Below are 72,089 nucleotides of genomic sequence, written 5' to 3' on the forward strand. Positions count from 1 at the left end.
CTAGGAAAAGCCAATTCTGCTGGATGAGGAAGATTTCATTAAAGAAAACACTATCTGTGGTTGTTATGGACTGAATGTTTGTGTCCCTCTCCCTGCTCCGAAAATTCATACATTGAAATCCTAATTCCCAATGCGATGATATTTTGAGGTGGCTCTTTGGGGAGGTGATTAGTGTTAGATTATGCCATGAGAGTGAGGCCCTCACGATGGGGTCAGTGGCCTTACAAGAAGAGGAAGAGAGACCTCTCTCTCCATGTGCACTTACTGAGGAAAGGCCATGAGAAGACACAGTTAGGAGGTGGCTGTCTGCAAGCCAGGCAGAGAGCCCTCACCAGAACCCGACCATGCTGGCACCCTGATCTCAGACTTCCAGCCTCTAGAGCTGAGAGAAAATAAATGTCTTTTGTCAGAAATAAAGACATAGACGCAAAGAATGGACTTGAGGACATGGGGAGGGGGAAGGTAATCTGGGATGAAGTGAGAGGGTGGCATGGACATATATACACTACCAAATGTAAAATAGATAGCTAGTGGGAAGCAGCTGCATAGCACAGAGAGATCAGCTTGGTGCTTTGCAACCACCTAGAGGGGTGGGATAGGGAGGGTGGGAGGGAGACGCAAGAGGGAGGGGATATGGGGATATATGTATACGTATAGCTGATTCACTTTGTTATACAGCAGAAACTAACACAACATTGTAAAGCAATTATACTCTAATAAAGATGTTAAAAAAAATAAATGTCTTTTGTTTAAGCCACCCAATCTCTTGTATTTTCTTATAACAGCCAGATCTAAGACAGAGTTGAACTTAAAGAATACAGAGGAGTTTTCTCATGGACTGTGTGCTGGTTTCTTCCATCTGACCCTGTGGAGCTGCTCTCCACTCTTCCCCATCTTGCTCTCTGCTCCACAAACCCTTGATGGCCTACTTCTACAGGTGTCCCTTGTTTGTGCTCTAACTTTCCATTCGTGACCCCTGGAAGGAGATGAGAGGGAGGGCAGGGAATGAGGTTGTGGTATTTATTCCAAGGGCTTCCTCCAGACAGAATTGCTGCTGGCTGCCTGTCTCTTAATTAAAGGTAGCTACTTCCCTTAGGGTGATAGATCTCCAGGATTCTCTCCTTCTGGATTCAGGATACTGCTCCCTATCTTTGTTTCTTTGGGTGTAGGGATGGTAACCTTCCCCACCCCATTGCTAGCCCCAGAGAACAGCATTACCTCTTCTGGTTTGTCTATACTCTGCCCCAATATTTTCAAATAGTCCTTTTATTAAGCCCAACTCCAAGCATCCTAATTTGAGTGCACTGTCTGTGGCCTGCTGGGACCCTAACTGATACAGACTGTAAATTGTGTGAGGATGTATCTAACTCACCCAGTAACTGTTAGCTACTTTTAATATTGCATTGCTATAATACCTTGAAATGTAAGAAATAGTTTTTTCTTCCAATATTGCCCATTATTGCTTTGCAAGTAGAGCAGTTAAGCTGGTGATTTCATTGCTTCATGGAAAGGTTTGTTACAGCCATAGGCAGAGAAAAAAAACTTTGGGGTAGAAAATGAATAGACTCCAAAGGACTCAAGGCCTAGAAAAAACTCTGATTAGTCAGAGTAGATAAAGCTGAGAAGGATTCATGGGGTCTCAACTGGTGGGTCCCTCAGAAGGGACATTGCACCTTCCCCCAGTTCCCACTACCAGAAGGGTTAAGTCTTGGTAGGAGAGGGTGGGAAGAGCCTCTGCAGAGTACCTTGTGCATCCACATGCAGACACAGTTATACTCAGGGACATGACAAGACCCCAGAGAAGAAATCACTATCTGGGGGATGTAGGCAGAAATACCAGACTGTGTCATAGTTTCAAGAGTGAGGCAGAAGTAGCAGAATAAATACTTGAGTGACCAAGAAGAGCATGGAACTAGCATGGAGTTCCCAGGGCTGACCGATTGATGACCAAGGGCTAGATGAAGACAGTATAATTATCAGGAATGCGAGGACAGCCGATGAAGATCACTGAAAAACAGCCCCTACCAGCACTTTGGTGCAATGTGAATGTTTCAGAACAGACACAGCCCCAAGAGGATGGTAAAAGGGAGATGGATTCATGCATTGATTGATAGTAAGTTTTCACTCCCCAGAAAAATGGAGGTCAAAAAAGAAAAAATAATTTTACTTATACTAAAATGTTTTATTTCTTGCTTGCCCAAGATTGTGGGCACTGAGTCATAGGTACTTTGTATTACTAATATTATTATTACTGTTATTAATGAGGTGAGCAGGGGCGGAGAATCCTCTAGGCAGAGGTAGTGTGTTCTAAGGTGAAGAGGTCTGAGAACGTGTAACCCTGTCAGGGAACTGCCGGTGTGTGGAGTTGGACGGGGGAGAAGTAGACAATGAGGGTAGACTGAAAGTAGGGCATCATGTTAAGAATAGCAATAACCACTTGCCAAGTGATTTCTATGTGGGAGGGAGGCCCTCTGCTAGTCACTGTAAATTAATTATTGCATTTAATGCTCCAGGTAATCCTCATTTTTTTAATTTTTATTTTTTTTTACATATTTATTGGAGTATAATTCTTTACAATGGTGTGTTAGTTTCTGCTTTATAACAAAGTGAATCAGTTATACATATACATATGTTCCCATATCTCTTCCCTCTTGCATCTCCCTCCCTCCCACCCTCCCTATCCCACCCCTCTAGGTGGTCACAAAGCCAGGTAATCCTCATTTTACAGAGAGAAACTAAAGCTGGAGAAGTTGGATCAGTGTAAAAGACACACAGCTAGTTAAGTGCAGAAACCGGCCTGTAAGCCCAGGAGAGGGCAACTCTAAAACCCAAGCTCTGAGCCCCTGCCCAAACCTACCTTCTTAGGAGACAACAGGCGGTCGTGCCCCAGACTTGGAATTTTCATGAAGTAGACAAAAGAAAAAAGATTTACAAAGTTGGTGCTATGGTGAGATTTGTGCTTTTAAAAGAACATTCTGTTAACAGTGGGGAGAAAAATTGCAGAGGTGCAGGCCTAGAGGCAGGAGGACCAATTTGGAGTCTTTATGATGGGTCAAGTGAGGCGTGCCAGGACATGAAAGGTCACGAATTAAGGAAGTGACAGAGGTAACAGACAGTACACGGCAGCCCAAGGTGACCTTGGGATGAGTTGCTGCTACAGATAAAGAGGATGAAAGCAATTCCCAGGTTTCTGGCGTGTGTTATTACAGAAGCAACAGCTTTGTACTTGCTTGTGAATAATAATCACAGTAAAAAATATGCCACCATATTACTGTGATAGTTATAAAGGAGACAGGAATTGCCTTTCAAGGAAGAGGTAACCTTTGCAAATGGAGAGAATTGGGACTTCCAGTGATAAGAGAGGGACAAAGAAGAAGACAGAAGAAATCATGGGAAAAGGGGAGACAGATTTATCAGAGATTTATTTCCTAGTATGTTTCAAGTAGTTTTCTTTAAACAACTTTGAACTACATGTACAATTTATTGGTGCTTCTTTAACTATAAATTATGATAAGATTTGTCAAAGGCACTCTGCGTGCAAGAAAATTTATTGGAGAAAGTGGAAAAGGGCATAAGCTGCTTTGCTGGTTCATGTGACAGTAGGTAGTTAGTTTCCAATTATTTTAGAATTGTGACTACCAAGTTCCAATTCATACCTAAACCCATAGCAAAACCGGGCTTTTTCTTAGAGGGAGAATAGAGATAGCTAACAATGACAGATCATACCTGAGATGCTCTTGGATATACACAGATTCAAGGAGGTACTGCTGAATAAATCTGAGGGCAGGCATGTGAATTCTATTTGTTCCTAGAATATCAGCAGTGTAATAGTTCTCACACTGACCATCTATTATGGGTCAAAGACTGTGTTATCGACTTATATACATTATCTCTGACCCTCCCAACATCGTTGAAAACTAGGTATTATTCCCATTTTACAGAGGAGAAAATTGAAACTCAGGGAGATCTTTACTTAGTAGGCATGGAAATTAGAATTCAACCCCAATTCTCCCAAATCAAAATTCTGGTCTTTCTCTTTTATGTTACATTGTTGCTATATCAGTAAGCTGCAGCATACATTCACCGTGCTAAAAGAAGGATGGATTTGTCATAAAAAAATGTAAATCTCAAATTATTTTATGATTCTGAATATTTTCTGGTTTCAAAAGAGAAGAACATTGTGTGAAGGAATGAAGCACACGTACTCTTTTTATATTTCCCTTTCCCAAGGCAGGAGACTCTGCATCTGGTAATACAGAAAAAAAAAAAAAAAAATCCAAAAAATGGAAAGGAATAGGATGACAGAGGCAATGCAGATGATGTGCCTAGGTCTGCTCTGTTGTTGTTCCATCTAATGGATTTAGCTCCCAACTTTCCTTTTGAACTTGATACTATGCTACAAGTTCAAAAAAGCTGTGTTTCTTATTTATTTAGGTCTCCAAAAGTAGAATATTTGGTTGTTTTAGGAATTGACAGAAATTCCATAGCATCCATGATAAACATTCTCCAAGGAGCCAAGAGACCAAAAATATATGCTTTTAGCAGATTTTGAGCCAAAATGATTTTAAGGCAAAATGATGCCTTAGCCTACAAATTTCATAAACCAGTGGAACAGTTCTGAATTCTAGGCTCTATTTTTGAGTTTTGACTCTCATCTGGAAACAATTTGTTCTAAACTATATAAAGGAACCTATTTCAAACATAATTTAGGTTCAATGTATAAGTTCAAGTCTAGCTTGCAAACGTTTTTTGAACGATAGAGTACTGAATTTTGCTCTCTCTCTAAAAAAATAGCTGTGGTCGAATACTTCCTTTTAATCATAAAAAGGCTGGTGTGAAAGCCTTTGTATGGCAGTGACACAAGGGAGGTTATTCGTTATATTTTTGATGACTTTTTTTTCATGATCCTAGTGACATTACTTGTGTGACAGAGACTGCTTGAAGCATATTATTGGGCTGCAACATTCAATTTCTTGGATCAGAGGGGACAAGGGGCAGGGGGAAGTGGGCAAGAGCTGCTATCAGGAGTCAGAGTGTGTAGGAAGGCAAGCTGAGGCCTTAACCAGGGAACTGAAGGAGTGAGAAGCTTTTCTTCTCAATTCCTTCTTCACTCACGTTTAAGTAACTCATACATATCAAATGTTGTTCTATGTACATATATATGTACACATCTATCCTATCTATCTATCCATCCTTCTCTCTATCTATCACGTGGTATTATTTCATTTGGGGTCATTTTGCCTAAAATGTTAAAGCTTTTTACAAAGATAAAATACAACACAATAATAAGCCTCCACACCACCCACCAAATTTATATCACACAATTCCCATAGCATTCTTGCTGCACATTTTAAAGTTTGATGGTCCCCACACTTTTGACTAATACTCTCCTGCACCAGTTTTCATAAATGGGATTCTTATCTTTATGTGAGCAGCAAGCATAAAAAGATGAGCAGACATGCACACACACTTGCTGTGAAATGTGCTTGATGATGAAACTCAATCTGAGCAGAGACTGTGACACAAAGAGGCATGATGCAAAATGTAAGGGACCCTCAGAATACGTGGCTTTAATGGAAGGGGCTAGCAAAGCCAGAAGAGAATTATGAATGTGTCTTCAAAACACTACTGCGATAGTTTAATTAAGTTGGCAAATTCCTGATATTCAGGGGCAAGTCCTCCTTAGAATTAAAAAATCCACATGTTAAAACACTCGAGCATGTAGTATGTTTAAGCTCGATGGAGAAAGTTTTGCAATGCTGGTAATCTGTGTTGTTTTGGAAAATAATGAAGCTGAAAAAACTTCTCTCTGTGCTACTTCAAACATCTTGTTAAATCATCTTTTCAGAATAATCATGCAAATTTATGTAATCTGCCTGATATTAAGAGTGCGTGATTTTTTCGTATGGTTCCCAAGAAATGAAGCACGTATCTCTGAGTAACCATCAATAGAAATTGTCTGTTTCATTTCTTATGCAATGATGAGAAAGGATCTTAAATTGTCTAAAATATGTCTTTCCAATACAATCTGATATGAGAGAGATCAATAGAAAGGGATTTTAAAGATCAAAGAAGAGTTTTGGTGTTAAAAAAACTGGCAATAGCAACTATTTCCTGGTAATGGACCCAATTTATCTTTCTTGAAAAATGACAACCAGACACTATTACAGGGCAAAGGGACTTCAACGAATCTTTAAAATTTGCTGTTTGTGACAGAGTAGTTTTTCCATGCAGAAAAAAAACAAGAATATTGCTCAGGTGGAATTAATGTCATGGACTGTGGGATATACATATTAATTAGGGTTACAATTAGCGTGTGGTCATAATAATGGATTGATTTGAATTAGAAGCTTTAATTTGACAAGTAAATATCTGGGGCTGATTGGCAACAAGTATGTATTTAACTTTAACCTTGAATTGAGCTTGATGGCAGATAAACAGAAAAAAAAAACAGAACAAGAGAAAGAAAAGTGGAGGCAAAAGAAGCTTGGATGAAGGTTTGGAGAATGGAGAATGACAGATAACAGCACAGAATCCACAGAGTAAACTTGTGGAATGAAAGGTGGATAGAAAAAGATGGCTAGAAGGAAAAAAGAAAAAAAAAGGCCAGAAAGAAGGGTCTATGTTTTTACTGCTATATTTTTACTCCCTTTGTCTCCCTTTCTTCTTTCTACTTTTCCATTTTTTGAATCAGTTACTCTTCTTTTCATTAGCTCTGCTGCGGTGGCCTGAGAGGCTGGTAGGATTTGCCCAGCTAAAACTATTGATGCATAATACATTATATGGAATAATATTCTTACTGTCCTTTGAGCCTTGAGTTTATTATCACTGGAGTACTTCGATAGCATTAAGCTACATGATAGACACTGAGAAACTCTACAAGCATTGCATATGGTTGTATATAGGTCTGTCTGTGTTTTTACAGAGGTAGCTGAGCTCCTAATAAGGGCAAAATCCTATAAAATCAAGCTGTATTTCTTTCTGTTTAAATGCTGTGTCTAGCTACATGTACTCTCCATCTATTAGTAAAAGTAAATATATGCAATTATATAGCACAAAGGAAGATTTTGAATTATATAAGCTAAATCACAAACATCTGTCTCCCTTTATTCTATTCATATAAGTGAGGGTATGTACCATCAAAGATTAATACTAGCTGTGACTTTTTTTTCTGCCAAATGTATGTGGCATTTCCATACTAATGGTACTCCCATTAATATGGAAGTGCCACATACATTTGATGCAGCCCAAGTGATGCCCAAGCCCTGTCCTTGAGAAGCTGATTGCCTACAGTATTGTAATTGATTAGGAAATATTGAAAAGAGATTGTTGAAATGGATGAAACTGTGTAAAAATGCTAAGAGAAAAAAATCAGAGATTGTCATGAATTAAAGTGATACAAAGTTAGCAATAAGAAATCAGTAAATCAAAGTAAATTAAAAATAAAATAATTTAAATGAGCAAAAATTAGGTCATCAAAATTGTACAGTGTTTTATTATGGTGAGTCAGAAGAAGCTTTTTCATTGCATACATCAGGAATTCATTAAAGGAATGTTGAATTGTTTGATTATGCTGATGGCTTTGTGTTCATCTACCTACTCTTTTGACACTTGCTTTTAAAAAGTATGCATATATTTTCATGCTGATTGGCTTGGGTATGGGATGCAGTTACAGTTAAGGAATAAAGTGAGGGAAATAGTCCTCAAAGGACAGAAACTCTGTCCTTGATCCAGGGTAAAATAATTACTCTACTTAACACAGCAGGTGATAGGATTAAGTCACCGGAGAAACAAATCTTAGTTTCAGGATCTGGAACCTACTTTCTAAGAGCTAATCAATGACCAAGCAAAATAAATAGCTTAAACTAAAAAGACAAATTTTAAAATGTCACTTATGAATGAACCCTTTTATCCATTTCTTCTTTTTGTTCCCTCCATTTTATTGTGTGCTTTTTCACAATTTTGTTGATGTCTTTTATTGAGGATTAAAAAAGGTGGAGAGTCATGAAGGAAGGCATTAAATTTTGTTTCTGAATTTCATAACCCAAGAAATGTAGAGGGCTTTATGGATGCTCAAGGTAACAGTTTTCTCTTCTGCATTTTGATTGAAAGTGGCCAACCATAGTCTAACTAGGGTAAATAAATGGATAAGGGTGGAAAAGGCATTTATTTTACAGTATTATGTGTTATTGAACATGTATTTAAAAAATCCTAAATAGTAGGATTCTTGGTCCTACTCTCTATTGAAAGAGACTCTGCCATTATCTCTATCCATTGGTCAGTTACCAAATTGAGGACCTTAGCCTTGTTTTATAGAATCCTTCATAGGAATTAAAATGTCAACAATATAATTTTTTGATAGAAACATGCATTCACAAAAATGAATTTATTTCTGAAAATCAATTCTAAAGTCATAATCTCTGAATATTTCAGAACCAGACACAAGATAATATCACCAACACTGGAGAGTATCCACAGCATACAGGCTCTGAGTTCCCTCAGAGGTAAGTCCTGCTATGAAATAAAACAGTGCTTCTCAAATGTTGACGTGCATACAAGTCACTGGAAATCTTGTTGAAATGTAGATTTGAATTCAGTTGATCTGAGGTAAGGCCTGTAATTCTTCATTCCTAACAGGTTCCCAGGTGATGCTGCAAGTCTGAGTTCCACACTTCATATATAACAAAGGAATAAAAACATTACAGTTTGACTGTCCTAATGGAGAGAAGCAGATGAATAGTCCAAAATTCATTCATAAATGGCTTTAGAATATTCTTTTGTACTTATCTGGTTGTGAGTTTATATTACATTTTAAAAATTTAGTGCACTTTAATTGAAACATTCTAAGGAACAACTATAAAGACTTTGGAAACCCTAGAATGTGGCAATAATCCATTCATTCACTCCTAATAACTGCAATTTTTGTTTTTTGAGAGGCAATATAATCAATTTACATGCTGGTTCTTGACAAGGTAGAGTTGCTTTATTTTTCCCTTGGCATTTTTTCCGCCTGATTTCCTTTTTAGTATGCATTTAAGTTCCTACCTTTGGGAAGGGGTGTGTTGGACTGTTTGTACTTTATAAATTTTCTTATTGAAGTAATGTTAAAATTATTGACAGATTCCCAAGGCAATACAGAAAAAAATATTTTGTCTATATGATATAAGACTATGTAAAATAGATTATAGGCTGTGAGAGTAGGGAGTTTTGTAGAACTGGAGCAGAAGAAGGAAGAGGAGGAAGAAAATGGGAGGTTGCTGCTCTCCAAGGTGCAAAGCCAAACTTTAATGAAATTTTGAAATGGCACTGAGTCATTTTCAAATATTCATCTATCTTTCCATTTTAGCCCTTTCCTCATGATCCCCTATGCTTCATGCACTCAAATTACCTAAATGCTTATCAAAATGGGAGATGCACAGGGCCCCATGTAGGGTGCACAGAATGTGCTGTGCACACCTCCAGGGCATAACATTTCCTGCAACTGAGCAACATGCATCAGCATCACCAAGAGATACTTGTTTGAATGCAAATTCCTATACCTACCTCAAACCTACTGATTTAGAATCTCTGGGGTGGGACTAAAAACTTCTCATTTCTCCAACTTCTAGAATTTGATGTTACATGTTCGAAAGTATGAGGACCACTAGTCTACATTTTGCATGGTCATCCAGGCCTGTTCTACTGCATACTCTGCAGTTATTCTGCAGCTCCCACAAATTAAAAATTGAATTTCTCTAACAAAGCTTGCTGAGGTGTTGGTGAAAGGACAGACCTACAATATTCTCAAAGATATTTGGATTTTAAAAAAGAATTATTGTTAACTAAAATGCAATTCTATTTGGCGAAATTTTAGGCATCAGGATAGGTGAAATCAAGTGGACAGGATGTTTATAACAGAGATTTTCCTCTGGAGTAAAACCTTCAAAGATGTTTCTCAAAAGAGAAACAACTTCCTCTCTTTCTTATGAACCTAAAGATTCCCTAAATAGTTACAAGCCCCCTACGCCCACCCATCCACATACCATTATGTATAGTTATACAGAGATTTGGAAGCAGAAGCAGCCATTTTTGTGGATGATTTATAAATCCTGTGATGGTACATAAGGACTGAGTGGTTTCGTGATATTTTCCAGGTGACTAAACCAGAGTGGAGGAAGGAAGTAACAATATCCCTGTTCCACACATATTTACTGCTGAGTCCTTCCCATGGAACAAGTCAACAAAACATTTGATGGAATTAACAGCACAATGTGGCTAGTCTTATTAGCTTCTTTCTTTCTTTTTTCTTTCAGAAGGCTGTTTGTTGGAATGAGTTTAGGTTAACTATGTAAAATATACTCAGTTAATTGAGAGTGAATGATAGTTATAACTTTATATAGAACGAGGACAGGTCTGAGGTTGAGATGAAAAATCACAGACCTTAAAAGTCTAACTTTGATTCCAGCTAGAGCTCCACACACAGATGTTCTCCTTTTAGTCTTTATTCATTTCCTCTTCTCCCTCTTCATCTGCAAAATGGTAAAGTAATAACTACTGTGCAGCAGTGTTCTCGGGGAGTAATCAACGTTTTTCCCAAGATGAAAAATATTTTGTATGTAGAATGAACAGTATTACTTTAATTTTAACCACATGCTCTACATAAAATAGGTCATGAGGCAAAAAGTTTTTTCCTTAAAAGTAGAATATGATAGGTAGCCGTGGAAATGCAGAATTTTACAGACACAGTGATATTAGAAGTTGAATATCTGCTATAATAAATCTCCTCACACACTTAACAAACAGCATGAGGTTTAGGTGTTTATTTTTACAAGAACAGATTTTGCTAGTTTTAGGGAAGTGTGGATGAGGACTACTGAGCTCACTGATGGCTGACTCTTCCATGAATGGAAGGGACTTTGTGGGGGGAAGAAAAGACAATGTGAAGATAAAAGAGTCCAGTTCCTTCCTAAAATCCTTGTCAAACTTATAGAGCCCCCGAGTCTTCCAGCTAACTCATATTTGACCATAATTTGTATTGTAGCTGTGAGACAAGACTCAGAATTCCTGGAGGAAAGAGGTTGATACTTCCTTCCTTCAACCTTCCAGATATAACACACATGGTCCTTTAGAATCTAGAGTGATCTATCTAAAAACAAACAAACAAAAAGCTAAGAAAGTTAATAATTTGCTTCAAAATCTCCTTGAAATAAGCTGGGGATAACTGGAGGATTGGATTGTATGGGAGGGAAGTTGATTAAAGACAAGTCAAGGATCTGACCAGGAGTTTTGTTTGGTCTTCAGTGCATGTGGCTATTTAAACTAAAATTGGTCACAGTTGAATAAAATTAAAAGTACACTTTCTCAGTCATTCTGGCATATTCCAAGGGCTCAATAGCCACATGTGGCTAATGGCTACTGTATCAAATGTACAGATATAAAACATGTCCATCATTGCCAAAAGTTCTATTGGCCAGCTCTGGACTAGATTTTCACAGACCAAATAGCCCACCAGGAAAGGTCTTTCTGCCCTGAACAGACCTCACCTCTGACCTGGTGCCCATGCTTACTTCTCTTTTTAACGTCACGTTACCACTGTATCTACAGAGTCCTTATTGGTCACTTATCTTTTTATCACCTTAAAGGAGATAGAGTGAAATACAGCAGATATTCCTGATCAGATAGAATAAAGCATTGGGATTTGTACTGAGATATGATTGCCCTGTTTTTTCTTTTACTGGTGTATTGAAATATAATCACACAGGTTCCAAACTTTAGGAATCCCCCAAACCAGCAGTATGAATCTACATTTGAAATGGGGGTCCCAAACACCAGACTGCTTGTCTGGTGCACGAGCTTCTCTAATCAACCTATCAGCCATGCAGGCAAGTAAGCAAGCAAGCACTGAACAAACAATTATTTGTCTAGCAATGTTGGGGCACAATGAAGACAGAAGACAAGATTTGGTCTTTATTCAAGGTATTCATATGAGTCTGAGGAACAAGTTAACTGAGTAGAAAAAAAAACCGTGGAATTAAGTTACATACAAACTTAAATGGGTGCTCTAGAGTTTTTACTTTAGATAGGAAAAGGCACCTGCGCAAAGCTTCAGGGCTCTTCTTTGGTGAGGTTGATGGCAACCAGGTGGAATTGAGTGTAGATATGCCAGAAGGCTTGAGCTTAGGTGGAGGGTAGAGGTAGAGGGTGAGCGACAGCAGATTTTGACAGTTTTTTTTTTTCTTTTCTTTTTAAAAACACAGAAATTCTTTCTTGAGGCAGTTGGTAACAACACTCAGATGCTGGATCTGATGTGTAACATAAGATATTTTTAACTTTTCTATTTACAGAAACACTGAAAGATAGCTTTCCCACTAGACAAAATTCTTTGTATTCCTCAGGCTTTTCAATAATTGAAAGAACAACCAATCAACTAACTTTCCAACTTTAGATCAAATGCGAGGAAATCAATGGCGTTCACTTGAAGAATGAGAGGTCCCTAAATCATATAGTTCTCTGTTTTTGCAGAAAAATAGATGCCTGTATAGAATTATCACCACTCTGGCATATATGAAGGAAAAAGAAAACAAAGTAAAGCCTATGAAGAGATTTCATAACAAAAAGAAAGAATAAATAATACATACATAATAAGTAGATACATATTTCATTGTAGTTTAATCAGTATAAAATTTTGAAACCAATCAAGTTTTTTTTTTTTTTTTTTTTCGGTACGCGGGCCTCCCACTGCTGTGGCCCCTCCCACAGTGGAGCACAGGCTCCAGACGCGCAGGCCCAGCGGCCATGGCCCACGGGCCCAGCTGCTCCACGGCATGCCGGATCCTCCCGGACCCGGGCATGAACCTGCGTCCCCTGCATCGGCAGTAGGACTCCCAACCACCGCGCCACCAGGGAAGCCCCCAGTCAAGTTTTATAAAACATTATACATATGACAATACAGAAAAGAGATGACATAAGGTGATAGAGATGAAAAAAATGTGTGGGCCAAGAGATATAAAGTAATATAAAGGTTAAGTACAATAAACAAAAATGTTATAAAATTTATTAAAAAGTGGAAATAAATTTTTTACCTGTTGTAGACAAAGTAAAGAATAGGACTGACATGGCAGAAGATCAAAAATTACATAAAAGATTAACTTAAGATGTTGCCTAAAATGCATAGGACAGCAAAAAGAGGTGCAAACAATTAATGGAAAGTTGATAAACACAAAAGATAAACAACGAAATATGGAAACTTGTTGTTTTCCTAAAGAAGAATCATAACAAATGACCTAAAAGAAAATGCAAAAATATTATGAGAGAAAACACCCAGGATAAACTTACTCTGTAAACTCATATGTCCCGTGAGTTGTCAAATTTAAATGAAAAGGAACTGAATGTAAACACTTTCTGATAAAAGTCTGTACATTTAAAAATAAAAAAGAAACTACAAGCATCTAGGATGAAGGGAAAAAAATTAAATACAATGAAAGAAAAAATACGTGGGTTTCAAACTTTTCCAAAACTTATAAAGAAGAGAAAACAACAGAGCAAGATCTATCACAGAATTTTCCAACACTTTTGCAACATGGCCCCAGAGGAGTGAAATGTGGCATGTTTAGTGCTCTGGGCTGTTTGCAGTCAGGTGACTAGTGTGGTAAGCCTACTGCCAAGGCGTTTGCTCAGCCACCCTCAGGCTGAGTGGGTTCCCATCCTGCTACCATTCCTAAACCCATTGTTGACATAAGGGATTTTAAGGGAAAAGGTTGTGACGTAAGAGATCTGGACCCAGTCAAGTTTCCATATTCACTGGGAAAAGTAAAGAGAAAGCCTAAAAAGCTAGCATTCATTCTGTTCTGAAAACAAGCAACTATCAAGCAATTTAAAGTCACATTCAAGTTCAGTGAGGCACAATTAAATAAACATTTTAACAAAGAATTTGTAAACCGTGTTCAGAAAAAAAAGATGGAAAATTGCAAGATTACTATAACAAACTTGTAATGATAAAATAGTTTAAAAATGATAATCAAGGGGCTTCCCTGGTGGCGCAGTGGTTGAGAGTCCGCCTGCCGATGCAGGGGACGTGGGTTTGTGCCCAGGTCCGGGAGGATCCCATATGCCGCGGAGAGGCTGGGCCCATGAGCCATGGTGGCTGAGCCTGCGCGTCCAGAGCCTGTGCTCTGCAACGGGAGAGGTCACAACAGTGAGAGACCCGCGTACCGCAAAAAAAAAAAAAAAAAAAAAAAAAAAGATAATCAAGGTTTAAGTACTGATTCTTAAAAAAAATGAAAGCACGGAAGGGTAGAAGTGGAATAAAAAAGTTTGGTAATTTTCTCATTCTACATAGAAGAGGTCAGGATAGGCCCTTAAAATACTAATATGCATAAATAAAGATATTTGAAGTTTAATATTTTAAAAATGCAAGGTTAACAGTTATAAAACAAAAACAGGATGTTTACCTTTAAAATGAAAAGGAAAAAATTAAATAAAGTATAATGTAAAGGAAGCCCAATAAATCAAAAGCATGAAACTAGATTAAAGAAGACCAGATATATTAATCATGAAAATACATTTAAATACTTTGAAATTTTCTATTAATAGGCAAATCTCAGACTGTGTGCAAACATCAAAACACAGATGTCATTGGCAGCATAATTTTGCTATTAAAAAAGCTCAAAATCTATTCAGAAGAGAGATAAAATTTTAAACACACCATATAAATCAAATACATATGTATATTTAAAAATAAGAAAAACTGGAAAAGAAAAAGAATTAACATATGAATTCAGATGCTAGGAAAATAATAAAATAAAACTAAAGAAAATAGAATGAAAGATTTAATAAAATTAAAGACAGGAATTAACGAAGCATTGCTGAATTTTTTGTTTTATTCCGTCTTCATTGTGTATCAGGGCTTAGAGGACAAACATGGGTCAACCTTCGTGAGCCACTCATCTGCTCTCCTCCTCTGTGTGAACCACCTCTGTAGGAGATTCTAAATTTAGCTCAAGAGATCAGGATCAAAAAGGGAAAAGAAAAATGCCACGGCCTCATCGGCACTCCCGCTATCTCCCTATCTTTTGACAGCAACAAGTGACGTCACCCAGCACTCGCCTGCGCATGACAGTTTCCAGCCGGGACTACTCACCTGCGCATGACAGTTGCGAGCAGGAGCTTGAAGGCTCTGCTGTGGGAAAAAGCATGTTCTGCCAAAGGTTTTTTTCTTTCCCGCATGAAAGGCCAGCTGGCTCCTAGATACAGCACATCTGTATCGTGTCGAGGACTAAGCACAAGCCTTTCTAACAATGCTTTCTAACAATGTTACAGAGCCCTTCCTTGCTTCACTGCACTTTTTTTTTTTCTTCCGGTACGCGGGCCTCTCACCGCTGCGGCCTCTCCTGTTGCGGAGCACAGGCTCCAGACGCGCAGGCTCAGCGGCCGTGGCTCACGGGCCCAGCCGCTCTGTGGCATGTGGGATCCTCCTGGACCGGGGCACGAACCCGTGTCCCCTGCATCGGCAGGTGGATTCTCAACCACTGCGCCACCAGGGAAGCCCCACTGCACTTTTTTTTCAGACATTCAAAAGTGGTTCTATAACTCCAGAAATGTGAGTCTCTCTATCCAGTCCTGAGCGCTCACACACCACCTGGGAGCCTCCTGCCTCAGACAAGGGCCTGGACGAACCTGTCTCTCTCTCGAGACTGGGCACCTTCAGAAGGTTGCAGGTGTGTGCGGAGTTTGTCTCTGTAGTGCAGCTGGTGGGAGAAAAGCCCGGGGGTGTTGCCTCCATTAAGGTCAAGTTATCCAGCTGGGCGCGTGTCACCCGTTGTCTCACTAAGCTGTCGGCAGACGCCAGGAGCTTGGCTAGCGAGTGTCCAGATCTCATCTGCTTTCGGGATGTTGTCGGAAACCTTAGTTAGCAGGAGTTTGGTAAGTTCCCGTGGAGTAAGGGCTAGGTCTGGGGGGAACGTTTCTTCCTTTCCTTCATGATCCTTCATCTTCTCCAACTTTTCTGCGTCCGTCCACTCGGGAGGAAGCAGCCGACCCTTCTTGGGTTCGGGTTGATCGCCCGCCACAGAGGCACCTGCACTGGGGAGCCAGGGCGGAAAGGCCCCAGGTCGCCCCCAGTGAGGTAGATCTTGTCCAGGCTGAAGTTCGGGATAATGGGCACCAGCTCCTTCTTAGCCACAAACTCCAAGTCCTTGGCGGCGCCGGTGGTAGGCCTGGGACTCGCCCTCAGCTCCCAGGAAAATGCGCAGCAGTGGCTGCTTTCCTGCCACTTTCCCGCCACGGTGCAGGACCCGCCCCCTGAATTATTTTTAGAGTTATTTTATCCCTAAAGCTAGAAGCTGATGCTTTTTAAAAAATCAGTAAAATAGATTTAACCCTGGCAAGTCTGATTTAGTGAAATATGGAATACATCTATTTAAAATTAGAAATTGGAGTTGTTTTAGTTATCAATATTGAAGTGATTAAAACATTAAAAATAATGGGTAAATTGCGTGGCAACAAATGGAAAAATCCAGAAAAGTGGATATTTTTCTAGAAACGATATGCAGGAAGTTGAAAAGATCATGTGCACATGAACAATAAAAAGAATAGGAGAAGATAATTCAATTATTATTATTTTTTAAATAACAAGGGGTAAAATTTCTTCATTAAAGAATCACAAACCCCAAAGCCTTAAAAAATAACTGGCAAATTTGATCTAATAAAAAATTTAAGACTTCTACTAAAATATCTCAAAAATAAAGAACAGGAGAAAATGTTGGCCACACATCAATAGATAATGAATAAATATGCGTAAATATAAAGAGCAACTATGGATCTAAAGGAAAAAGATAAACAGTTAAATAGGAAAGTGAATAATGGATATGGACAGGGAATTCATTTTTTTAATTAATTAATTAATTTACTTATTTTTGGCTGTGTTGGGTCTTTGTTGCTGCTCGCGGGCTTTCTCTAGTTGCAGCAAGCGGGGGCTACTCTTCATTGCGGGGCGCAGGCTTCTCCTTGCAGCGGCTTCTCTTGTTGCAGAGCACAGGCTCTAGGCACGCGGGCTTCAGTAGTTGTGGCACGTGGGCTCAGTAGTTGTGGCTCACGGGCTCTAGAGTGCAGGCTCAGTAGTTGTGGTGCACGGGCTTAGTTGCCCCGTGGCATGTGGGATCTTCCTGGACTAGGGCTCGAACCTGTGTCCCCTGCATTGGCAGGTGGATTCTTAACCACTGCGCCACCAAGGAAGTCCCAATTTATTGTTGAAGATACACAAATGGTTGATAAACCTATGAAAATTATTACACTTCTAAATGCAAATTAAAATAATAGAGACACTTTTCTTCCGTAAGGTTGACAAATTTGAAGTAATTGATAAGAACTATTTTTGGCCGGAATGTGAGCAAACACTGTTGATGGGAAATAAATTGCTGAAGTCTTTGATAATGGACAGAAATTTTACTTAAAGACATCATTGGATTGGTATTTGCCTGTGTATGTGAGTGTGTGTGTGTGTGTGTATACACATATACATATGTATATATAATTATATACATGTATATACATAGGTCTCATATATAACATTCTCATATATAACATATGAAAACATATACCTATGTATATGTATTTTGCATTTATATGAATTTGTGGAAAGTAGAATAGAAGGATTCACCCTGTGATTTCCTCTGAGAAAAGGAACAGGGGCTGGTGTAGTGGTAAATGAGGCTTTCACGTTATGCTTCATATACTAGTGTTTGCCTCATTTATTTTGTTGTGTTTTTTAACAAAGAGAAATATAATTTATTACTTATTTAAGTAAAAATATAACTTCTTGCAAAAGAAGGAGTGGAGGTGACTTGTATTCTAAGGGCACAGAGAAATCATTTCAAGGATACCCCAGTGGATATTTTGGTTATGAAGCAGATAGCTGTGGAATATTCTATTGATTAAATTGGTTAGCAGAATAAAAATTTTAGGACTGTCTCACGATGATTTGAAAGAGCCTAAAGCTGTGGTGCATTTTCCCAAGTCATTAAAACTCTTTGTACATTTAATTTAAAATTACTACCTAACATTTGGTAATACTTCTCTGTCATTCAATTTTAAGTTTCCTACAATTTGCCTTTTAAAAACCTCCAGCCGTGAAGGGTCATTTTTGTGTGTACGTTTGTTGCCATGTCTATTTATTTTTCGGATTGAAACGCTATAGCCTGTAAACTCCCGCACCCCACGTTTCAAAGCTGTGTATTTTCTTAGACTATTAGGAAGATGTTCTTGTGGAGAGCTCCTTGGACTGAGAATTTCCTTTCTGTTTTCATGTGAAATACTCAAGAAAAGGCCTTTCTGTAGTTGCTTTTCTGTCTTTTATAGATATGTGTAGATCAGAAATATTTTCTGTCTTCAACTGCATTCTTCAACCCTGAGTCATGTAGGCCTGTCAGATTCAGCCTTGTAATTTTGCCTTTATACTACTTTTCACGACTAGCATTCTTTGGGCGCCTCTACGCTCTCTCTGAAGCTTCGCTGTCTTTTTTACACTCAGTGTTCCTGATCCACTCACCTTAGCATGTATTTCCAATAGTGTTCCTTGAGAGTAAAGTTTTTCACTTCTGAAAATGAGTATTTGCTCTGAATGTCTCTGGAGCCTACACTGACAAAGCTGTGTTTGATCTTCTCACATTCAGAAGCTCTGTTTGCTCTCTGTGAAACTTGTATCCTGTAAGGACATTTAGGTTGTTCCCAGATCCTTTAGTCCCTGCTTCCGTAGGGTTATCTCATTTTGGTTGTGATTATTTTGGGATAAGATTTGGTTCCCATGGCTTGTGGTATAAGTGGGTATCACTCTTTCACTCCTCAGTGCTCCAACCACATAGTTGTTGTACTATTCAGGGCGCACAGCTCTTGGTGTTTGGGCCACACTCATGCCTGTCCTGAAGTTCATGGGGATTCCTTGTTCCTAGTTTTGTAGAGGATATTGTCCATAGTTTTGTTGGTTTTGTCTTCTTTAACACTCCTGATTTATTATTTAGGAGGGTTTTGGGGAATATTTAAAAAAACTATACTGCTGGCATCATCACACTGCACAGTTGCTGGTTTATTTGATATCAGGAGGCTTCAACTTTTGTTTATGTAGTGAAATCTGTCAGTATTTTCATCACCAGCTTATTTAGAAATGTGAAAATAAGGGTATTTTGATATTTTAATTTTAGCTCATGTCTTAGCTTTTTTGGAATGTAGCATTGATTGTTGATTTTCTTTCTCCCACTACTTAAAAGGCCATGTGAGGGCGGTGATACTGTCTTTTCATCTCTGTGTTCACATCACCTGGCACCGACAAACAAATGCTTGCTGAAAAAAAATGAATAAAATTTTTTTTTTTTTTTTTTTTTATTTTGCTGTACGCGGGCCTCTCACTGTTGTGGCCTCTCCCGTTGCGGAGCACAGGCTCCGGACACACAGGCTCAGCGGCCATGGCTCACGGGCCCAGCCGCTCCACGGCATATGGGATCCTCCCAGACCGGGGCACGAACCCGTATCCCCTGCATCGGCAGGCGGACTCTCAACCACTGCGCCACCAGGGAGGCCCTAAAATTTTTATAATTCATTATTATTACTGTAATTCAATAAAGTTTTCATTCTTGGTCCACTTATGTAAACTTCTAGTACTTACCTCTTCATACCTCTAAATTTCTACCCTCCCCTTTTCTGCTTTCTTTTTTCTCCTTAGCAGGTGTATTACTATCATGTTATATCTTTTTTTTTTCTTTTTTTTTCATTTGCGTCCTTAAACTCTTTTATTGTTTTCCTGCTGCTTATAGGATAAGGTCAAATCCCCCTTGCATGGCAGTTCAGTCCTCCCTGATCTGGCCTGGCCTGTGCCTGCGCCTGCCTCTGGCCCATCCCACCTTCCCTGGCCCTCCATCAGGTCATGGTGCTTGCATCATCTGGAAAGCAACGCATTCTTTCTGTATGTTCCTGCTTTAAATTTTTACTTGTTTATCTCCTGTTTACCTCCATTGTCTTCCTGGAGAAATAGCATAAATACCCCTCCCCTTCATACTCCTAAGTGAGTATTGCCCTTTCAGGTCAGAAAAGATTGTCATATTTTCTTTTCTTGAGATTAAGTTTTTATTTTATTTTATTTTTAATTAAAAAAATTTTTAAGCATCTTTATTAGAGTATAATTGCTTTATAATGGTGTGTTAGTTTCTGCTTTATAACAAAGTGAATTAGTTATACATATACATATACATATATCCCCATATCTCTTCCCTCTTGCATCTCCCTCCCTCCCACCCTCCCTATCCCACCCCTCTAGGTGGTCACAAAGCACAGAGCTGATCTTCCTGTGCTATGTGGCTGCTTCCCACTAGCTATCTATTTTATGTTTGGTAGCATATATATGTCCATATCATGTTGTATCTTACTTATCTTGTTTATTTTGTCTCTCCATCCTCACCGCTGACAGGAATGTGAGCTTCCTGAAGGCAGGAATTTTACCTGTTTTCTTCACTGCTATATCCCTAACATCTAGAGAAGTATCTGGCAAAGAATAGATATTCAATAAATAATTCTTCTTCCTTAAGAATGAACTTTCATAATCCTCATTCTTACAGGTTGAAGTGTGAGGTGTTATCAGTTGAAATCATGGAATTTCTAGCTTTTCAGAAACATTTCTGAAATTAATGAAAAAAACAAAAAGTGAGATCATATATTTTTATAAGCATATCTAATTAAAAGAAAATAACTCATTAATTATAAAAAGAAATTTTGTATCATTTGCAAAATGTTAAATTATTTTAACAGAAATGCTCTAAGTTTAAAAATGAAGATGTTAATTTTTCCTTACAGTACCACTTTGTTTACTGTCTGCTTTTTGAAAATGGCTGACCATAACAGTTTTCTTTTTTTTTGTACTCAAGTGCTTTATTAAATGTTTCATTGGGTGAACATATCATAAGCATGTTAAAAGATTCCCATGTTATGATAAAATATATCTTATTTGGTTTTAGCAAGCAATGCACATCTATTGCCTGTTTTTTCTTCTGTCATGTACAACTGTACGTGCAAGTTCCTTGAGGCTGGTATTGTGTTGTAATAGCTTTTCTGTCCATGGAAGCTGGCTTAGAAACAGTTTATAGTATGTGCTTATTAAAAGTTTATGAAAGAAATTAATCTCCATTATAAGTCCTTGATATTACCCATGTTTTAAATGGATTGAAGTCAGTGATTTAGCCAATCTCTTTATTTGAGCTAAAATGAAATGTTGCAAAGTTACACTAATGATGGTGGCCATGAAAATACAACTATCAGATCTCCAGCTGGTGGAGCATAATTGACTGACAGCACCAGCAGCTGCCCCTCTGGCCCCCCATCATGTTTGCCTTGAGACCATACTTCCTGGTGGGCTGCTCCCAGCCAATGACTGACATAGTGGGGGTACTAAGGCAGCCCCTGCCTATGAGATATAGAACTTCTTTTATGGGTTGACTTGAGGAGTACCCATCAACCTTGCTGAAACTTTTGAAACTGTGTTGCGGTTGGAAACTCCTTCTACCCAATCATCTTCCCTTGTCTTCCTTTTCACAGGTGTCAGACCTGCATCTTGCTCCCCCCCCAATAAATCTTTTGCACATATAACCCCATCTTGTCAGCACATCTGAATTCATACAGAATGCTCACTAACAGTTTCTTTTCTCTTCCTAGATAGGTCACACGAATGTACAACACAATGCACATTTGATACACAAACTGATCTGGTTTACAGCTCATACCAAATAATCATAGAGGCATAACAGTGCAGAAAGATAACACCTGTGTCTAAATCATCCCTGACACCAGTATACTATCTTTGATGGAAAAATTGGTACAAAAACAGGAAATGTCAATCCACCCATCTAGTCAAATACTATTGCTGTGTTTCAATGATAAGAGATTTCTCAGGCTACTTGAAGGTGAAATTGAAAGGGCTTAAGCTTTAGAATAAGAAAGATGAATTCATAGGAAATTATGTACATGGCAGAAGTCCTGAGGCTTCATGGAGTGACCAATAAATTGATTAATTAATTAATCAAGATGTATTTTTCCAAATATCATCTTATGAAACCATCTGACCTAGTCTGAAGTATAATGACCCCATTTCATAGACCTTCTTATAAATTCTTAATTAAATTAGTTGATGGTAAAGAGAGTAATGAGATTAACAACACCTAAGACCTACAGTAGGATTTCTTTTATATAGATTGTGACTATTCTGATATGTCAAATAGGAAAAAAAATCTCTGAATTCATACTAAATATTCGTTTCTTTCACATTTATTTCACTTGGCATTATTTATATAAAAAGGAAACAAACACATAATATTTTAAAAACCCTATAAAACAAATAAGCAAAATAACTCCTTTGGATCCTTTTATTTTATAAATTCAACCTTTGAAAGTGTAAATATAAGCCACAGTGAATATGAATTTCCTTATAATTTTCTCCTTTTTTGAACCTCAGTCTCAAATGGCTTCTCATTTTGGAGTGGAGGTGAACATTGGATGTGTTGAAGGTAATTATAAACGCTAGGTGAGATTTATCGACCTATGGAGCGACCATATACTTAGGGTGCAATTGTGTGGTAGGCCTGTGTGGTTTGAAATCTATCTTCAGTGATTTGGATACGGCCCCACCTCGGCACTGGGACACATCACCTGCCCACCGTAGGGAGTGACCAGAGTTGCATTGCCAGGTAGTGTCAGGCCCAGGCTGATGGGCATCCTTCTGCTCTAGGGGTAGTGAGAGAGGCAGTTCCATTTCAGCAAATAATTGAAGCAAATGGTTAATAAAAGGAGAAAATCTAGTTTACTTTACCACTCACAGTGGACTTCTCTACACCCAGGTTTCATCTGCTTAGCTTGCAGAAATGAGACAAGTCACTCTTTGTAGCGGAAGCACCTACAGAAAGTGGGAGTGGGTGGGATATTGACATGTAAGAGAGAAAAAGGAGGTGTGACAAAGTGTTTTGTTAAGCCTGGAGCATTTGACAGGCTCAGAGGCTATGGCAATCAACAAGCTCTCCTTCCACAATCAGTAGACAGCCATCTTCTTTCTCCTCCACCAGATACTTATAACCTTCTTAATCAAATTGGAATTTATTGGTCATACATTCTCTTGTCTAGTCTCATTCAATAACAGGTCTTTATGTGCTAGTTGTTCCAAGTTCCATCCAGTTTCCCATTGCTTTCCAATATATGTTGTCCCCACTATCCACTTCTGTTTGATTACAGCCATTTCTGCTCTGGTTGTAATTTTTCTGCTGATGAAATTAACCTTTTACTCCTAACAGTGTGTCCTAGTGACAACGCATCGGCTCTCTTTATTTCTTCACCGCTTGTTTTTATATTTTTTCCTCCTACCTTGTGAAGCTGACAAGAATTTCTATTTATACATGAAACCTACTTGGTTGCATGACTTGAACTACTGTCAAGTTCTGACTCTTATTTGGACATCATGCGTGAGGGAAATGTATGTTATATTTTGTACAAATCTGAGTTGTGCTGCAATGCAATGGTAGAGAATGAGAACTAATTGGGGAGAGGTTAGGAGAGCAAAGCAAAGCTATGAAATGATACTGTTGCTGATGAAAACAGGTATTTCATTCCTTTATTAAAATGATGTTCTTCTTACTTTTAAAACAGGTAATAGAAATGGAATCGCCTCTAGCAACCTCCTTTTCCTCTCACTTCTTTAACATTTAAACATCCTGTGCTTCTGTATTGGATGACAAAGCCTGTTACTTGGCACAAAACAGGAAAGGCAGGACTTCAAATTATGTACAGGTTTATTTTCTCCTAAAAACCCGCCTCTTCAACATTTTAGAAATATGCCTACTCATTCTTCATGGTGTTCATAACTGGCATTGATCTTTAAAACACAAATCCTCTTGCTAGAGTTTTCTTAAAGGAAAGTAGAAAGAATGACACATGAGATAATGCCCTAGATTGCTTTTCTATGTAGCAGGAGCCAGCATGCTGTTTCGAGTTTTGGCTGCAGTATGGTAAAGTCTGCTTGCTTTCAATTATTCAAACCCATTTGTGTTTTTCATGCCAAGTTGGATAGGTTTGTATTTTTATTTTTCCCATTCTGAATGAGGCTCTTCGGATGAACTGTATCATCCCTAGGCTACTGCGTGGGAAGGTAGCTTCTAACACCTTTTAAAGAGTTCATCTACTTCAAAGCAAGGAGTCTCTTCTTGTTGCTTACTAGATAACCCTACCTCTTTTGCCTCTTGACTTGCAGCAACCCATGCTAGGGGCTCTCACCCAATGATGCCATCCATAGTCAGTAGATTTTCTTTTAGAAAGAAGAGTATTACCTACAGCAAGCTCCTTTTCAAAGAAGTAATTTCATGGGTCACAAAGTGACATTAGCTGACAAAGTATTAGCTGACAAAGGATAAACAAAAAAAGAAAAAGAAAAAAAAATCAAGAATTGATTAGTTGATTTAGACCCCAGCAGGCTCTACTGCTGTTCTGTGTGTATTCCCAGCGCCAAGCAGAACCTCTGCTAGCCCACATTTGTTCTTTATTTATTTTCACCCCGAAGCACTAGCACTGATTGCAACAATTGAGTGACTTGGATGGCAAGGTGAACTGTGAAATAACAGTCTCTGTCTAGCTGGTCATGTGGATAATACCGAATAGCGCCAGCCAGCTCCTGCCTGTGGCTATGTCAGCTGAGCTATCCAGAAACATTTTTTTCTCTCATTGATTTTTTAAAAACAATTTCTATAAAACCAGGATTGGGACCCAGCAGGTTTGGAATGATGCCAGCATCCTGTGGAGTCAGAAGAAAAGCCTGAGAATAGGAAGTATATTGACACAATTTATTGGACAAAGTGCAATAGAGGTGACAGAACAAGCTACTAAGGTGTTTGCCCTGTGAAGGCTTTTTAGGACAAGAGATTTGGGACAATGAACTACAAATGGAACTGTTGATCAGGGTCAAAAGAAGTCTCAGCTCCTTTTGATAGAACAACTACTTTTGATTGCTGGGTAGAATAAAATCTTTGCATTCTCTGTTAATTTTTTTATACTGTTAATTGCTAAAACCTATTCAAAATAGCAGAATTTCCAGCTGTTGTCTTTGAATGAAATGACCTTAGGAAACAGAATTTATTGTCGTATTCTTCCTTTGCATCCATGATAGTTCCACATAAAAATTAAAGACCTCAGAATATGTTCTCTTCTTTGCAAAATACCTTAAAATACGCCTTATGAATAGTATAAGCTACTCAGGCTGCCTTATAAAGGGTTTTGTAAATAAACATATCTCATGTTATATTAAATAGATGTAGCTAAAAGTCTTGCACTGTCTCCTGATCCAAGTCCATGCTGCCTACCCACACAGCAATGTGTAAATTTAAGAATTCATACTGACTTCCCTGGAAAAGCTCCCATAAGGACATTTGGCCAGATCTTTCCTGGTGAGCAAACCTTCTTCTGTGTGTACATTGGGAACTTTGAGAAAAGCACAGATATAAAACAAATATTTGGGGAGTGTTTAGTTAAGAAAACAGTGATCATGGAAACCCAGCACATGTTAACAAAGAACAAGTCACGGAAACAACATCTAGTTTACCTTTTTATTATAGATAATGGGGCAGATAAATTACATCCTAGTTGGGCAGAGTATATGATCCAAAGTATCAAGATATCTTTTGAGCAAAAAGAATGTATAAATATTAAGAAAGGTCTAGCTGGTTGAATGATCATAGCCTAATAGTAGTGATTAATGGATTAATAAACCAGAGGGGACCTATAAAGCTATTTAATTCAGAACTGTTTTGTTCTAACCCAGTTAGATATTTTTAGTGATAAGTTCAATGCTTATCAAAATTTCATGTGATTTATAGTTAAATGCTAAATAAAATTAGTATGTTTAGAAAGATTTCTATAAGGAAAAGTTTGATTGAAATTAATAAAATTAAACTAACAGAGATGGTGTAAAGTTCTACATTTAGGAAAAACAAATAATTGCATGAGGTCAGGATTCAGGAGGCCTTCCATGGCAGGTATAGTATTTGTGAAAAAGTCCTTTAGGTTTTATCTACATAGAAGATTCATATAAACTATCAGTGTGATGTGTCTGCCAGAAAGGCCAGTGCAATCACAGAAGTGGTAGAAGGGCTGAAGGGACATAGGTATCCATATAAGCTCAACTGCACACATGTAGAATCCCTTTGTCACAGTCAAAGGGACACAGATGAGTTAGAAATTATTCCAAGGCATGCAGAGTGAGTTATAAGAAATTTAAAAGTCTTTCACTATTTACTCATTTAACACTAATAATGTTTCCTAGTACCTACTATTGCCACCCTCAATGTCAAGTATCCTTTTGTAATCATTGCTTTAATTGTCATCACAACCCCTTGACATGTAGTTCTTATATTCATTATCATTTCACAGATGAGGAAACTGAGACTTAGAGTGGTTAAATGATTTTCTCAAAGTCACTGAAATACTATGTGGTAAAGCTGGAAATTTATCTGACTCTGGTGTCCCTTGCTTTAACCACTGCGTTATGTAACAAAAAGAACGCTACTCCCTTCCATGGTTACTTCAGAGTGTAATGCAGGGTTGTACATTCAAGGTGCAATATACTCTGGTCCCAACCCACCTTTCCAGATGACTCCTTGCTATATTCTTCAATCCATCCACTGCTGCAGCCCAGCTAGATGAATGTTCTGCTTTGTCTCAGCCCCTGTCCTTTGATCTTGCTGTTTGCTCAACCTGGAATAGCATCTTGCCTTGGCACTCCTGGTTAACTCCAACTTAAATGTGACTTTTTTTATGACTCCTTAAAATAAATGAAACAATCCCTCCTCTAAACCTCCACAGTTTTTAAATACATACCTTTTGCAACTAATAATACTTTTCTTCTAATACTCTTTTTTGTACATCCTTTAACTCTAATAAATAGTAAGCAGATTGACAACAATGGCTATGCCTTTGTCTTGTTTCTCAAAGGCATCAGCTTAGGCTTGTAGCTTACACCTGTTAGTGGTTCAATAAGTATTTATTGAATGAAAGAGTAACATGGATGATTGTGGTGGGTGGCCTGGGGAGAGAATACTCTCATGAATATCAAGAAGGATTCTGTTAGGTGAGATACCTATTGAAATACAGGTTGCTGTCTATTAAGTTGATCTGAAATCTAAGAAATGTTGGGGGTGGGACGTTATTTAGTGCTTGTATTCCAATGGAATTGTCTTTCAATAGAATAAAATTTCATCTCATTTTGTCTATCATAACTGGGCCTATTTGGAAGCAGTTTGAGTCAGACTGGGGAAATCTAGAATTGGGAGTTTAGGTTATCTTCAACTGGGAGTTTAGGTGTCAATTTTGGGGATCGTCCTGATCTTAGAAAGCATAAGTGGACTTCCCTGGTGGTGCAGTGGTTAAGAATCCATGCTTCCTCTGCAGGGGGCACGGGTTTGATCCCTGGTCGGGGAACTAAGATCCCGAATGCTGCTTGGTGCAGCCAAAACCAAACCAAAACAAACAAACAAAAAGTAGTGAGGAAGGTTGAGGGATTGGGTGGAGGAGTTCTGAGAGGCCTCTACCCTGGACCCTGGGTGGACAATCAGGGGTGCATGTTGGGTACCTGGGATGGGGTCCTATGCAGCCTCCTAGGAGGATAAATAGGTGGTGTGACACAGGGATGCCTACGGCCTGAACATTAACGGCTGAGACCTCGAGACTGACAGTGAAAGATTTCTGTGGCCAGGCTTAGCATGGGAACAGAAGGCTGCTCTGCAAGTACAGATGGTATCAACAGTGTCCTAAGTAGACCGGAGAGCAGGGCGTACCTAAATGTTTTGGTCTATCTAGAACCCCTGGGGAAACTCCCTGGCATTCCAGTGGTTAGAACTCCATGCTTTCACTGTGGAGGGCCCAGGTTCAATCCCTGGTCTGGGAACTAAGATCCCACAAGCTGCGCAGTGTGGCCAAAAAAGTAAAACCCCTGGGACTCTCTCATGATCTTAGAAAACTGGAGAGCTCCATTCCCCCACAACAAATTATTAATAGCTAATTTTCAGTCAATCAGATATGTTCATGTACAAGAAAGCTCAGAGTTGATCGGTCTGATTTTGAACTAAAAAGATATATTCATTTCTACCTTTTGTTGATTTTAAATCTCAGTCTAAGAGAGCAGCCTTTATTTTATTTCCCAATTCTTTGGAGAAACCTTCTTGTAGAATACGTGTACTGAAAACACAGAGGGAAAATCCCCAGTCCTGCCATCCAGGAAAGCCCTGTCTTCTGGGGATGACATACAAATAGATATGTCATTGGGTCATGAGGATACTACTGTTAAATGTCATTGCAAAAATTATGTGTAGGGTACATAGAAGTTCCTATTCCAGAGCTGGGTGGGAAGAAGGGGGCAAGTCATTGAAGGCCCCCCCAAGAAGAAGATGCCCTAACCCTTGTTTTAGGTAGAGAGCAGGTCATGAGTATGTTCCTGGAGGAGGCCACATTTGACCTTTTTCAAAGAAAGAAGTGGAAATGACTTACTCAGAGAAGGAATTTGCATGTAGAAATTCCACTGGGTTTGAGGCAGTGCAAACATTTTGGAAGCGTCTAATTTGAATGAATAAAATCTCTGCAACTATGTATGAAAATGACATTTCCTCAGTGAGTTGTTTATTATAGTGATTTTATTTTTATTTTGCGGGGTCCATCCATATTCTCTTATCCAGGCAACCAGCTGACCAAAGGTAGATAATCATGAGATGACTGGCCTGGATTATGCATGTTGTTTCTGATTAGGAAGCTGCCCATAGTCACTTGATCCCTTAGAAGTCTTGAACCTAAAATATTGTTTTCTTAGCAAAGCACTAAAGATCTGAGCCAATCAAAGCACTTTCAGGATATAATTTACTTACCTGTTAGAATGTAGTGAAATAATTCTTTGTAATCATTATTTATTGATCCACGGCTTATCTCTCTTTATTGTTCTATCTGTTGGAAGAACTTGTAAAAATATAAAACAGTGAAGTGATGCAGAACCTGAAAATTAACTTTGAATCTTCTGGGTTCTGTTTTGAAACATCTTCCCTTCTTTTATAACGTCTTTTGAGTTGATGATGATGATGATTTTATTTCTTCAGTACTACTTATTTGCTCACTTATTCAAATTTTATATTGCTGAAAAACCAAAGGTTTAAGAAAAAGTTTGATGGGTAAGCATTAAAAATTGCAGAAGTTAGTGAAGATGAAATGATCCACTTAGAAATAGTCAGGGGAGGGATGTAATTACAGAGGAGCTGATGAGATATTGAAGATGCAGTATTTGATGAGGTCTTATGGCTGTTTAGTTTGCTCTCAGATGATCAGATATTTAAAAACTTTGTATTCGAAAGCTAGTAAGAAGAGCACAGGATGAAGATAGAAGTGTGGCATATACCCGTGATATACTCAGACTATTAGAAGGTCCAGACAGAGCTAGAAAATACTTTAGAAAAATGCTAAGAAAAATATAAAAGATGCACTTAAGGTCTGTTTGGAACAAGAAAAAATGCTCAACTTATATTTTTGTCTTCTTGGTCAAGAAGACCATGGTTTTATGTCTCTGAGTGCATGAAAGCCAGTTCCTTTGCCAGGACAGCTCCTGCACTGAGCATCTTACCTAAAACACAGCCTATGTTCTCTCTGATTCCTTTTTGTTCTCCTCTTATTGGTATTAAGTTAAATTAATGAAAATGTACCTCAGAGACAGACTGAATTCAGGGCAATTAGAGATTTCAAGTCTGAGAGTTCTTTGCAATTAGCATATCAGGTATGATACACAGAAATAACTATGGTAGGGCATGCGGAACAGTGTGGACCAGAGACGTGAGGGGGAAAGTACAAGATGAGGGGGGTCACGTCCTCAGGCATCCTTGGCCAAGGGTTTCTCCAATTCTCCAGGGAGGAAGGAGTGTTTACACAACCATTTGTGAATAAATGAGTGTTTTTTTTTTTTTTTGGTACTTTTACATGCAATTCATTTCTATGAACAGTAGACTTGTCCACTTAAAGTTAAGTCAATAGAAATGGTGTCTCCCTCAAGGTAGTCTCTGGCATTTCTCTTAGAGTGGTCTATGGTAAAATAAGTTTGGGGAATCTTGGATTATATGAGGTTATATAAATTTGTGCGTGAGAGTGCATGTCTAACGGATTTCAATATATTAATAAGAGCATTTTCCTAATGTATTTTTCATAAAAACCCTGCCAATTATTTCTTGTGATTAGAATTCAGTGGAGTTCACTTTGGGAAATATAGGTAAATGTACAACATTTGAATTAAAATTTCTCATAAATTGTTAACATCTTAATGTAGTACATGTAATAAAGGAAAACTCAAAGTATACAAAATATTATTTAATTCTTTAACAAATTACATATATTTTATAGAAAAAAATGTAAAATGCTATTTCTTGGAACTATTGACTGTGAAATAACTTGGCTTCATTTTCATCCAGAAGTAGGAGAGAGCTGTTTATTGCATTAAGAAAAGTGTTTGAAGAAAATATGATTCCTTTTATTATATAGAAAGGGGTAAATTGCAGAAAGAAACAAGTTTTCTTGATTGATTTGAATATCACATTTTATTTCTGCTAAGTCATTCCAGTGGCTGGTGTCTATTACAGATGAAGTGCCACTGTGCCTTTCTGGCCTGGAGAATTCTGAGAAAAACAGTCTGTAACACTCTTCCCACTGTGATGTTTTACAGAAATAGTGAGACAGACTCAGGGAGACAAACATACATACAATACGCAAACAAACAACTATACGCACATACAAGCCTACACTTATTTTGAAACACACATATTTTAAATATAAATAGTGTATTGTATAGAATGGGGACATTAAATTTCATTTAACTCCCCCCCCAACCTTTTTTTCTGAATTTATAAAACCCCAGTTAAATAGCTCTCTCAGGCAACATTGTGCATTGTGGGAAGGACTTGAATGGGGCTGACTTCACTGATTTCTTGGTCTGTTTCAACTTCCGGAATGAATAGTCACCATATATACCCCCTTCACAGAGTTAAGCCTGAAATAGGTGTTTATCCGTGTCTGGACTTGCAATCCTTAGATAGACTCAATCTGATTTCAAATATTACTTACAATTTCATGTGTTATTAACAATAATGGAATAGTAAAGTACCTGATGTGTTATGATTTGATGTAGATTTCATCCTTTTCCCTCTTATTGGTAGTACTCTTTTAGGATCCTAAACAAACCTTTCTCTTTAACTTTTAGAAAATGCTTTGTTATTTGTTGAGCATTGATCACTGGTCCTGACTCTCACGGAAAAAACACCAACATTACCCTGGTTTGTGGAGTGTTTTCTGGAAGCACCTTTGATAATGTCCGAAATGAGGTCATACTGTTCTGGGAAGAAAGTGTTTTTCATGAACTTACGTTTCTTCTTCCATAAGGCACTGATAATGGCAGAAAACAAGTCCTTGTCCAAGGTAAGACTTTGTAAAACTAAAAATTTTATAGTAGTTGAATATGTTTTTAAAAAGCAGAAATTTTGAGAGAGTCTCATTAAGGTAGTTTCAGCTTTGTTTCAAATCAATTGCTAAAGTAATTGGTGATGCCCTTTCAAAAAGAGAAACAAAGTATGCACTGTTTAACATGATTCATCACTTTCCAGAGAAGACAAAGGCAAAGTATAGTTGTTTTTTGTTTTTTTGAGTGTCTCTTAATTGTAATTTACACATACGAATCCCACAGGCATATGTCACCAACAGATGGTATTTATTAAAAATCCACATGCATTCTTGGATGGTTTAAGTGTCCTTCTGCTTGAAGGCAAAGAAATGGATTAGATGACCTGTCAAGGTCGTTCTACTTAACTTTCAAGAGTATGATCTGGAACTGTCCCACTGCTTAAAATGGGTTTATTTTAAATATATGACCAGGTTGAGTGTGTTTGCTGCAAGTGACACTATATACAACTTGAATCAGATTAATAGAAAAAGCACAATATATTGACTCGCTTATAAAAGGGTGTGGTTGGTGTTGGCATTAGCGACAACTGAATTCAGAGACTGGAATGTGTAAAGTCGGCTTTTCCTCTTTCTTCTCTGCTTCTCTCTGTGGAGCGCCCATTCTCTCATCAGCAGATAGACTTGGCAGGGAACATGGGTTCAGTAACGGATGCCTCAGTCACTAAAGAGAAAATACGTCTTTGCAGCCAGCTCTGATTAGGAATCTTGGGCAAGATTTTATTTGGCCCGAAGCAATCCATATAGCCAGATGTTGAAGGTCATGGGTCTTTCACTGCCCATGATCTTATTCATACCAGGATTAAGAAAGACAAAAGGAGATTTCTAGGATCTTGAGACTGCCCCACCCAGCCTCCAAGCCAATGACTTCACCATTACAAATGGTCCAGAGACAGTTTTAAGAAGATTGTAACTAAAACTGAATATTCACTTTTTCCTAAGAGTTTATCAGGATCAATATCTTCATGCTGTACTTATTCTTGATCTCAGTCTTCACCAGAAATCCAGACCCCTCCAGACATATGTGGTTACCTTTATACACCTCCATTTGGCTCTAGACATCCTGTAATCTGATATAATCTACACACTTCCCTAGTTACCATTCTTCTTCCTCTCTCCTCTCTCCATACCCCCACTGCCTATACAGGCACAGTGCTTTCTGGAACTCAGGTTATTTTATCAGTAAAATTGTGTGTCATCTTTAACCTCTCTAAATACTCCTTTTCCCTTCTGGTTTTATTGAAACCTAACTTTCACTTGAGGGTGTTGGATTCCTCTACAGCCTTACAGCCTGTTTAAAAAAATTTTTTTTCTCTCTTTCTCACACCCCATATAACACAATGCCTAGAGATGGTGTAAATGTCCTTTTTTCTTTTATCACCATTCAAGTTCCTTTAGCCCTTCATTCCCCTAAAACCTGAACTGTTTGAATTGCAGTGCCCCTCCTTGTTGCAGTATTTATCAAGTGCCTGGTAACTTTGCCTTATTTATTAGCAGTTTAAACATGATTCTTACCTTTTATTCACCACCACCCTCCTACCTTTCTTCTGGTGACTTCAGCATCACTTAGATAACCCAGTCCACAGTCTGGCTTTTCACATCCATGAGCTGCTCACTTCCAATGATCATTTCCTCAAAACCAACACAGGTAACCAACCCCTTGGAGGTACTCTACAGATTTTCATTTTGATAGGTGCACCCGATTCTCTCTTATAAGCAACCCACTGTAACCTCAGCATTTCCTGTTTTTCTAGCTTACTAAGTCTAGTATCACCTGCTTCTGTAATTATTTAGCCCGTAAAGATTTTCCAATCATTTGACTCTATTATCCTATCATATTTTTTTGTCATTGGTATCCTTCACATCCTCAGTATCTCTCCTTAGTTTAAATTCTACAATTCATATGAAATTTACTTCCTTCCCTATAAGATCAATTCCAGTATTCCTCTCTCCCACCACTGTGCTCACAGGCAAAACCTCAACCGTGTTAAGCTCATCTCTCTGCCTACTCTATGCTTGTTCTTGAGAAGCTAAATGTTGCTGAAGAACAACATGCAAATATGCTAATTTGTTTCACCTAATTTATGTCAATATATCTCAAGTAAGTTTCAGGGGTTCCTGGCAACCTTATCACACTTTCCTGTCGATTTGCTGTACCACCATTAAAAAGAATGATGTCATTTTTTTTTCTTCTCAAAGTCCCTTTACTCATCCTCAACTATTTATTTCATTTTGTTTTTCGTGGAGAGAGAAAATTAAAAAGAGTTACCTTATCTTGCCTCCATCAAATCAAGTAACCAACTTGCATCTGCACTGCCATCTTCTGCATTGCAGCTGCACGTACCATCTTGTCTTCTGCTTGTAACAGATGCTATGTTGCACTGCTCAGATCTACCTCTCAGGATTAAGGTACTTCTTTCTCCAGTCTGGAGTAAAAACTCACCTCTCTCTTGCCCAAAGCAAGAGAGGTGGCACCTGGAGTGGTCTGAGGAGACAGAATCTAAAATGAAATTTTGGACCTGAATTGCCACCAGCCAGTTGCAACGAGAACCAGTGAAGACCCCATCACTGGTGGTAGGAAGAGCATGGGAAGCTCTTGGCATATTTCAGTGGCACAACTGTTAACAGTTTTCATTCATCATGAGCTGGAATGGGATGGAAGAAAATGCATCAGTGGGGCAATATCTCAGGTGCTTTAGAAGGTTGGAAGAGATAGTAATTATAAGGATTATAGAATTTGATTGTTGTTGCTGGGAGTAATTGATGCATTCAATAAAAAAAAATTAATGGCTAAGTGTGGAAGCAAGGGGACCTTCTAAGAAGCATATGAAGAAGCTCTAATCTCCTGCAGCCAGTGGGTAAAAGAGCTGAGGACCAGGCCTAGGACCTAATTATAAGAGCAACAGAACTCACAAGACAGTTGACTTCTCAGTCCCGGCAAGTCTTATGCTAAAGTCACGGCCCTTGTTGGAACAACTGGAACCCTGATTCTTTGGACAGAGACATCTGGACTGATGTACTGGAAAACATTATAACTCAAGATTTTCATGAACTATCTGTACTTGTAGTAGTGGTTCATGTCTCCTATTCCCACTTGCTTGAAGATGATGAAAACCTCTGCTTTGCAAAATGGGACATGTCCCCATCCCCACCTTTAGGATATGACCCTTCCCCTCTCCTTCAGGCCACCAGAACAGTAACAAGAGTGAAGTCACAAAATGAACTGGTCAGAGAGATGAAATGCTGAGCCTGTAAGGGGAGGAAAAGTGCTATTCCAATAAACAGCTGAAGGACCTAGCCAAAATACACTGTCAGGAATCTGAAGATATCTCTAGGACTGGATTATGAGAGTACTAGAACAAGAGGACCATTAAAGAAAGTTGGATAAAGAAGAGTTTGTTGATATGAAGGACTGTCTAACACTGGAATATTTAATTACCTGGCAAGGGCCCTGGAGCTAACATGATGCTGCTTTGGCTCTTGAAATCTTGAAGAAAGCAATGGCCCATTCTAAGTGTGATAAAAATGCCAGAACTCTTGCAGAAAATGGTAGAAGAAGGCTCAAAAAACTCAAATAAGTGAGGCTGAGAATCTCTCCAGATGGCTGTGTTTAAAGGGAGAGGACGCTGTCAGCCAGCATCTCCAGGAATGCATTAGTCCAAGGGGCACTTGCATCACTGAGAATGTAGGTAGTAGCCGTCTTCTACAAGCCAGGACTGAGAGTTGGGGATGGTCTTACAGAATTGAGCTCACTGATAGCAAAAGGAGTCATCAGATTCTCAAAATAACAGAGGCCCAGTGACAGCACGTAATCATCAGAGGCAGGGTTTCCCTGGAGATAGATTTGGGGATAGAGAATTTAGGGTAGAAGGTTTATTTCTTGCTAATTGTCTATCCACCACTGTGTTATAAGATACATGGGGGCAGGGAATTGCCTGCCTCCTTCACTTGTATATCTTCAAGTACAGAAAATATTGCTGGACTCATAAAAGGCTTCCAACAAATATTTGGAAATGAGGTTATTCTAAAAGAGTGGGAGTGTGGGGGCGGGGGGCAGATATAGGAGCCCTGATGCTGGAGTCCTTGTGAGACTTTTTTAAAAATTAATTAATTTATTTATTTTTGGCTGCGTTGGGTCTTTGTTGCTGTGTGCCGGCTTTCTCTAGTTGCGGCGAGTGGGGGCTACTTTTTGTTGCCATGTGCGGGCTTCTCCTTGCGGTGGCTTCTCTTGTTGTAGAGCACAGGCTCTGGGCGCGTGGGCTTCAGTAGTTGTGGCACACGGGCTCAGTAGTTGTGGCTCACGGGCTCTAGAGCGCAGGCTCAGTAGTTGTGGCGCACGGGCTTAGTTACTCTGAGGCATGCGGGATCTTCCCAGACCAGGGCTCGAACCCATGTCCCCTGTATTGGCAGGTGGATTCTTAACCACTGCGCCACCAGGCGCAGTCCTCCTTGTGAGATTGTTGGCAACTCAGATTTGTAATTTCCATGATATGTTTTGAACAGTTTAAAAAGTGACTGTGGACCTTTAAAAATTAAAAGTAGATTTTAAAATTATAACCCTTAATAAAGTCATCTGTTTCAATGTTGAAGTGTAAAAACATTTACCTAAGTTTTATGTAAGCTCTTTATTGAGAGGTATAGTTCCTGAACAGACAGCCAGAAGTAAATCTTTCCCTGCGCTGCAAGCACAGCCATTGTGAGAAGGGAGGAGGGTGGTCATGATCATTTTTGTTCCAGTTAAGAAAATGAAGCCTTGAAAATTAGGGAAGAAAGTGTTGAGTTAGCTGGATGCATTTCCTGGTGAGAAAGTGTAGGGAAATTTAAACCAGTAGTTTCCAAACTATGTTCCTGAGAACATGAATTTTGTGAGTGGCTAATACAATGTTCAAAAGTGTTTATAGCTCTATCTAAGATCAAGAAACACTGCCGTGGTATTTTGTGTGTTATGTATAAGATGAAAGCACACATATTAACTATTTGGCTTTCAAAAAAGATTACAACATTCAAAAAAGATTATATTTCCAATGAGTAGCATGATTTCCTGTGACTCATGATTTTATTAAAGAATTAGGGAAAAGAAAATCTAAGATTATGATAAGAAGAACTAAGACTAAATATAAAACAAAATAATTGAACCTAGACTTTTTAGATTTTTTAATATCTTGTTTTAAATAATTTTCAAGAGTTGAAATATTTAGTGTTTCTGATATTTCCCAGCTTCTGTTCTAGGCACTGTCAGAGATATAGAAATCGATTATTACGTGGTTTCCCCTTTGAAGGATATTACACTTTAATAATTTAGCAGTGATTTTATATTTCTGTGATCCAAATGATCAAAAAATCATCATTTATAATATTTACTAGAATATGTGCTAATGAAATCATAGTCATAATTATTGTGAGTCATCATACACAAAAATAGTCCTTCGGGCAACAGTGACCAGTAATTCAGACACTATTGTCACCTAGATATCAGTTTGCTGAAACTTTTGACATAGTATTTAAAACAAAAATAATCTTGTTCATAATCACCATTCATGTCTTTAAAATGTTCACAAATGTTATTTAAGCCCTTCCAGTAAGGTAAAAAATAAGGAAAAGTCATCAAGTGAAAGAATTTGCTTCTGGAAAACTCAGTCACCCGGTTTGGTACTGTTTTACCAGCCACAGGTCTGGGAAATGTACATGGTCCCACCTCCCTTCACTCCTCCACAAACGTGTTCAGATTGTTCTTTTCCGTCAAGATATGAATTATAGAAAGCAGTGTAATACACTGCCTGTTCTTGGGGATTTTCATTCATAATGGATTAACTTTTTGAGAGAATGGTCGAATTTCTATATGAATCAATGGATGAGGAAGGTATTGGAGAGGGCCCACCTAAAATCACATCATGTAAGCACTTTCTTTGATGTGTAAGTCAATCCTACCCCTCATGGCATGCATTCTAAGTTCACATTGAATTGATTTTCATTAACCTGAGTCTTGGGATTGAGTGGATTTTGCTGTGGGCCCTGACTTATAAAACACTGATTCACCTTAAACCTCTCAGAGTAGAAAATTTTATAGGGTAGCACTGCAGAGAACCAAGTAACTAGTAGCAAGGCAACCAGAAGCAACTGTAAGAAAAGAAAATTTGGAAATGGCCAAGGAGGTGTTATCTGTGTAATATTTGGTATTAAGAGATTAAAAAGTATTATCCTGTATTTATTAGTAAAACTTGCTTGTGATACTCAGTGTCTTTCACATATACCTTTACATGAAATTTATTATATCAGTTTATCTTCTATTAGGCTTATTTTTGATTGCCTGGGGGCTCTTTTCGAGAATTCACTTAGCTGCTTGGCTCAGTCTACCTTGATAAGAACTATAAATTAGTGTATTTTAAGCACTATCAACCGAAGAGTGAAGCACTGGACTTGATGGGACCATGAAGCATCCGCCTCTTGGTGGTCAGTGCAGTTAAGTTCCTGGGGATGACAGAGGCTCTAACAGCATATTCAGCACCCTGTTCACTGAAGTCAGCTGTATCTCCTGAGTCAAGGAGAAGGAAGTCCAGGTGGTTAGAATCCAATACACTAGTGGGCATCATTTTCCTGAAAGCAAGACATCCATCCTACCTCTTCAGGTCACATGAGCTATACTCTAGTGTTTTATTTCGGGCTGTTTTGTTTGCTAGCAACATTAAACAAATTCAAACTAGTGGAGATAAGAACATCTGGGTGTCTACAAACCTGGGGAGAGGAATAACACTAGATGTTTGAAACAATCAAACATTATTCTAATATCCTTGCCATACTATATGCTGTTTGACTCATTTTTCCCTTTCATCACAAATCCCTTTTCTCTACTTCTTTACTCAATGGCACCAGCCTATGACAGCTCCCCTCCTCTTCATCATATAAACCAGATTTAAGTTCTTCAGTCCCAGTTGCACAATTTCCGACCAAGGACTCATACGGGCCTATCTAGGGTCAAAGTTTCACTTCTGAATCAATGAACTATGACCAGAGCATGAGGTCACAAAAGGTATGCAAGCTTCCACAGGAATCATAGTGTATGTGCATCTGTGTGAATGGAATCTGCACAGGCAGGTGTGAAAAAGAAAAAGCAATTGGCATCTACTGTACCTTGCTACCTCACAATATTCTTTAGATAAAGATGAGTCACCTCATTTTATTCTCTCTAAGAAAAGTAATAGCTGCCCCAGCCAGGGATATGTTATGCAGAGTATAACTGCCTTGCAAGAGAATTTGTTTTCATTTCCCCCATCAAGTTTAAAGTGACTCTTTCTATGGAAAGAAATATTTCCCTTTTCATTGAAGACAGTGACTAACAATGGAAAATAATTGCAGCCAACAGAGCAACCAAAGAAACACATACAAAAGCAACAGAGAGGTGCAAGCCATACTTATCCATTCCTGCACTTACAAACAACTATCAAGCCTAAACAAAGTTTATATAAGCAAAGTTTTTATTGCAGAGAAGACTGGACCATAAGGCAGAAGACCAGTATTTATGAACACAGAAGAACATCCCAGGTGGTTTAGAACTTAGCCACATGATGGAATATTTTACTTTCTACTTTTAGCAAGGATCTGAAAGTTGTTATAAAAACCTTCAGTGTATTCCTTATAGTTCCCTTTGTATAAGTAGGCATAAAAATGTATATGGTTCTCAAAAGAGCATGAGGTAAACTCTTCCTGAAACTTTATTTTGCAATACTCAAAACATCACAATTTAAAGACCCACTCTAGGCACAATTCATTATTGATACCTAAATTAATTTAATCAGATCAACTATGAAGTCCAAAATTCTGGTGCCTGTGTAAATTTAGGAAGAATTCTTCCTCCATAGCTATGGTTTAAAGAACTTTATTTTTACTTGGGAATGCTACAATCTAGACTAAATTAGACAACTTTCCTTTTTGACTGTGGAGAGTGGCTAGAGAAAGTTTGCCCACAAATAAGTCATTTGGGATGTTTTAGATGGAATGCCTCTCCACCATGGCCATGTGATCTCAATTATATAATTACAAGTGTAATCTCGAACAAAGATAATTATACATGTTAGAAGTTTCTTTGAACCTCTCTACTTTGGTTTTGCTAAAACTAGGTAGCATGTAAAGGCCACTCAAGTATATTGAGGTTATGGACAAATAATAACTTGCTCATGTTTTAAACTATATATTCCTTTAGAGTGTGGTCACTTGGTAAAACAGACATACAACTGTAGTAATGACATAAACACAGCATTCCAACATCAAAGGTTAATCATTTGCCTAGAGTAAAGGGTAAAAGTTATGTTTGAAAAAAGCCAATTTCCCACATAAATCTGGGGTACAAATGTTCAGCTTCCATTCAAGTCACCAATATTCAAATAACGTTACTTCACCCCCCCTCTTTGGAGGGTCTGCCGAAAATACTTTCTCCGTGTTCACTTAGCTCTTCATCAAGACAAAGACATGTGTAATCCAACAACACTAAAACATATGTTAACACTTATATAACAACAACAAAAATGACATATATATGTCAAGGAGGAATAAATACATTAAAGTTTTGTTTCTTTTGTATTCAACTAGGGTAGGCATAGATTAACAAAATTAATCACATTGATTTTTAATTTTAATTTTATTTCATCCTCCAAACTTTGTGTCAATTTATCCCACAATGCCTGTCTATGCTTTTATTATCAGATCAAAAGCTATTTTGGTTAAAGATTTTGTAATGTATTTTGGCCCCTATGACTCGGGGTCAAATCTACTTTCAGAGAATGTGGCTAAAAGCATGCCAACTCTCAGTTACTTTGGTTCCTAAAAATGGAGCATCCTTTGTGTCTCAAACTATTTACTCCCTCAATGTTGGATGCAAACTTTTCCTCAAAGGCATTTGAAGTCCAATTATGGGTCTACTCTGATTTCTTATAGCCACATGTTTTCCCTTTCTTCAGCCATTCCTTAGGAGGAATGTCTTGGAGAGGTTATTCTATCTTGTCCTTTATCCATCTTCCTTGCCTCTCATGCCCTAAATATTCCAGAAATCCAGAAAGCATCCTCTGTTGCCTTCTCTCCTCTGTCTTCCCAGTAGCATTATTTGATATTCTGCATTGCCTATCAGGTCAACAAAACTCAGAACTTGTTTCTCAAATATATTTCACTGTCCTTTTAAAACAAAAGAACGTATATTTTCAATACCCAGTCTCAATCTACATTGTTATTATGATGAGTTTTCCCCACAAAAGCACAGACTTTCAATGTGAGAGCTGCCTGTTTCATTACCAAGAAGATTGTATTGAACATTTTAGATATTTAAGTGATAATGATCTTTGTGTAAAGGACTACTTAGGTTAAAATAATTTAGACCAGGGAGTATGATTGCCCTCAATATACAAAGATTCTGCTTATTGCCAAGGGAAACAATAACACTTCAAAAGCACACTCTCTAGTTACTTTATGAATCGAACTGTAAAATTCTTGGATTGTAGCTTGCCATTCTTTGAACTCTAGGCTTTTCCATTTAAAATATGTTTGGTTTGCTTTTTCTTAGGTTGGCACTCTGGCAGAATCCTGCATTAGAAACAGCCATCTCTTTGGAGATATAGATTATAGTTCATGTTAAAATATGTTTGCTGTTGACATCCTTTTGGCTTAAATTGGTGGCACATTTAGTGGAAGTTTAGTGTTTCAGAAGTTTCTTAAAATGATTTTGACAGGAGAAAAATGGTGTCATAAATATTATTAGAATGAAAAATTTTTTCAAGCATTAATGTATTTCACTTCTTGACTACAGAGGTAAAAGAATGTGGAATTTTAGAATGATGGTTGTTAAGTTTTGCACAATGGTTGGACCGCTGCAGATTTAAATCAAGATGGGACTCACACAGAGTTTGCAGAATTTTCCATCAAATCTAAGAATGGTTTCATTATGTGGAAGATCTCTGAAAGGAAAATATTAGTTTTAGAAAACTCCAGAGCATGTTGGCTCCTCTAAATAAATATTTTTTAAAATTTAAGTTTAAGGTTAGCTTCCCGAATATTCCTCTCTCTACCAGAAATGGAGGAAAATTTCCCCTCTGGGGAGAAATTTCTACAGATGTCTCATCTTAAGGATATCTGTGAACACGAGCTAGCCCATGACCAGCTAAGTATAGAGAGATCTCTTTCAAGAATGTTCTAACATTAATGAGCCCACACTAAATAAATATGATGCCTCTTTTTTATGAGTGTCCTTCAACTATCATTAGAAGCTTCAAGATTTACTGGGGTATTTGGGAAGCTATACAATGATGACATGTCATTTCTCTAAAGTTTTAAAATTTATATCTTTCACCACCATAAATTAAGTTACTCTAATCTTTGGTTTGTCTAAATGAAATGGTCATTTGTAGAAATGGTTATTTCTACAGAGCTAGTCAAGCATGATTACTTGACTGGCACTGTAGAAAGAATTCAAGTATCAGATAGAATAGTCTCTAGGTTATCATCAAAACCTGATACCCTGTTATTATATAATTAAGGCCACAAGGTTGTCAATATCAAACACATCCACTGCTTCCTTCAATCTTCAACCTGAAACTAAAGCCAGAATTTTAAGTCACAAAGACATCCCTGATAGCATGTGGGACATTTTGAAAGCTGTGCTAGGGGATTTAAGGAGCATTACTTCCATTAATCTTGCTGGAACTCTCATGACTAAATTCCTATGCTTTGCTTTTAAGATTTGCTCAAAAATGTCTCAGCATACAAAGTACGGACAAGTTATTCATTACAGCTTTTACTTTACAGCATTCTGAAACTATTTCTAAGTAATTTAGCACTGACTTTCCTCTTCTACAAAAGATCATAAAATAGTTTCTGCCTAAGTGAAAGATTTGCTTTTTGATAACATGAACTTTCACAAAGAGTGAAAACTAGTTTTTACGCTGAGCTTGACTGAAAGAAAAAAAGCAGTAGTAAAGATGAAAGAAACTACAGCAGGTCTATTCATTTTTTTTTAACCAAAAAATGATAGAAGCTTAGAATTTTTTATTGTTTAGAATAGATAGATAGATTAGGTATTGCAAATACCAAGTTTAATAAGACGGAGTAGTTCATGGTCTAGTTGAGGAAATAGGGAGATGGAAACATAAAGCATAGTAGAGACATGTAACAAGGAAGAGGAACCCTGGGAATTGTAAAGATCTGAGGCATACAGAGTCATCTAAGGTTTTGCATTATAGCGTTCGTTGGGTAGTGTAGAACATAAAGCAAAAATGTTATAAAGTCAGATTTAGAGGGCTTTGTAATCAATGATAATTTGCATTTCATTTTATAGGGAATATATGATCAAATCAAGAATTGAGAGAGAGAATTTAGGAGATCTCATAAATGAAAGGTAGACAACAAAGGCAGAGAGATCAGTAAGGAGCCTATTCCAAGAGCAAGTAGAGATGAAACAAATATGAATGAAAGAATCGCCAATGATAATGCAGAGAAACTGGTTGAAGGAACTGACTGGAGATGGGAGAAAGCAGAGTCCAGAATTACTGGGGTTTTTAGCATACTGGGTTGAGATATGGTAGAAAATAGAAGAAGCAACCTCAAATTGAGGCAGAAGATAATGATTTCTGCTTGGTTACGAGAAGCTAGAGCTCTGTGAAGTTTGTGAATAATTGTTGAGTGAGTTTTGGAGCTATAGATAAAAGATTTTGAGACATCAGTTCATAAATGATGGGGTTGATGAGCCCATCTGGAGAAATGTTAAAAAATAAAGAGAGTAAATGAAAAGGAGAATGATTGGAGAATCTTGGTGGCGGCTGATGTTAGTAAAGCAATCAGGAAAGGAGATGGAGAAAAGTGGTTAAAGAGATAAGAGAGCCAGGAAAAGCTTTTCAAGAGGAGCTTTATCATTAAAGCTATGGAGAAATGTCATCAGGGGCCCAAGGGGCAAAGTAGTTGAGGAGGATGAAGGCTGTAGTTTTGGTAACTATGAAGTCATTGATATTTTTACAGAGAGTGTTTTCAGCAGAGTGGTGGGGACAAGACCTGCAGGTCATTTAGGAACGATCTGGATATAAATGATGAGAGCTTTGGGGAGGTGGAGGGAGCTAATATAGACTTACTTTCATAGATGTTTGGAAACAGAACCAAGAAGATACATGAGGTAGTGTCTTGAAAAGGCATATGTTGAAAGATGCTGTGTGAAGGAAGAGAGACCTGAGAGTGTTTGAATGATTATACTGGGGAGTCCAGTGGAGAGAGAAAACCCTTAGGAAAGAAATTTGATATTTCAGTCTGTTCAACCTTTAAGAGATTGTTGAATTCGATTCCCCCACTCCACCTTCCTCAATATACAGTCATGCACAGGCTGATTTGGGTCATAATAACTGCTCAGAGAGTTACCTGTATCAGTCAGGATAGGTTAATTTTTGCTGCAAAAACAACCCCTCTCCCCTTAAATTAGAGTTTCAATAAAATAATGTTTAGTTCTTGTTTTGCATCATGTTTTGTTTTTTTTGTGCTGTGTGTGGGTTGACAAAGGCATTCATAACATTTATTCAGGGATCCAAAGTGACAGAGGCACAATATTGGTAAGTACTCTTATAATTACTACTGTGGGACAAAGGGGGTATTGTGAATGTCACACAGGTTCTTAAAGCTTTCACATGGAAGTGACATATGTTACTTCTGCTCATATTTCATTGGCCAAGCTAGTCACATAGCCACCTGAGTTCAAGTGGTCAGGGAAGGGCAACCCCACCAGATGTCTGTAAGGAGAACCAGCAATGCTGTGAACATTTGTAATGATTGCAACACTACATTAAAAGCTTGAAAGGGAACTGTAGCATTCAGAGAAGATGGATGAGGGAGCAAAATGTGTTGAATTAACTACATTCTCCAATGCTATTATGCTTCTTGAAATGCATATAATGTTGAAATCATCTCATAGGAACACCTGTGAAAGGGACTTTTTCATAATTGTTTCTGAATGCTTCTAATAAAATGAGACAATTAGGCTTCTCTAATGTATTAGTTATGATTAGTTTCATCTGCATGTGACAAGAAAAATATATAACAGTGGCAGATATAAGATACAATTATTTTTTTTTCTTATGTAAAAGTCTGGATAAGAGGTCCAGGGTGGGGCTTCCATGGTGGCGCAGTGGTTGAGAGTCCGCCTGCCAATGCAGGGGGCGCGGGTTCGTGCCCCGGTCCGGGAGAATCCCACATGCCGTGGAGCGGCTGGGCCCGTGCGCCATGGCCGCTGAGCCTGCGCGTCCGGAGCCTGTGCTCCGCAACGGGAGAGGCCACAACAGTGAGAGGCCTGCGTACCGCAAAAAAAAAAAAAAAAAAAAAAAAAAAAGAGGTCCAGGGCTTCCATGTTCATCAAGGGCCAGGTTTCTACTTAGTTTCTTCATCATCTTCAACTTCCATTTTGACTTCCATTTTGTGGTCCAAGATGCCTGTTTCAACTTCAGCCATCTCATCTGTATACCAGCAGCAGGGCACTTCCTAAAAGTTTCACCACCACCTCTGAATATATTGAATTGGCTGGAACTTAGATGCTCACATGGAAGCTGGTCTATGCGGTCTTTATTCTGGGGGCCCATGTGCTCAATTAACATTTGGGGGTTCGATTTCTAAGAAGAGGAGAATGATATCACATGACTGCCCATTTTACATACTTCATCATGCCTGTGTGGAGGGTCCTCCTTTTTGATTTGAGGTTTCCTCTTGTTTTTAGCAATCCTTATCATAGCCAGGAATCAAGGACTCCACGTTCCACATCAGAAAGGTAACGACTCACTAGGAATACATCTATTTTTGGAGCTAGAGTACCTTCTCTAGCCTCTTATTTAGAGTGGAGCAGCACTTTGAGAAAGAATGAGTATCAATATAGGTTTTGGTGCATTTTATGGCCACCTACTAGCTTTATGTAATTCACAGTTCATGGTGGGAAGTGATAGTGGGCTTAAAAAAATTTGGCCAATATTTTCAACTGGCTATGAGTTTAACAATGTCCTGTACAGAACTGGGCTCCATGTGGAGTCCCTGCCATAGAACTCCAAAGAGTTAGTGAGATTTGGAGAGTGATAGAGATTCTTCATTTTTGCTTCACGCCCATTATGGGAGATGTAAGATGGAACAGATTTTGTAGCCAAAAGAAAGAAGAGATAAAGTGCATGGAACTTCAAAAGCAGGAGAGGTTGGCAGCTGCATTTGACCCAGCATTAGACCTGGCACAGATTTCAGGAAACAGTAGAGATCTTTTGCTTTATACTTTTGTTTTTCATGTGTTCCTTTTTAGAGCCTTTCCACTTCATACACCAGATATTGAACTTACATTATTGTTGTGTTGGTAGTAGTAACACAAATTTGAATTATAGGAGAATGTATTGTTCAAGTTGCAGATGAGATAAACCTTGCCAAATATGCATGAATTAAACATCCAGTAGCCCAGGGCTTGATGGAGTTCTGAGTCAGGAAAAGAGGGTGGTTAGGAAACTGTGATGGCTGGGATTCCTGAGATTATCGGATACCCCTTCTGTTGTTTTATACTTTACAATAGAATAATGATGGAAAGCAGAAAAAAATATCTAAAGCTGAAGATGTACATCTAATTAGGAATTGGATCATAGTCTTATTTAAGTCATAAGATAGTAAAAGATGTATTAAATTGATGCTAAGTATAGGAAAAAAAGAAAAAATAAACAATTCTTATTTTCCAATTAATATTTCATTCACCCCTCATCATCTTTAAATCTCATATAACATTATAAATCCCTTTTACAATTAAATACAAGTTATTTTCCTCTAAAGTTTGTTCAAGTTTTCACTGTTATGGTTTATATGATAAAATTCAATATTGATTTTTTTCTTTGGATATTCCTGACCAACCCAAATCCTTTTTATAATTTCATAGCCTTTTCAGAAACTTTATCTGGATGTTAAATAGCCAGCCCTTGTTTCTGATAAATAAAAATAAATTAAGAAAATGTCTTACAACTTGAGCCTGAATCTGATACACTACCATCTATTTTTGTCACTTTAAAAAATTTATGTGGCACTGTCTATATCACCAAGAAACATCTGAAAATAAGATTTTATTATAGGGTATCAAACCATTTTTTAAAGTTCAAGGACATATAGCCTTGGCATATTGATTTATCCACAGCTTATGTTGGTTTTATTTTAAGTGGATATGCATTAATAAAACATAACTGTGGTTTATCCCAAATCTTATCTTTTTCCTTCATACAGAAGAGAAGCAAAGCAATCAATTATTTTATATAGTTGTTAGTAGAGGGAAAACAGGTCAGTTATATTACTATATCATATTTGTAAGAAGTCCCTTTACAAGAAATTTTGCACCAAAATTGATAGTGCACTGTGTATAGTAGGTTATAATCTCTAGTGAAGGAAGTATGGATAAATTCAAACAATACTCAAAGGATGCTACATTGCAGAATGATATCAAGTGCCATATTCTGCATCTACACTTTTAACACAACTGATTTAGGTATATGTACCTGTTAGCAACAGGATAGCACAGTAAATTGTCCAAGTGACTCTGAAAGGAAATATTAGCAAGTGACTAGAATGCGGATGAAAATTTATTCAGTGATGAGAATAAAATATGACATATCCCTGGTAAATTGTGCTTTCTATATGTGTTTGCATGTGTGTATACAAGTTTGAATGTTGTGGCTGGCATTTTTAATAAACCTCAAAGTAAGTTTAAAAAAATACTAAAATTTCAAAAGGGCCCTGAACTCTAAGACACAGTAACTTTGGTATCAACATTTCCACAGATTTTGTATGAGCAGGAGGAATTTCTGGCTCTTAATAAGAATGAACTGAATCTCTGCTCTCCTTTGCTCTCTCTTTTGAATTAATTGGCTTTGGCTTGCCAAAATCACAGTGCAGACCATAAAGAATGAAAGGGCTTGACATGTACTGTGTTTTCTCCACTGCATTAATTGAGCTATCAATGAGATTTTGGTCAATAAAATAAAACATGTTGCCCAGAGCACACGGAGAGAAGCACCAGAGAGAGTCAAATGCTTAGCAATACGAGGAATGTGAACACAACTTACAGCTTCTCCCATAAATCAATTCAAGTACAGTATGGTGTGTACGCCCTGTTGATCTAGTCCCTTAAGTCATTTTACAAATTCTTGGGCACACATAAAAGAATAAATTTCAAGAACTTGGTGTGTTTTTCTTCCCCTAAACATGATGCTCTCAAACACTACTCTTGACACAATTCGTTGTGATTTCAATATCCATGTAGAATGTCTCTCCAATACACTGGACTCTCAATTCTTTGATCTCCTCTCCTCCTAAGATCTTGTCCAACAACAACTTCCTTCCACCCCTCACACTCATGCTTATACCCTTGGTCTTAGCATTTCCCATAAATGTGACTCCAATTCTAATTTTAAGTATCCTACATTCAAATTACCGCCTATTTTTCCAGCTCACTTCCTCTGGTGCCCTTACTTCACCAATCTTTCTTTTCTTCTCATTGGGACTTATAACACATTGATTTTCACTAGTCTTCCCTCCCTTCACATCTTCATTCCTCTCTTCCCAGCTTCCATTGTGTGGTCAGTTGTCATCACTCCCTTGCACAGATGTTTGACGTCCTTGACCTTCTCTCATTCCCTCCTTCTCTCGTTTCTTCACACTCATCTCAATTCTGGTTAAATCCCACTCTCTGCTTACTCCATGGGTCCCCTCCATGGCTCAATGTATTTGGAGGAAAAGACACACCTTGGTGACTCATCCCACTTAAAATTCTTGATTGCTGGCACAGTTGGAATCACGGAATCAAGAATCACACTGTGCACCCCTTGCCCATTCCCTCTTCCTCTTTCCTGGGAAACTGCTGCATACTTTCCCATCTCCACAAACCCCAAACACCTCTTCCCTTTCCTCTCTCTCACCTGATAACCTTTCTCACTTCAGTGAAAGGACGGTGCTCCATCAACACTCTACCTCCTTCCCGTTGCTAAATCTGATAGCTATTTCTCAGTTGATCCATCTGATAACTCCCTTCTCCTTGAAGCACTCTCTTCACTTGGCTTCCAGGACACAACATTCTCCTTGTTTTCCTTCAGCCTTGCTGACCACTTCTCCTCAGTCACCTTAGTAAGTAACACTTCACCTCCAGTCTTTTAACATTAGAATGCTCAGGACTCAGTCCACAGACCTCTTTTCTTTTCTGCTTTAATTCATTCCTTTGTTAATGTCATCCAGTCTCATGGCTATAAACACCAACTGCTGCTGATGACTTCTATGTTTATTGTTCTAAACTGGATGTTTCCCAAAATTCCAGGCTTTGTATCTACTTGCTCACTTGGATTTTTCCCTTGAATACAGATAGGCATGCCAATCTTTTTTTTTTTTTGTCTCTTCCACTTTTATTGATACATAAATGACATATGACACTGTATAAGTTTAAGGTGTATGGCATAATGATTGGATTTACATGCACCATGAAATGATTACCACAATGTTAAGTAAACATCCATCGTCCCGTACAGATACAAAATTAAAGAGAAAAATTGTTTCCTTGGGATGAGAACTCTTAGCATTTATTCTCTTAACAACTTTCATTAATAACATAGAGCAGTTTTAATTATATTTGTCATGTTCTACATTATATCCCTAGTACTTATTTACCTTATAACTGGAAGTTTGTACCCTTTGACTACCTTCCTCCAATCCCCCACCCCCAACTACAGATGCAATCTTGTTTTCTATGAGTTTGTTTTTTAAATATAATTGACCTATAACACCATGTTAGTTCCCAGTACAAAACATAGTAATCTGGTATTTCTATATATTTCAAAATGGTCATCATGATAATTCTAATTACCATATGTCACCATGCAAAGATATTACATGATTATTAACTACATTCCTCATTTAAATATGAACTGTACGTTTCATACCCATGATTCATTTGCTTTCTAATTGGAGGATTGTACCTCTTAATCTCCCTCATCCATTTTTTCCTCCCCTCCACCAAATCCCCTTCCCTCTGGCAACCACCTGTTTGTTCTCTGTATCTGTAACTCTGTTTCTGTTGTGTTTATTCATTTGTTTTGTTTTTCAATTTCACATATAAGTGAAATCATGCACTATTTGTCTTTCTCTGTCTGACATTTCACTTAGTATAATACCTTCTAGGGTATACCCATGTTGTCACAAATGGCAAGATTTCATTTTTTATGGCTGAGCAATATTCCATCATATATATATATATATATGTATATGTATATACTATATCTTCTTTATCAATTCATCTATCGCTGGGCATTTAGGTTGCTTCCATACCTTTTTATTGTAAATAATGCTGCAATGAACATAGGGGGTACATACATCTTTTCTAATTAGTATTTTTGTTTTTCAGATAAATACCCAGGAGTAGAATTGCTGGATCATAGGATGGTTCTATTTTTAAATTTTGAGGAAACTCCATACTGTTTTCCATAGTGGTTGCATCACTTTACATTCCCACCGATAGTGCATGAGCGTTTCCTTTTATCCACGTCTTCAAGCACTTTTTATTTGCTGTCTTTTTGATAATAGCCATTCTGACAGTTGTGAGGTGATATCATTGTGGTTTTGATTTGCATTTCCCTGATAATTAGTGATGTTGAGCAGCTTTTCATGTTGTTCTTGGCCATCTGCATGTCCTCTTTCAGGTTCTCTGCCCTTTTTTTAATCAGGTTTTTATTTTTTTGATGTTGAACTGCATAAGTTCTTTGTATATTTTGGATATTAACCCCTTATTGGGTGTAGTTTTTGCAAATATCTTTTCCCATTCAGTAGGCAGCCTTTTCATTTTGTTGACAGTTTCCTTTGCTGTGCAAAGCTTTTTAGTTTAATGTAGTCCCATTTGTTTATTTCTGCTTTGGTTTCTCTTCTCTGAGGAGACAGATCCAAAAAAAATATTGCTAAAACCAATGTCAAATAGCATACTGTCTGTGTTTTCTTCTAGAAGTTTTATAGTATTCAGGCTTACATTTAGGTATTTAATCCATTTTGAGTTTATTTTTGTATATGGTGTTAGAGAATGTTCTAATTTCATTCTTTTACATGTAGCTGTCCAGTTTTCCCAGCACAGCTTATTGAAGACTGTCTTTTCTCCCTTGTCTATTCTTGCCTCCTTTGCCATAGATTGATTGACCATAAGTGTGTGGGTTTATTTCTGGGCTCTCTATTCTGTTCCATTGATCTGTGTGTCTGTCTTGGTGCCAGTACCATACCATTTTGATTCCTGTAACTTGTAGGATAGTTTGAAATCAGGGATTGTGATACCTCTGGCTTTGTTCTTCTTTCTCAAAATTGTTTTGGCTATTCAGGGTCTTTTGTGTTTCCATACAGAGTTTAGAGATATTTGTTCTGGTTCTGTGAAAATTGCCATTGGTATTTTGATAGGAATTGCATTGAATCTGTAGATTGCCTTGGGGTAGTATGGTCATTTTAACAATATTAATTTTTTCAATCCATGAACACAGTATATCTTTCCATCTGTTTGTACTGTTTTCAGTTTTTTTCATCAGTGTCTTATAGTTTTCTGAGTATAGGTCTTTTACCTCCTTAGTTAGCTTTATTCCTAGGTATTTTTTTAATGCTACTTTATATAGGGTTTTCTTAAATTCTCTTTCTGATTGTTCATTGTTAGTGTATAGAAATGCAACAAATTTCTGTATATTAATTTTGTATCCTGCACTTTACTGAATTCATTGATGAGTTCTAGTAGTTTTTTGGTGGAAACTTTAGGATTTTCTATGTATAGTGTCATGTCATCTGCAAACAGGAACAGTTTTACTTCTTCCTTTCTAATTTGGATTCCTTTTATTTCTTTTTATTGTCTGATTGCTGTCACTCGGACTTCCAATATTATATTAAATAAAAGTGGTGAGAGTGGGCATCCTTGTCTTGTTACTGATCTTAGAAGAAATGCTTTTAGCTTTTTGCTGTTGAGTATGATGTTAGCTGTGAGCTTGTCATATATGGCCATTATTATGTTGAGGTATGTTCCCTCTATACCCACTTTGTGGACAGTTTTATTATTATTTTTAAAATCATAAATGGCTGTTGAATTTTGTCAAAAGCTTTTTCTCCATCTATTGAGATCATCATATGATTTTTATTCTTCAATTTCTTAATGTGGTGGATTGCCTTGATGGATTTGCAGATATTGAACAATCCTTGTACCCATGGGATAAACCTCACTTGATTGTGGTGTGTGATACTTTTAATATATTATTGAATTTGATTTGCTAATCTTTTGTTAAGTATTTCTGCATCTATGTTCATCAGTGATATTGGCCTATAATTTTTTTGTGTGTGATATCTTTGGTTTGGGTACAAGTGATACTCGTAGAATGAGCCTTATGTAGGAGACATCCTATGGGGCCCAGCAGTGCATTGCCCCTCTGGTCACCAGAGTTATATACTCTAGGGCTGCCCTCTATGTAGTCTGCATGGGCCCTTGTGTTATGGCAGACTGTCTACAGTGGGTGTGTTGGTGGGTATGGCTGATCCCTGGTCCAGTTGGTTGCCAGGCTTGCCTAGTACAGTGGCTGCTGGCCACTGGTGGGCGGGGTTGGAACTGATATGGCTGGTTGCATGGCCCAAGGAACCCTGGTCCTAGATCCTGTTCCCTGGTGGGTGGGGCCAGGTCACGAGGCAGCTGGCTGCAGACCCCAGGGGTCCTGGTGATAGTGCTGGCCCACTGGTGGGTGGAGCTGACGGGGCTCCCACTTCTTTCCTGACATAATATCCTACCACTCTCCCCCTCATCCATTTTGCTGCAGCCACACCAGCTCCCTTGCTGTTCTTGTATACACAGGCATGTGCCTACCTCAGGGTCATTACAGCCTTTTGCTGTTCCTTTTGCCTGGGAAGTTCATTCCTTCTACCTCTTGTAGGTCTTTCTTTAAAGGTCAATGAAAGTCACCTTGAGCAATTTGGGTTCTTCCTCAAATACCTCATGACCTCTTGACCCTCTATTTTTCTCCAAAACACTTACATCTTCTAATATGTGTGTTTGTTTACTTATTTGTTTATTTATATCTGTTCAGTTTATTTACTTATTTATTTATATTTGTTCAGTTCCCCCCCTTAAAATGCAAGTGCTATGGGAATTGGGATTTTTCTTTTTTGTGTATTTGTTTGGTTTCAGTGATCTGTCCCTGACACCTAGAGAAATACATATATAGCAGGTCCTCCAAAACATTTATTGAACTAATTAATTAATTAATAAGATCAATTCTAATGTTAGTGTGTATATGATCTTTAAATATTACAGCCCTTTTGGAAAACAGTAAGTTTGACTGTGTTAACCTAGGTCTATGGCATCCAAATATGGAAATCCATGTTAAAATTTTAGACCCACCTTGTTGTTGAAGGCAAAGAAAAACTTCTGGGTTTTCTGTATTTTTGTAGAAGGAATCTCCTGTGCACTCTTGATGACAATTTCTGTGCTGCTTTTTATAATTTCTGGGCTGCTGTTTTTAAAAATGCCTTGCAGTTTTTTTTATAGAGCAATGTTTCCAGTCAGAAACCTGCTAACAAACAACATCTCTTTAATTGAGCCTCCTTGTCTTCACCATGGAGGAATTAAATGCCCAAGTTCAGGCCACTGGCAGCTCTGGGACAAGGACTCAAGACCTCTTACTGTTTCTTTTTAGCTGTTTTAATTGTAACTGATTCCTCCATCAAATTTAAGGAAAAGTTAGACCCATTCAGCTCAGAACTCTAAGGGCAGACAAAGAAAATCAGTTCTTAGGGGAGTGATTAGGTGATGATGGCTTGTCCCTATCTGGGTGTGGAGTGGGAATAACATAATTCTGATCCACCAAGTCACTGGTCAGGGTAGCAGACTAAGGCTTTTAATTGCACAAACCAAACAGACCTTATGAAAAGAGTGACTATTTTTTCTTAAATCATCTGTCTTGCTGTGACACTTTCCTTATAATTTGCTCTTCTCTTGTTTACAGACTTGTTCTCATTAGCCCTGTGTCCTCCTCCTCATCCTCACTTCTGGACCACTTGTGTTCATGCACATTAAATCAGAGGCAGCCTCTTGCTCTCTAGAGCTGTCTCTTTTCTACTTTTCATCTTGGAAGGTCTTGGTGCTTGGGGCACAGTTTGCCGGAGGGCTTTACCTAGTTCCAGCTCACTTTCAGAGGCATAAAACATGTTCTCTTGGGTATTTATTTCTCCCAAATGGCATTATTCCTCAAATTGCCACACACTAATAAAAAAAAATCCTAAAATATTGAGATTCATTATCTGCAGAATACAAAAATGGAGAAATCCTTTCTATGGGTCTTTTAGTTCTCAGTTAGACCCTGTCATTTGATTGCCAGCTGTATTTATTTTGTCTGCCTTGAGATCCTTGAGCTGTTGAAAATTGTTAACACTTCTCTGCCTTTAGGCTGAAAAGGATTCCTGTCCTATCTCTGCCTCTACTGAGCCCTGTAGACTGTTTTCATTCTTCCTTCTCTGTTACATTTGATTTGGGACACTCGTCTCTGGCACCTAAATCGCTACATCACAGACTCTAGGGGACCAAATTCTATTATTTGTAGCATCAATCCACTATCTCATGGGAGCCCTCCATATTGTACAGCTTGGTTTATTTTATGCAGGACAAAAGAAAGTCACAAAATTTCAGAAATACCGACATGAAAACTTTCATTAAAAGAATTCACCAGGATTATCTGATTTCACAACACTCTCTCTTCAACATCCTTTTCTGTCCTACGTCTCACCCACAGGGCTCTCACCATCCTCAGGGGTTTCCTACGAGGTATTTCATATGGGCCTGCTGGCTAACAAGAGATAGCTTACCTCTCTGCTTTCTCCAGTTAAACCACCAGATTTTAAAATTCATTCCGTGCTATGAAGAGTTTATCACCTTCCAAGGTGACAATTAGCTAATTTGTTATCAAACAACTCATTTGTGCTAATAAAAGGAAGCCACAGGAGACAGATTCTTGCACTCAGGGCCCTGAAGACCTCCTTGAGTAACAAGTGCATTTTAGTGAAAATCTTTCAGTCACCATGCCCTGCTTTTCTTTGTCAGAACTAAAATTGGAGTTAATAGATAAAATAATAGTTTTTAGTATATATTCAACACTTTCTAACTGTTGAGCTCTGTGTTAAATGCTTTATATCATTTTTTTGTGAAAAAAACCATCACAGTTACTCTAGAGGGATAACAACCATTCTAAAAGTCATTTTACTAATGAAAAACGAGATTAAGCGATTAAGTAACTTGCCCAGGGTCACACAACGAGTTTGGTACAACATAGCTTTTAATCCTCACAATTACCCAGTTGGCTGGTGCAGAGAATTTAAATACTTTTCCATGTGTCACAAAACCAGTAAGTAGCAGATCTGGCACTCAGAGTGAATCTTCTGACTTAAGATACTTTGGATTCTTCTGTGATATCTATGTCTTTATTACATCATACTAACCTTGTGGAAAGTATTAAAGTACTTTGAAATCTGTTTAAAAGATGAGAAGGTTGTATCAGGTGTCTAATGCCACAGTAATGCTGTGTAACACTCAGCCACGTCAGTTATATACACACAACAACTGTTTATATTTGGCTCATGAGGCTGAGGGGGTTAGCTGATCCCGGCTGGGTTGGCTTACTTGTCTGCAGTCAGCTGTGGGTCATCTAGGTGGCTCTGCTCATCCTGCCTGGGCTAGCTCATGTGTCTGGAGGTTGGCTGCCTGCTGGCAGACCTAGATAGTCTCCTCTGGAATGACTACAGTGACTCTCACTATCCTAGCTTGGGAATATTCTCACGGAAATCTTAGAGCAGCAGGGAGCAGAAAAGCCCAGTCGTGCAAACACTTTTCAACCTTCTGCTTGTGTTACATTTGGTAAGATCCATTGGCCAAACCAAATCACACGGCCAGAGTCAGAGAAGGAGAGCCTTGCAGAGTTTATGGTGAAGGTTATGGATACGTGGAAAGGTGAAGAACTGCGTCATTTTTTGCAAACTACACCAAAGTCTAGGAAATTTTTAGCAAAAACAGAAAAGGAACCCAGTATCCTCTGAGGTTCTCTCTTCAAGCAAATTACACTCTAAAGAAAAAAAAAAGTGACATTTTCTTTGCTTTATTGTCCAGCTTTTATATTACATATTGCCTAGTACATCAAGGTCTAGGAGTCCCATTTACTAAAAACTGAACATGTGATGTCTGGTGACATACATGGATTCATACTCTTAATTCTGAACCATAAAGTACACATCACATTTGAGTAGGGCCAAAGCAATGATGCCTGAATTTATAATTCTCTTTCAGATAGAGTGTTGGCCTAACTCACTTAGCATCTAGTGATTTTATGGTTTAGAAGTTTGTTTTTTAGAATATGATGCAGCTGTTCTTTCTGAGTGAAGCTCCATGGGGAAAGGTGGATAAACACATAAAGCTTCTGAAAGCCATCCCAGATCCCTCGAAGTCAGCCCTCAGCTTAATGTCTGGGTCAGAAGTATAACAAAGTTAGTTTTGGTAATTATTCATGACTTTTCAGCGACTCATGGTCCACATTCCCAACCTGGATTTGGTCCAATGCAACTTTATGAGGCTAAATTCTAAGCAGCATCAAAATACATGAGAATAAAAAGCTCAGCCTGGAGAACTGAGGCTTACAACGGGTTATACGTAAGGTTTTTTGTAGGAGCAATTAAGAGTGTTTTATTCCTTTGATTTACCAAAACACAAAGGCATTCAAAATCACTCAGTCTTTTTCCTTAATTCATGGGAACATAACAGTAAAGCAAATACACACAGGTGAAGTGCTCTGAAGCTAAATGAAATATGTAGGCTTGCTGTGCAAATCACTTACACAAATCATTAGTTCTAAAAACTTTTATTTCCCCACAACAATATCGTGGACTATATTCTCATCTGTCACATCTGTTCTTCATATCCTCCTTTCTACTTATTTCTTCTTTCCTCTGTAATTCTTCATGTAACTTGAGTGATACTCTTCCAATGGGCATTATGTCAATATCTGAAAGGGGTTCTAGGCTTCAGGTATAAGAAGGGGGTCTGGGGAGAGGGGAGGGTGAGGCCTCTTAGGAACGAATGTGTGCCTTTCCCCTCCCACCTACACTCACTGTTTTCCATGTGTGCCCTTCCAGGCCTGTCTGTCATCACTGTGGATCTCAAACAATATTAGGAAAAAAATGACTTTGGCTTCAATTTTTTCTTTTTACCTTGTGCTTTTCTCTTTTATCCATATTTTAGGTCACCATAACATTCTTTAGACTAGATTTATTAGAGTTAGAACTGGAGCCCAGGTCTATTTTGGAGGAAGAAGCCACAGAAGTTTTTGATGGATGTTAAATGAGGAGTCATGAGGGAAGGAGAGGAATCAAATACGCCTCTTCACTTTCTAAAATAGACAAAGGGAGGGACGGAAATATCATTTACTGAGATTAGAAAAAACATAGGAGGGGTGGATTTTGGTAAGAATATCAAATGTCCAGTTTAAGATATGTTAGACTTGAAATGATTTAGAATGGAAATGTCAAAGAGGGAGATTGAATACTAAGGTCTGGTGTCCAGATACGAGCTCTGACCACTTTTTTTTTTTTTTTTTGCGGTACGCGGGCCTCTCACTGTTGTGGCTTCTCCCATATGCGGAGCACAGGCTCCGCACGCGCAGGCTCAGCAGCCATGGCTCATAGGCCTAGCCGCTCCGCGGCATGTGGGATCTTCCCAGACCAGGGCACGAACCCGCGTCCCCGGCATAGGCAGGCGGCTTCTCAACCACTGCGCCACCAGGGAAGCCCTGAACTCTGGCCACTTTATACCAAGATGGAGGGATCACTTTTTAAAATGTTCCTCTTTTATATATGACCAAATTATTTTCAGTAATAGTTCTGATATGAAGCAGTTAATAAAAATAACCAGAAAAAGTACAGGGAGACATTTCTTATCGAGTATTTGTATTTCTAGTAGACAAAAAGAAAAAGTAATGGAACAATACTTTTTAATTACATTAAAGTATCTTGAGAAAGGTAGAATAAATTATACCTACCTACTGTTTTGCAAACATAATGGATAATGACATTACAGTTTCTGTTTTTGAACCTTTTCTAAATTTCTCAAAGGTTTTATGAAAATGTGTCTTTATCACATGTTTCATTCAATAAATAGGACAGCAAAATTTGTCAATATATCTTCCCCCCTAGATAATTGGAGAATTCTTTTTATTCATTTTATTTTCACAAAACTTCTTTTACATGAAGCAAAAGATATACAAAGAGAACTTTAAATATAATGATAAGTTCAGGGTAGATTCATAAAAATCCCATTTCATAATAAATTCTAGAAATTACAATAATGTTCATGTCTTTGTTTCTTCTGGATTGATTCTAGTGGTTTTGAAATATTTCTGCAATTGAAAACCTGCAAGCCTGAATGAAAACATCAAGTGGTCACATAGAATGACAGAACTGAAATAACTCAAGTTCTGTTTCTTCATCTTTATAATTACTGTGCTATCACTGGTTATTTGGAATCTACTATTTAAAAGCAGGAATATGTTGTACCGTTGGATTTGGAGAATGTATGAATCAAGCTCAAACTGTTTTTAACCTTTATGAAATTAATCTTGAAACTGACATGTCTAGGTGACTCCAGGTACATCAGGGGCTGACTGTATAAGAGTTTCCCCAGATAATTTCCATTAGAATATATTCTTTATTAAAGGGTATGAAATTAAAATGTACTAGTTTGAAGCTTACACATACATTATTGAAACTCAACAATCATCATAGCAATTGTTTAGAACTTAATCCATCAAGTTTTGTTGGTTTGTTTTTTTTCAGAGAGGAGTATTTTATCACTGATGTTTAAAATTTCCAGTGAATGGTGATAAATAGCTGACTATTAGTCTGTTTTGTAATTATCAGGCAAAGCATCTCTTTATTGTCTGCATCCGGGGGCAAATTCTCTGCTGCCACACTTTTGGTTTGTCACTGGATTGCTAATGTAAATTTAGGGGGTTAACAAATGATAGATAGTATTTAAACTCGTGGGTGTGATAGGAATTTTACAAGGGGAAGTTTTTAGTAGAACAAAAGAAGCCTGGAACAGAATCATGAGGATCTCAAAGTTTAGTAGCAAGATGGAGAAAAAGACCAGAAAAGAGTGACTGGAGAAATAAAATAAATATCAGAAGAGAAGGTTATCACTGAAACCAAGAAAATAGAGTATTTCAAGAAGGAAGAAGTGGTAATATCTGTGAGATTCAGATGAAAAATCAAATAGGAGGACAGTTGAAGAAGTAACCATGAATTTGTAACATGGAGGCAACTGATAATTTTAGGAAGAGCAGTTTCATTAGAATATTAAAATTAAAATGGGTTTAAGTATAAGCAAACTGTAGTCTCTGGTTGGACACCTAGAAATCCCAATGAATTAACAAAATGGAAATTGTTGAAAACAGATAACTCTTGTTCATTTAACAAGATCATCACACAGAAAATCAACATACAAAACTCTACGGCTTTGTCATGCAACAACACCAATTAGAAAATGTGATGAAAAAAATCTATTAACAGCTACCTAATACATAGGTATAAACCTAGCAAGAAATATGCAATACATGTACAAAGAGATATATAAAATTTAACCAAAGGACATAAAAGAAGACTAGAACAAATGGGGCAAAATATTATATTCTTGGATGGGAAAGCATAATGTCATAACGTTCTCAAGTCTCCTCAAATTAATCTGTGGGTTCAAAGCAATACAACACCAACATCCTGACAGGATGTTTTTGTTTTGTTTTCTTAAAGTGATTCTGAAGTACATCTGGAATATAAAATATGGAAAATATCCATTATGTATTTGAAACAGTACAATCATAAGAGACATGCTCCTAGCAGATCTCAACTTATATACTATAAAGCTACTATAATAAAAAATGGTTTTCTTGGCACAGGAATAATAAAATTGACCAGTGCAACATAATAAAGACTCTGGGAAGAGACTTAATATATCTATAGAAATTTAATGTGTGGTTAAGTGAGCACTTCAAATCAGTTCTGAAAGGAAGGTGTGTCTGACACCACTGGAGCACTGCCCTACATCCTCTTGGCTTGACCTCTGATTCCAGCCCAGTGCTGGGGCACTGTTCTGCACAGGTTTTGACCTCCTTGCTATAAGCTCCCCATCATAAGTATGTGCTGCGTATCTCTTGCTTCCTGTCCTGGAGCTTCTCTGATAGTCCCAGGTGAGCACACTTGACCATGATCCACACCACATGAAGAGGGATGGGAGTTAGTGGATGAATTCTTCTCTCTTTTGAGATTCAATTGAGTCACATGCTGTAAAGCACCTCAGAATGTCCCTCACTGGGTACCTAGTCCCCTGAAGCTGTGGCACACTGGATAATACTTGAATTGACTTTCAGTCCTTCTCTGTTGACCCCCATCCCTTACTCCTGCTCCTTGAGGAGACACTCTCAAAAAGTAGATAACCTCTGTTCTAGACTCTGCTTTTGGGAGAAACCCAGATTAACATGGACCATGTAGTCAATGGTGTTGAGAAACTGCCCTATAGGAAAAAGAATAAAGATGTATCTCTATACATCAACAAATTCCACAAAAGTTAAAAAGTTAAATGTAACAATAAAACCAAAGAAAACATGAAAGTATTTGAAAACACTACCCAAGTGGAGGCCCACTCTTCCACTTCCATTTTCTCCTGTGTGTCTTTTAGCCTCTTTGTCAATGTGGTTTCATTTGTTCTATCTATTTGTCAAAATATCATGTTTGCTAAAGAGTTCTTCTCATTTTTAGTATTGTTACAGATTTATTGTCTTCTATATATCTTCCTTGTATTGCAGTTGGATTTGGGATAGGCAGCTGAAATAAATGCAGGTATTTAGTCTGCCATTTGAACCCATAATATTTCCAATTTTGTATTAGTTATATATTTTGTTAATAACATAAAGCTGTATTAAAAAGTCTAATATGAGAGCCTCTGACAAGTAGAATTGTATCAAACTATGACTATTTCTATTCACTAATTAAGCTATTTTCAGTTGTTCTGCTGAGACAAAAATGTCTCCTGATATTGCACAGTCTTTATTATAGTATTTTAGAGCTGGTAGGTCCTAAGAGATCATTGAGTACCTGGATAGCCAGCTTATGGCTTTATGACCAAATTAGTCTATGCTTCCCTGAGAGTCTGTTTTAAAAGTTACATGAATTAGCATTCATGTGCTAGTAGGCTAGCAGTTCCTAACGATCTACCAATACCTAATTAAATTAAATAGTAAGTAATAATTATTATGTGGTTTAATACAGTGCAATAAATTTTATAAAGAACTTATGAAAAATTAAATAGACATGTAAAAACCACCACATACATTTGGCTGATGCTTTAATTTTATGAAAAAGTCTACGCTAAGCAAGTATACTCAAGGCTCATCATTACGTAAGTTCATATGGTTTACATTTACCTAGATGTCTGTTTAAGTGGCTTGTCTTTAAACATTTTATATTCCTAATATGTAATCCAAACACTTCATTTAAAATTAGTCAACACTGTGGCTTTGAGAGCAAAAGATTTTTCTCGGATCTCACTTGTAGACCTGTTCTAAGGTTCTCATTTTCTCAACTAGAAAAAAAAATCAGGAAAATTTATTTCTTTCTTTATCTAGATATAGATGATTTTGAGTGTCAAGTGAGTAATATTCAATTAAATAGGGAAAGGCATAGGACAATTTAGGCTACACAGTTTAACTTTTTTATATATTGATATTTTAGAAATTATTTTAGAGTCAAAAGAAGTTGCAATGATAATACAGACAGAGGCCCAGGACCTTTTATCCAGTTTTCTCCAATGGCTACTTCTTGCATAACAATGGTACAATATCAAAACCAGTAAATTGACATTAGTATATTGTGTAGTCATAGTTCTATGTCATTTTATCACATGTGCAGATTTGTGCAACGACCAATGCAGTCAAGAAAGAGAACTATTCCCTCACCATGAGGATCTCCCTTGAGTTACTCCTTTACACTCATCCCCCCTTCTCACCCCACCAACTTTCCTTAACCATACCTAACCCCTGACACCCCCCTAATCTGCTCTCCATATCCATAATTTTATCACTTTGAGCATATTACTCAAATGGAATCACATAAGAGGTGACATTTTGAGACTGCCTTTTTAAACTCAGTGCTTAAGAACCATCCAAGTTGTCGCATGTATCAAAAGTTCTTTTTATTTATTTGATTTTTCCTTGGTATGGCTCTTTTAATCCTATGGTATGGATGTACCACTGTTTGACCATTCATTCATTGAAGGATATTTTCATTTTTCCCTTTTGGTGGCTATTGAAAATAAAGTTGATATGAATAGACATGTACAGGTTTTGTGTGGATATAAGTTTTCATTTCTCTGGGATAAATGCCCAGGAGTGAGACTGCTGTGTTATATGGAAGTGTATGATTAATTTTTTTTTTTAAGGAAACTTCTTAACTATTTTCCATACTACATTCCTATTAGCGATAGGTGAGAAATTCATTTTCTCAGACTTTTTGCCAATATTTGGTATTGTCACTATTTTTTACTTTAGCTGTTCTGATAAGAGTGTAGTCATATCTCAGTATAGTCATATCTCATATTCACTTTGCATTTCCCTGATGGCTGGGGATGTTGAACAATTTTTCATGTACTCATCTTTCTATCCATAAATCCTGTTCTGGGAAATGTCTCTTTATATCTTTTGTCCATTTTCTAACTGGATTATTATTTTTTTTATTGTTGAGTCTTGAGAGTACTTAAAAAATTTTAGATATGAGTCCTTTGTTAGAAATGTGGCTCATAAATATTTTCTCCCAGTTTGTGGTTTGTTACAAGCTACACCTTTCACTCTTTTAACAGAGTCTTTTACAATGCAAAAATATTTTAATTTTAATAGTGTACAACTTACTAATTACTAATTGTTTTTTGGGTGAAGTCTAAGAATTCTTCACCAAGTCCTAGGTCCTGAACATTTTTTCCTATATTTTTCTTCTAAAAGTTTTATAGTTTTATGTTTAATATTTAAATCTATGATTCATTCAGGTTAGTTTTTGTATAAGGTGTGAGTTTTAGATTAAGCCTTCTATTTTTGGCTATGAACACTCAACTGCTTTACTCCCATTTGTTGAAAAGAATATCCTTACTCCATTGAATTGTTCTGTATTTTTCTTAAAAGTCAGTTGACAGTATTTTTGGATAATTTCAGGGTTCCCTATTCTGTTCCATTGATCTAAATGTCTGTTCTTCTGCTAATAATCTCACCATCTTGATTAGTGTAGCTAATAAGTCTTGAAGTTGGGTGGACCAATTCATACCATTTTCTTTTTCTTTTTTTCTTTTTTTTTTTTTTGCGGTACGCGGGCTTCTCACTGCTGTGACCTCTCCCGTTGTGGAGCACAGGCTCTGGACGCACAGGCTCAGCGGCCATGGCTCACGGACCCAGCCACTCCGCAGCATGTGGGATCTTCCTGGACTGGGGCACGAACCCGTGTCCCCTGCATTGGCAGGCGGACCTTCAACCACTGCGCCACCAGGGAAACCCTCTTTTTCTTTTTAAAAATTGTTTTAGCTATTCTATCTAGCTCCTCTGCCCTTCCATACATTTTACAATAATCTTGCATATATCTCAAAAAATCTTGCTGATATTTTGATAGGAATTGAAGCAAACCTGTTTATCTATTTAGGGAGAATTGGCATCTTTACTATGTTCAGTTTTCCAATCTATGAACATGCTATGTCTTTCCATTTATTTAAATCTTCTTTGATTTCATTCATTAAAATTTTATAGGGCCTCCCTGGTGGCGCAGTGGTTGAGAGTCCGCCTGCCGATGCAGGGGATACGGGTTCGTGCCCCGGTCTGGGAGGATCCCATATGCCGCGGAGCGGCTGGGCCCGTGAGCCATGGCCGCTGGGCCTGCGCGTCCGGGGCCTGTGCTCTGCAACGGGAGAGGCCACAACAGTGAGAGGCCCGCATACCGCAAAAAAAAAAAAAAAAAAAAAAAAAAAATTTTATAGTTTTCAGTATATAAGCCCTGCACATGTACATTAGATGTACACTCTTTCTTTCTCTCTCTCTCTTTCTTAGCTACTGTAAATGGTACTCTTTTGGTTTCCATTTCCATTGCTAGTAAATAAACACAATTGATATTTGTATGTTGATCTTATAAATTAACGTATGACACTGCTAATTCCACTCAGTTTTATGTATGCCTCATGGTAACTACAAAGCAAAAACTTACAGTAGATACACAAAAGATAAAGAGAAGGAATCAAAGGATACCACCACGGACCACCATCAAAATCACAAAAGACAGTAAAAGAGGAAGAAAGGAAAAAAGGAACTAAAAATCAACCAGGAAACAATTAGGAAGATGGCAATAGTAAATCCTTAACAATGAATAATTACTATTAATGTGGATTAAACCATCCAATCAAAAGACATAGAGTGGATGAATGGATAAAAAACCAAGACCCAGCTATATTCTGCTTATAAGAGACTAACTTGAGATTTAAGGACACATACAGACTGAAAGTAAAGGGATGGAAAAAGATATCCCAGGCAAATCGAAATAAAAAGTTAGCAGGGGTAGCCGAATTTATATCAGATAAAATAGACTTTAAGTAAAAAACTGTAACAAGAGACAAAGAAGGTCATTAGATAATGATAAAGGGATCAGTTTATCAAGAGAATATAACAATCATAAATATATTTGCACACAACATTGGAGCACCTAAATATACTAGGCAAATATTAAGAGATCTGCAGTGAGAAATAGATAGTAATGTAACAATTAAGAGGACTTCAGTACCTCACTTTCAATAATGAATAGGTCATTTAGACAAAAATCAGTAAGGGAATATTGAGCTTTAACTATATTTGGACCAAATAAACCTAATGTATGTATAAAGAATATTTCCAACCAAAAGCAATAGAATACACCTTCTTCTTAAGCCTACACGGAATACTCTCCAGGATAGATTACATGTTATGTCTCAAAATTAGTCAACAAATTTAAGAAGGTTGGAATAATATCAAGGTCTTTCCTGACCACAATGGTATGAAACTAGAAATCAATAATAGGAGGAAAAGTGGAAAATTCACAAATATGTGGAAATTAAACAACACACTCCTGACCAACCAATGGATCAAAGAAGAAATCAAAGGAGAATCAAAAAATATCTTTAAACAAATGAAAGTGGAAGCACAACATATCAAAACCCATGGGATGCATCAAAAGCAGTTCTAAGAGGGAAGTTTATAGCATAAACACCAACATTAAGAAAAAATCTCACATAAACAACTTAACTTTACACCTAAAGGAACTAGAAATAGAAGAACAAACTAAGCCCAAAGTTATCAGATGGAAGGAAATAACAAATATCAGAGCAGATGTTGGTCAAAGGGTACAAACTTTCTTTTATGAGATGCATATGTTCTGGAGATCTATGAACAGCATGGTAACTATAGTTAATAGTAGTGTTTGTATACTTGAAATCTGCTAGGAGAAATAGCTTAAGCATTCTCACCCCCCACACACAAAATAGTAACTGTGGGAGGTGATACGTGTGTTAATTAATTTGATTGTGATAATCATTTCACAATATACTATATGCTTATCAAATCATTATGTTGTACACTTTAAATATATACAATTTAATTTGTCAATTATACCTCAATAAATCTAGAGAAATTTTTAAAAAATTACAAATGTAAAATTTTTATTTGATTCTTTTTTTTACCTTTTATATTTTTGCTGAGACTTTCTATTTTCCATATGTTTCAAACATATTTGTAATTGATTGTTGAAGCATTTTGTGATGGCAACTTTCAAATTCTTATCAGGTAATTAATAACCTGCATGATATTGGTACTGGTATCTGTTGATTGGCTTCCCTCTTCCAGATTGAGATTTTCCTGGCTCTTGGTATGAGAAGTAATTTTTGGCCGAAACCTGGACAGTTTGGGAATTAGGTTGTGTAGCAGATTCTGTTACAGCAGGCTTTTTCTGGTACTGCTCCTGAAGAGGTAGAGGGATATCATCTCCATGTCTTTACTGCCGCATGGGAGTGTAGTCCAGGTTGCCTACTTAGCCTCCGTTTATAACCTGGGGAAGGGAAGTCTGCTCATTATTGCTGGATGCCTGCAGTTGTTCAGGTTCTCCAGTAGGTCTACTGATATCACAGTGGTGGAGAGGTGCGTGGGTGCCTTGTTTTTGCTCCCCATGTAACCTCCTGGGACACTGGTGGGGGATGGCCTCTTTATAGTCGGGTGGTAATAAAAGTCCAGACTCTCTATGATTTCTCTGTCTCCACCCGAGCATGCAGGGGGAGGGGTGCCTCATTACCATTAGGTGGGGATACAAGTCCAGGCTCTCCATGTGCCCTCCACTGACACTGTGGGCTCTTCATTACCCCCTGGGGGATGAAATTTCCAGCCCTTGGCTTTCACTGATACCCTGGCAGAGGAGTGATAGTGCTTCATTATGACCTGGTGAAGTGAGAGTCTAGTCTAGTGGTGGGTGGAGTGGGGGCAGGGTTTTTTCTGTGGTATTTGTTTGGAATAGAGTAGTTTTTGTCTCAAGTTTTCGGTCATGCTAAGTTGCCTTTTTACTGGTCCTTTGAACAGAGAGAGCAAGCTTTCTTCAGGCTTCATTTGTCTGTGCCTATTGGCATTTCTGTTGGCCCTTTTCTCCAGCATTTAGTCTCACATATACGAGGCAAAAAGAAAACAGAGAATTCACTGCTATGTTGTTCCTTGAATTCCCAAGTCCCTAGCTGGTCTTCCTTTATCTCTTCATTTCTCATAGTCTTCTGTATGTTTTGAATGTAATGTCCAGGGGTTTAAACTGTACTTAGAAGGAGGCAGAAGTCTTACATGATGTATATGAATTATTAACAATCCAGAAAATAACAGGAGAGAGTTATCATCATATATAATTTAAAATATTAAATTATATATAATTTAAAATATTTTAAATTTAAATATAAATTTATAAATATAAATCTATATCATTTAAAATATTTCCTATTTCTCTGTTTGCTAATAATGTTGCCCATATAATCACACAGAGAAGGAAAAACAAGTGAGCAGAAGCCAAACTAAAATACTCAATAACTTAAAAAAATTAGAAATAGCTTACAACAGGGCATTGTTTATGGACTGAGCCAACAGGAATTCTCAGCCTCTTCTTGCTCCTTAGAATTTAGATACTCACTTTTACAGCCTCTCCTATAGCTAAGTTTTGGCTAATGTGACATAAGTACTGATGGGATCTTCTGGGATGGCTTAGTTTTTCTGGATAATAGAGGCTAGGTACAGTTAGTTCTATCTATTTTCCCCTTTCTTTTTTTCTCTCTAATAGGCCATAGCCGCCATTTTGCAACCTTGGAAAATGTCAAGAAATCCCAGAGATTCCATATCTTACATCAGTGATTGACAAGCTTTTTCTGTAAAATCCAGGATTTTAGGTTTTGTAGGCTATGCTATCTCTGCCACAAACAGTTCTGCTCTCCTATTGTGAATGTATGCATATACAATATTTGAATAAATGGATATGGTTGTGTGTCAGTAAAACTTTATTCACTAAAATAGATGGTGAGCCAAATTTAGCCAATAGATGTAGTTTGCCCATTCCTGCTTTATATCCTTCAGTGGCTGAAAAAGTGTCAGCAACTGTCTAAGTCTATACTCCTTATAATGGGAGGAAGATAAAGGTGCATTTGGTTAAGTCATTGTAGTTGGAGTTTCTTTCTTGTAGCTGAAACTATTGCTTATCCAAAGCCTATATAGAATACCTCTAAGTTTCCCACTAGTGTCCTTGGGAAGATAAGAAATGTTGAAATTCATGGCACAGAAAATTAAAAGCAACCTTTCTGAAGAGTTTCATTAAACAAATGATGGCCCACTCAGACATTTTCCACTTCAAAAAATAGCAGCAGCATCTCCCAGGAACAAAGTCAAAAATATATTTTGTCCTTATCCATCCATCTGTCCCTGTCCCAGGTAATCTAAGTAAATCATAAAACCAGACAACTCGACTTTTATAGCATGGATACTCTTCCTGTAATGATCAAGGTTCTTTTTCTGTCTCTACTTTCTCCCACCCAGAAAAAAGCAAAAAAACAATAAAAACAGACACACAAGTTCTCCATCCAGTGGAAAATTATAACTTCCAAAAAGCAATGGGACAACAAGTGAAAGATGCTGCAGGTTTGTATAGGAAGGCTTACTGTTTGTGTTTTCCATTCTAGGGATGGTGTGCTGTCCCTAAATGTACTGAGCTCTCAGCAAAAACATTACCATTACCAAAACCCTGAGATAGAGCTTTACAATGGTCAACTAGCAAACATATTTTTAAGAGTCTAATAATATTCAATGTTGGTAAGGATATAGTCAGATTGTCCTGTTACTTCTAGAAGAGCAAATTGGCATCATTTAAAACAAATAACAATTTAGTACTATATATAAAATTTTTGAAGGATTCATATATTTTGATCCATTTATTCTGCTTATAGGAAACTTTCTTATGGAAAAAAGTCACTGTGGAAACAAAGCTTTGTGTATAAAGAGTTCACTGTAACATGAGCTCAATATTAAAAATTAGAAATAAGTATATATTCAACAATAGACAAGTGACTAAATTCAGTATGATATATTCATGAAAAGGAATATCTTGAAACCACTTAAAAACTTTTTCAGTAACAAAGGGAATGCTTAAAGTATGATGTTAAATGGAAAAAGCAGAACATAGGTCTGTGGTAGGAAGCTATTCTGCTTTTACCTTGCACATTTTTTGTGCTCTTGCTCTAAATTTGGTTTTTATTCTATTGTGATTGCACTCTCAAACATGATCTCTCTATATCTATTTCTCTCCATATTTTTCACAGATACTCATGCATCTATCTACGTAAAATAAATACAAGAAATTACAGCCATGTGTAAGCAGTGCTTTTTGTTGCGATTATATGTGATTGTCATTTCTTTTCCTAAAATTTGTGTTTTCTTAATTTCGTGTAATGAGCAGACATCAGGAAAATCATTTTAACTTCAATGAAAATCATGACTTAAAAATATTCTGCATGTATGACAAAATGTAGCTTGTTAGACAGTAGCAAATCTCCATTCTATTTATGTCTCCTAGACAGCAAAACATTTTTATTCACAGAGAACAAGTTCTTGACTTTGTACCTTAGAACTTTTCTCTTAATTCGCTATCCCTCTTCTCTCAGATTTTAAGGTCAGAGGGAGGGGAGTGAGACAAACTTCCTCTTGATATAACTTCCTCTCCATCAAGTTTTAAAAATATCCCAATATCATCCATAATAGATGCACTCTTTAGAATCACACATACTGAAGTGTTGCTTTACACTCTTGCCCATTACTTTTTCCCCCAAATAAGTCCAGGAATAGGTCCAGAGAATAGGAGTTAAAATCTAAATAAGCTTCAAAGAGTAAGATTTTAAAATCTTAGATCTGCTATCTTTGGAAGTAATTCATTCACTCCTTTATAAATTAAAAATATATTTTGATAACTATTAATTTCTTTATATGATGGTAGAGGATGATATAAAGATGAAACAAATATGTTCTCCTATCCCAGTATAGCTTACAATCTAGAAGTAGAGAAAAGTATTCTGAATGAGTAAACAGAATATACTTAGACAATGAAATACACAGAAGAGGAATAATAAAAAGCTATAAGACCCATAACACCATATACAAAAATTAACTCAAAATAGATCAAAGATCTAAATGTTAAGACCTACAGCTATAAAAATCTTAGAAGAAGACATAGGGCAAGGGCTTCACAACATCAGATTTAGCAATAATTTCCAGAATAGGACACCAAAGCTACAGGCAACAAAAGAAAAAAATAGACAAATTTGACTTCTTGAAAATTAAAAAAATTATACATCAAAAGACAATATCAATAGAGTAAAAAGGCAACCCAAGGAATGAGAGAAAATATTTGCAAATAATGTATCTGATAAGGGACTAATGACTTGAATAGACTTTTCTCCAAGGAAGATATACCTATGACCAATAAGCATATGAAAAAATGCTTAACATTAGTAATCATCAGGGAAATGTAAATCAAGACTACAATGAGATTATACTTTATGCCTATTAGGATGACTACTATCAAAAAAGAAAAAAAGATTAAAAAAAAACCCCAAACCAAAACCAAACCAGAAAGTGACAGGTATTGGTGAGGATATGGAGAAATTGGAACCCCTGTGCACTATTGGTGGGGATGTAAAATGGTACAGGCACTGTGGAAAACAGTACAGTGGTTCCTCAAAAAATTAAAATTAGAATTACCATATAATCCAACAATTCTACTTCTGGGTATATACCTAAAAGAATTGAAATCAGGGTCTCAAAGAGATATCTGTACAACCTTGTTTATAGCAGCATTATTCACAGTTGCTAAAATGTGGAAGCAAGCCAAATGGTCCATCAGTTGATGAATGGACAAACAAAATGTGTCATATACATAAACAGAATATTATTCAGCCTTAAAAATGAAGGAAGTTCTGACACATGCTACAACATGTATGACCCTTGAGGACATGGCTAAGTGAAATAAGCCAGTCACAAAAAGACAAATAGTGTATGATTCCACATATATAAGGTACTTAGAATAGTCAAAATCATAGAGAAAATAGAATGGTGGTTGCCAGGGGCAGGAATAAGGAGCTATTGTTGAAAGGGTATAGAGTTGCAGTTTTTCAAGATGAAAAGAGTTCTGGAGATGGATTGTGGTGATGGTTGCACAACATTATAAATGTATTTAATACCACTGAGCTGTACACTTAAAAATAGTTTTAAGATAGTTGAATTTTATATTATATATTTTACCACAATAAAAAAATAGGAAAACAACATTATAAGTCTTTAGAAAATCAAATGAATATATATTCAAAACTCTCTAATATGTATTGTATAAAAATAAATGAGATAGTAAACATTAGGAAAAAAATTAAGATTTTGATTAAGCCAATCTTTAATAAGAGAAAGTAAATTTTAGCACCTTGAAAGCATTTAAAAAAGTAGATTATAGTATCTCAGAGAGACATTTACTTATGCAAATATCAAGACAGAAAACTGGCTCACTTTTTCTCACACACCACAATCTCCGACACCATTTATCTCCTTCCCCAAATAATGGCAAAATGAAATATCTGGTTAAAATATGAGAGTATACAATAGTCATATTTTAATCAACAGCCTATTTGTTAGCATCAAATGTACATAAAGATTATAGGAGAAGTAGAACAAGATTATTAGCAATATGGAAATATAGATGCAACCAACTGAAATTGCTGATATTGGATAGTTTTTGACCTATAAAAATGGCAGTTTCATATGGTTCATTTTAATAGATATTTGACTACTAAAAAGAAGCTAGAATTCTGAAAAGACATCTCTAAATGAGGTGCTTGACTATATAAAGTGTATTGAATTAACAAAGTCTATTTTTTTTTAAACCTGTTGATGTGTAACTGAAGCTCCACACGGTGTAACTTTAACATGTATGATATCTCTTAAATTCCCACAACTACTCTTAAATTATTCAGGCATTTTTAGGCATGGAGATCATCAATGTCTACTAAAACAATTTTGCTGCTTCTTCACTGCATCTGGACATTTTGATTCCTATTATTGCACAACATATCAATTTGATGGGCTTGTAATTTTGCTGATAACGTTATAATAATAAATTGCTCATTTGTGCATTATATTGTTATTCAGCCTGGCCTAGCTCTTGGAAAACTAGAATGTAAGAGTCTGGTTTAAATTCTCATCCATTTTCATCATAACATAGTAGATTTCTTTTATGCCTGCCATATACATTTAGATACAGGGACACATTTGGGAAATGTCAGTTGGTTTGCTGTTCTTGGTATAACAATATTGCTTGATATAACTATTTAATGTATATAACTGGTTTTGGTGATGGATTGAGTTGTACCATGGTGTCACAATTCTTGATCTTTGTAATGGGCTTTTTTCTTTGGATCATTTAATTTTGTTAGGCAGACATGTTATTTATTTATTTACTTATTAATTATTATTATTAATTATTTTTGCGGTATGCGGGCCTCTCACTGTTTTGGCCTCTCCCGTTGCGGAGCACAGGCTCAGCGGCCATGGCTCACGGGCCCAGCCACTCCGCGGCATGTGGGATTTTCCTGTCCCAGGGCATGAATCCGTGTCCCCTGCATCGGCAGGCGGACTCTCAACCACTGCGCCACCAGGGAAGCCCAATGTTTTATTTCTTAATGACAAAAAGAGAACATGCTCATCTCTAACAACCCTTCCTTCTAGTACCCCCTCTCCACCTTCCTCCTCTGTAACAGTTGAAGCACTAAATTTAATCTTTTGCATTTGAAGAAAGATTTTCCTTCTTTTTATTTAGGGGCCTCTTTTGTCTTTCTAATTTTTAAATGATGTGCAGTCAGACCTGGTTAATTTGAATGCAAAATCCATTTT

Source organism: Mesoplodon mirus (genome assembly GCF_964341445.2).
Source record: "Mesoplodon mirus genome assembly, chromosome: 13".
Classification (NCBI taxonomy): Eukaryota; Metazoa; Chordata; class Mammalia; order Artiodactyla; family Ziphiidae; genus Mesoplodon; species Mesoplodon mirus.